General features: G+C 36.8%; 9 protein-coding genes and 1 pseudogene across 10 annotated transcripts in view; 3 read left to right on the top strand and 7 right to left on the bottom strand.

Moving 5' to 3' along the window:
- LOC18772041 overlaps window positions 1–1331 on the bottom strand; it is a 2217-nt gene extending 886 nt beyond the window's left edge. Inside the window, exons 1-4 of one of the 2 annotated variants that reach the window (XM_020567085.1) lie at window positions 1126–1331; window positions 767–1013; window positions 546–668; window positions 295–453 (exon numbers count right to left, since the gene is read on the bottom strand). In XM_020567085.1, coding sequence (XP_020422674.1) covers window positions 295–453; window positions 546–668; window positions 767–979 — 495 coding nt within the window. In that variant the 5' untranslated portion in view covers window positions 980–1013; window positions 1126–1331. Of the gene's footprint in view, window positions 1–294; window positions 454–545; window positions 669–766; window positions 1014–1125 lie in introns of those variants that run through there. The other variant, XM_020567086.1, reaches the window with a different exon arrangement.
- LOC18772695 lies at window positions 18689–22038 on the top strand. The gene is made up of 4 exons (XM_007205062.2): window positions 18689–19548; window positions 20360–20643; window positions 20789–21016; window positions 21214–22038. The coding sequence occupies exons 1-4, from the start codon at window positions 19125–19127 to the stop codon at window positions 21739–21741; spliced, it is 1464 nt and encodes a 487-aa protein (XP_007205124.2). The 5' UTR covers window positions 18689–19124; the 3' UTR covers window positions 21742–22038.
- LOC18772122 (histone H3.2) lies at window positions 22466–23203 on the top strand. The gene has a single exon (XM_007206069.2). It carries the CDS (start codon window positions 22628–22630, stop codon window positions 23036–23038), a length of 411 nt encoding a protein of 136 aa, XP_007206131.1. The 5' UTR covers window positions 22466–22627; the 3' UTR covers window positions 23039–23203.
- On the bottom strand, window positions 23385–26107 carry LOC109949552 (G-type lectin S-receptor-like serine/threonine-protein kinase LECRK3). The gene has a single exon (XM_020565449.1). It carries the CDS (start codon window positions 25966–25968, stop codon window positions 23581–23583), a length of 2388 nt encoding a protein of 795 aa, XP_020421038.1. The 5' UTR covers window positions 25969–26107; the 3' UTR covers window positions 23385–23580.
- On the bottom strand, window positions 27999–29403 carry LOC109950038 (annotated as a pseudogene).
- On the bottom strand, window positions 31930–36636 carry LOC109950035 (G-type lectin S-receptor-like serine/threonine-protein kinase LECRK3). Its single transcript, XM_020567541.1, is given in 5 exon segments — window positions 31930–34434; window positions 35022–35080; window positions 35256–36106; window positions 36109–36401; window positions 36620–36636. Coding segments are annotated over 5 exon segments (3639 nt in total). The 3' UTR covers window positions 31930–32015.
- LOC18773051 lies at window positions 36577–45223 on the top strand. The gene is made up of 18 exons (XM_020565247.1): window positions 36577–37397; window positions 37480–37570; window positions 37674–37727; window positions 37828–37880; window positions 37999–38032; window positions 38156–38246; window positions 38660–38751; window positions 39124–39198; window positions 40008–40096; window positions 40623–40752; window positions 41571–41660; window positions 41863–41928; window positions 42201–42292; window positions 42930–42995; window positions 43099–43165; window positions 43572–43660; window positions 44005–44131; window positions 44713–45223. Exons 1-18 carry the CDS (start codon window positions 37231–37233, stop codon window positions 44755–44757), a joined length of 1518 nt encoding a protein of 505 aa, XP_020420836.1. The 5' UTR covers window positions 36577–37230; the 3' UTR covers window positions 44758–45223.
- Window positions 45598–48421, bottom strand: LOC18775528 (G2/mitotic-specific cyclin S13-7). The gene is made up of 9 exons (XM_007206547.2): window positions 48318–48421; window positions 47714–47843; window positions 47569–47623; window positions 47231–47473; window positions 46999–47127; window positions 46668–46916; window positions 46412–46573; window positions 46118–46299; window positions 45598–45991 (listed from the first exon to the last, which is right to left on the bottom strand). The coding sequence occupies exons 1-9, from the start codon at window positions 48358–48360 to the stop codon at window positions 45847–45849; spliced, it is 1338 nt and encodes a 445-aa protein (XP_007206609.2). The 5' UTR covers window positions 48361–48421; the 3' UTR covers window positions 45598–45846.
- On the bottom strand, window positions 52692–55686 carry LOC18773524 (G2/mitotic-specific cyclin S13-7). The gene is made up of 9 exons (XM_007206739.2): window positions 55537–55686; window positions 54877–55006; window positions 54715–54775; window positions 54385–54612; window positions 54174–54302; window positions 53841–54089; window positions 53585–53746; window positions 53302–53483; window positions 52692–53185 (listed from the first exon to the last, which is right to left on the bottom strand). Exons 1-9 carry the CDS (start codon window positions 55577–55579, stop codon window positions 53038–53040), a joined length of 1332 nt encoding a protein of 443 aa, XP_007206801.2. The 5' UTR covers window positions 55580–55686; the 3' UTR covers window positions 52692–53037.
- On the bottom strand, window positions 59425–60153 carry LOC109949804 (histone H3.2). Its single transcript, XM_020566287.1, has one exon. It carries the CDS (start codon window positions 60044–60046, stop codon window positions 59636–59638), a length of 411 nt encoding a protein of 136 aa, XP_020421876.1. The 5' UTR covers window positions 60047–60153; the 3' UTR covers window positions 59425–59635.

Here is a 70041-nt window from a genome sequence, read left to right as displayed (position 1 = left end):
AAAACAAAAAGGAAGAATGGAATTCCACTTAGTTAACTAGTCACCTCACACACAGTAGAATGTATGACCAACAGAAGCCTTAACTGGCATAGCCAGCTTCTCAAATTTCCGGCACTAGATGATGACTAGTAAATAGATCTCAAATATGAACAGATGAACCTCTTTGTTTCTAAAGAAAAAGGCTACAAAATTAATTTTTACAATCTTAAGACAATCAGATAACTTGTGAATATATGCTAAACAATGTTCCGTTTTAACAAGTGGTTCAAGTTCAAGGAGGAAGGAGTGACTTACCTCCTCTGATGCAATCTTGGATTTCAAACTGGTGGTTCCACCATAGCTTTGCATTCCTTCAATTTCAACACCAGATTCTTTCATATCAACAAGTTCTTTCCTTAACCCCTCATCTGTGCACCCCAGCGCATATGCATTCACCCCAGCACTGATGAACTCCTGATCAACCAAAAACAAACACGGTAAACGGAAAAGAAATTATACAAAGCAAACCTCACAAATATGCAGTTCATGAAAAACACTGAATGTACTTTTAGGTTGGCACCTCCTCCACGGTCAACCACATTCCTGTACCGCCTAAACAAACTGATTGCTATGTTGCGTGAGGATCGATACTCATCATCATCTGATGAACTCGAATCATGCATCCTGCACTGTAATGGGTCATAGTAAAACACATCAAACACTCCTATAAATCCCAAACGAAAAAAAAAATCTTTGAGAAAAGAGAGAAACTAGCACAAACACTTACAAGCCATTTCTTGGGGCTGTTTAGCTGAACACGGTTTCTCCAAGAAAAGCAGGAGGCAGAGAGTATAGAATTACAAGGAGCTCCACTTGAGCTAAGACAAATTGAAATTTTGTTCAAGAAATTCACATGGGTAGTCTTGCAGGGCAATGCCTCATGCAGTTGTATATTAGAGTCTAAGCATGTAATAGCTCCTACAGCATACACCATCAGCATGGTTGCAGTACTTGGACCATGACAAAGCAATAACCTTTAAGAAAACCCAAAAACCAAAATCAAAATTAAGCAACACCCAATAGTTTTCCAATCACAAACAAGCACATATAAAATGAAAATTGATTGATTGAAGTGAAATATAAAACCTGGGAAAGAAAGCTTTCTGCTTTATCTGTTCTGCTCCTCAATTTTCCCGGCAACCAAACAGGGTCTTGACAGAAAGAAATGATATCCAAGTATGGATTTTTGGGGATGTTATTGAATATTTGAGGGACTCTGAGGCCACCAATTATTATATGGAGATGGAGAGATTCCATTTGATTCTAAATTTCGAGATTATTTCTGGCTGCTAATTGTTAACTGGCGTATGAGAATCCTCCTCTGCTTTGGCGGATTTTTCCCAGCTTGTTATTATTTGCAAGCCAACCATGACAACGACGTCGCTTCACTCGTCATTGATTTACTAGTTTTTGTCTTGTGACCGACAACAAAGCAGGCAACTTTCAAATATATTTCACAAGCGACGCCGTTTCGCTCAGCAAGTGAGAATTACATATCGTACCGATTCATCAGATCCATTCATCATACATCTAGTTTCAGGTATCTAAAATTATAAATTAATATAGATTCGGTTTACGTGATTTTTAAATGAGTGCTGTTAAATGAATCTTAAAATTAATTGAGTACACCATACTATCAAATTATTTATTGAATTATTAATTTTTCATAATATAAAATGATCAAAAAAAATTATAAAACAAATGTAATATTTTAATAATTATAAGCACACTTTACTCATCATATTTAACCGACAACCATTACGGTCTTTATTATTCCCAGTTTCTCCAAAGGAATTAATCACATCTCCAAAGATGATGGTCATTAGAGATAAAGAGGCCCCATTTCCAATAGCACTGATTGTCCCAACATACATTAACATGTAATCCAAGGATTCAAAAAAGGAGAAAAACTTGTAAATATGGTACTGTTTTGGTGCCATCCTCCTTGCTGTTGCTTATATCTTGTTGGTTATTTTGAGAGTCCTCCACGGCTGAGTGGCTGTTTAATGATGTCGTACCTTGCTCCTTGATTACATCTCCATCTATCTGCAGGATTTTCCTCAGCTATGTTTTTCACAACAATAGTAAAGCTGCTCGGTTTTGGTTCTTTGCTTTGCTAGATTCTTAAGGGATTTTCAAATAAAAGTAAGTTTAATGAACATTATTGGGATAGTAAATTGACAGGAAAGAAAAATAAATCATACAGAAGCTCCTATCATACCAACTCCCCAATCTAATGCAACCTCCTCCATGGAAGGTAAAAAATTTCAAAGTTTAACATTTTAATGGATGATATAGTGAACATGTCCGAACTTGTTCCAAAACCGTTTTCAAGCTTCGAACCCCAACCATAAGCCTACTCTAGGGCACTTAAGACTCGATTAGGCTTGGATACTCACGTAACTCGACCTAGGGTTAGTATGACGTAACCAAACCTAACCCTAGTTAGTTGAGTACTCCTTGAGGAATATTTTAACAAGTGGTTTGTTGTCGGAATCTCAAGAAAATATTGGCGAGAAAGATCTATCGCGACACATATTTGTTGGGATAGGTCTATCTCATCAAAGTTCGTCAGGATAGAAAAAGTTTGCGGGGTAGGTCTGTCCCCACAAAATTCGCCAAGATAAGTCTAGTTTAGGTCCGGTTACGTCGTACTAATCCAAGATTGAGATTGAAACCTTAATCGTAAAGACCTAGGTTGAGTTACGTGAATATCCAAGCCTAATCGAGTCCTACAGTGGGTTTACAATTAGGTTTCGAGGCTTGCGAACAGTTTTCGAACAAGTTCGGAAGCTATGGTTTTTGGTTCGAGACTTAGATTAAGGGTTTAGAGGCTAAAATTCATTTTTGGAATACTAAAATAATTTTCAAAGATTTTTAAACAATTGAAACTTTTAAAAAAAAAAAAATTTGAATTTAAAAAAAATTTAAAAATCCACAAAATTATTTAAGATTATTAATTAATTTGTGAAATTAATTCAAATATTTAAATACTAATTATTAACTAATTAATAGAATTAAATAAGGCTAAGATATACTTAATTGAAAATATTAAACTAAACTAAACTAATTTTGTATTAAAAATAATAATAACCAAAGACCACAAAATAATTTAAAATAATTAATTACAATTTATTAAGTAATTTATGAAATTAGTAAAATATTTAATTCCTAATTATGCCAACAAAATTTACTGGATTAGACCTTTCCCGACGAATATTCAAGAAGCCAAAGCAATACTAAACAAGCGAGAAAAGCCCTATATATTCTATTAGTAAAGCCTAAACGTCCTTATTGAAAGCGCTAACGAGCAAGAAAAGGCCCCTTACTACAGCCTGTATTATATTTATCGGGGGAAGTCTAATTTGGCAAATTTGCGCCGGCATAGATTTGTGCCGATGAAATTTAGTAGGGAGAAGTTTTTTTGTTTTAAATAAATATAAAACTAGTTTCTTTAGGTCAATAATTTTTTGATTATTTTCTTTTTGGTAATTAAATAATATCTTAGCCTTATTTAATTACTTTACTAGTAATTATGTTTTAATTATTATTTATTTAGTGAATAATTAGTATTTAATTTTTTTAATTTGTTGATAAGTAGTAATTAATTATGTTAAATTATTTTGTTAACTTGTTTAGTTTAATATTTGTAATTAAGTAATATCTAATCTTAAATAATTTTGTGGACTGTACATTATTTTAAAATTAGTTTCTATTATCTAAATATTCAAAAAAAATTATTTTTCAGTATCCCAAAAATTAATTTTAGATTCTAAACTCTAAATCCAAGTTTCGAACCAATTAATGAAATTCCGTACATGGCCTCTGATGTAGGCTCAATGGTTTGAATAGCATAGCAAAGCATGGTGTAAATTTTTTGTCCTTTAAAAAAGAAAAGAAAAGAAAAGTGTATTGTACATCGAAAAATATAGGCGTTGTGTATTTGATACATGAGAGCTTCTCCAATAAAGATTTATATCATGAACTGATTGAGGAATTTTAATCTTCACTGTCTATTAGATATACGACTCAATTACTGAAGTTAGATGTCATTAGCCAATCCTTAATGGAGACTTTAGCTTATATTCATGCAAGAGGCTTCAAAGTTTCAAACATCTCTGTCATATAGAAAAATCATAGAGTGTGTCTCATTTTCTTATTAAAGTTCAAACCGTGTGTGTGTCCATAGAATGGAAGAAAAGGCGTCCCTACTCTCTCGACAAATATTTAAGTTCAAAAACTACGTACAAGACCAACTCTTAGAGCACCTCCACTTTAAAGGGCAAGGGAGGCAAAATTTGTCGTCACTATTCATATGAATAGTGGCACTCTTGCCTTTTTTGGTTCACCCCAAAGGGCAAGAGTAAGGGCAAACACTATTCACTTTAATTAATTTTTTTTTTTTGTACTTAAACAATTAATTTTGATAGGCTTTTAGGTTAATATTTTCAGTTGCCACGTGTCACTATTTATTATAAAATTTCAGATAACATTTTTCGTCCGAGGCGAACCCGATCTTTCACAAAATTCTTCATGAATTTTTCTCTACATATGAGAGAACTTCATCTCATTGCTCGGACACTCACACAACACAATATCTTCCTGAGTTGTCCACGTGCCCTCTGATTCGATGGAAGAGGCCAATTGTTTTTTGCTACAAATGGAAAGTAGTAGAAAAATGTGAGTGGAAAGTACAAAATATTGTGAGGAGAAGAGTTTGTATGAAGATTTGGTGTGGAAAGTGAATAAAATTATTATGTATTTATAGGGAAAAAATCCAAAAAAAATTGGTATTTTTTCAGCCAAAAAAATCACAGCCATCATATTTCTAAAATGAATTCGATCGGAGCGTCCGAGAAGCGTCACGTGACTTCTTCTTGTTGGTGTCTATCAGCGCTGGCATCAGCGGAGCCCAGTCCAATTTTGCCAGTGGGCTTGTCCGGGCTAGTGGGTCCCATGCTTTGCCCGGGCTTGATTGCGTGAGCTGGAGTTGGATTCGGGCCTAGGGTTGTCTTTTGCCCGGGTAAGGCCCCAGCGCTGAAGCTGCCCTTAGAGCATTTCCATCCATTTGCCATGGCAAAGGGCAAGGACAAGGCAATGGATGTTACTATTCACATAAATAGTGGCAGCCCTCACAAAAAGCTTGTGGGATTTCATCTCATTGTCATGGCAACCCAATGACAATCACTATTCACATGAGATATGATGAAAGGAATTTGTATAGAGTTTTGGTGTGGGAAGTGAAGAATATGACTAAGTATTTATTTAAAAAAATTCTGAATTTTTTAATTTTTTTTAGATTAAATTTTTTTTTTCTTTGCTGATGTCAGCAAACCCAGGCTATTCTTACCTTTGGGCTGGCCTGGTTTGGTGGGACCCATGCACTACTAGGACTAAAAGCCCGCTGAAAGTACCCCTCAAATAAAATTATTTGAAGAATCCGTCAATAAAAAAGTTATATTTATACACATACAATTATGTTACATAAGACTCGAAATACATAACTCAGCAAAATAAAAGTATGCGTTCAACCATAACAATCCAAAACAAAGAAGAAAAACTATGGTGATTACAAAGCAATTACGCGTTCATAATAGCCGTAAAATGAGATCTGTATAGTATGAAATTGGAATAACAAGCCATCAACATACATCATTCGATATTAAGCGATCTATCAAGTGGTGGTCGACATTTATCATTGATTACCCAAAAGTTACTAAAAAAACATGAACAAACTTAAAGGCACCTTTTGACCCAATAAAAAAAAAAAAAAACTTAAAAGCGCCGTCATAATAAAGAAAAGAAGAAAAAAAAAAAACTAACAAAATAAAGTTTTTTTTATTTTTATTTTTAAGGTCCTTTCCTATTGAAAGGGGCGATAGCATATTAAACTCACACACACAACACGGATGCTAGGACTCGAACCCAGGACCTTGCCTGAGGGAGTAAATACTCCAAACCACTACACTAGTGGGTCCTTTGCAACAAAATAAAGTTTTATATGCTAAGTTTAAAATGGAAATAGAATACAAAAATTTATTGCTCTCCGACTATTAAAGCATGTAAATACTTCACTAACCTAATAGTATATAATTAACTTCCATTCCAATAAAAAAAGCATTTTGGAAAACAAAAAAAAGTGTAAAAGAAATGGAGAAGAATCAGTGGAGAATACTCTCTCTCTCTCTCCCTCTCGTTCTCCTTCATTTCTCTCTCATGAGAGTCTTTCACTCGTTGAACTAAAAGCCTTACTTCGTCACTTTGAAAGGACCCGACAGAAAGATTTAAAGACATGTGTAGTAAATCATTCTACACACAGTGATAAAAAAGCATTATTTATGAAGAAAAAAAAACTTCATATTCCGTATGAATAAAGTGGCTTGGGGGCTCTTTCTCGTTTAGCTTTACCTAAATAAGGTCCAACTTGATATTTTTGTGGTTTATACCAACTTGATATATTAAACTTAACTTGCACCTGTTGTAGGATGGTTTTCAGAAATTTAATTAGCAATTAAACAAGTTTTTTCTGGTTGGAATATAATTGGTTGATCGTTTCCGAATAGAAAACACCTCAAGCAATCGGATTCAATTCAAGCCTGGGGAGGGAACCCTACAAATTTAGACTTGTCAAACTTTGATAGCTGCTTGGTACCAACCATTTAATTGAGGACACTGACTTTGATTGCTTGCAGGAAAATTGCATGTGCATAATCCGCCGTAGAGTCTTTGTTCCTTCTTTCTGCAGTTCTTTGTCCCCTCACTGATGAGTGATGGTTCAGCGTGATGGTTGTGATGTTGTTGGAAAAAAATAAGTGGAAAGTTGAAAATAAATATTAATTAACCTTAAATAATTATGAAAAAAATTATAAATACATCTCGCCATTTTAGTGTCTCTAAATAAATAGCATTACTGCTTCACCAAAACTAACTATTCCGCATAGTCAGATTTCACAACATTTGTGATAGTTTGTCTTACTTACCATTTTGTTTAATAAAAAATGACCTAACATGAATAGACTTGTGGACCGCCAAAATTGACTTTATATGTACACCAAAGGCACCCTCATAAATATGAAATTCATACTTAGATGGAAAGGGTAAAAATAAAAGGATATTATTTAAAAAAATCAGTTTAGCATGATATATTATACAAAAATTCATATAGGGCCTATTTAGAGAGGAAAATTTAAAATTTTCACTTGTCATTTTCTAAATGGTTCTTAGTGTGTTAAAATTTTATAAGAACAAATTAGAAAATGACAAGTGGCAATTTTAGGGTTTTTTTTCTTCTTCCAAATATGCCATATATGGGCTTTTGTATAATATGTCATGCTAAAATGAGCCTATTTGTGAAAAAACCCAAAAATAATCTCAAACCAAGTTAAACAAAGATTGGACAGGCAAAGTAATCTTAGCAAAAGTATAGTAACTAGTAACAGATGTAAGAACACAAAGAAAACTACACATTCATTCATCAATCAATTGTCAAACCCATGCAAATCTAGAAGATGACTAAGTGACAACTTAAGCGCTCAAAAGGATACGTCAATTTAGGCATTCTATGTGCTAGCAACAACTAGAGTGATAAGTGTGTGAACTCATTTCAAAGATGATAAATACAATATGACTAGTCATAAAATCACAAACATCACACCAAACATGTTCACCCAGAAACCCACCACTAGGAAAAATTGGGGGTCATCACTCCGATCAGGTAATCCACTAAGCCAAGAAGATTCTTACAGAAAAAACAATCACAAGCTCAAACAATCCTGAGGTCTATTTAGGAAATGAGCACTACCTCCATGTGCAATCTTCTTCTCCAAATTTAGTTGAGCTAAAAGCTTGTCCTTCCCGAAAGTGACAACTAGTCCATTAGCTTCTTCACCTCATGGCACCGCAACTCAGCTCTGGATAGTAATAGATGAATGAACTATAGATTCAATAAGCAAAAGATCGATTTCTTTAATAAACTATTCTTGAAGAAATAAATCCTCAAATCTTTCATAGATATAAATGATGTAATGTATGTATATTCTAGATGCATATTTCAAAACACCAAAGCAGATTTCAAGAACCTTATAAAAATATGCAGACCTCACATAGTGAAAGAAAAGCAAAGATGATGAAGAAGAAGCTCTTAATTTCTCTCTATACAAAGTGACGGCTAATACCCTATTCAGACCCAATCAATCAACCCTGCTCTGATACCATGTTAAATTTCAGAGAGACAGGCATGCGGTCCACTACTAGCAACACCGACATTGCACTCAACTTAACCACCTACAAAAGCCCAGTATGTGTGGAATTTTATCACAAAAGGCCTCGATGATATTGGTAGTGGAACCATTCATTATATATTGTATTTTATTTAATCAAATTTTCGATGTGAGACTCATATTCTTCAACATGGCGCTGAAGTGAGGCTAGGCTTTGGATTGTTTTAGCCATCGTGAGTTTATTTATACTAGTCATCCCTTTGAAAGCTTCCACAGACATTATATTGTTTAAATTTGCAAGGTGGTATCTAATTTATAAGGTGGTGTCCCACTAGTCCTATATATACATTGTGTAATCTCTTGACCAATATTTTTGTGCTTCATCTCAATATACGTAAGTGACATATGTATCGTATTAATTAAATCTTAGTTTATGTAGTTCCCCTTCATAGGCTCTTAGATTATTTAAGCCAACTTGATATATTAACGTTGACTTGCATATGGACACAATGATATAGCACTTGTATGTTTAGGATGATTTTGAGAGAATTAATTAGTAATTAAAGAAGGTCGAATCTCCACTCCCTAGCACCTCAGTGGTCTTTTGTTTATTTATTTTAGTGATAGTATTTTATTGATAAGAGTAATATAAACAAGTACAAGGCTACTATAGTGCGATATATGGATAAATTCACAATAAGTTGAATTGATATAGAGAGAATCACATATAACCTATAAAGTGATTAAAATCCTTGATTCAGCAACCAAAAGCATGCCTACAAACCTACAATACAAATTCACCGCACAATGACAAAAACAACGGATCCGTATCAAAAGTTGAAAGTTAAAAAAAATATAAAATAATGTTTCTTAAAGACAAAATAAAACACATCAAACTCCTAAAGAGTTCCTGAAAATTATTAGACAAAAAAACTAAAAAGTAAGACCACCACTCCACATCCTTCCAGGCAACACGAAGAGACTCATAGCTCCATATAGCTAAACCCATAGAGTCGTACTGGCTAAAACCGAACCAGATGACATCTCTTCTCCGCATTGTAGCTCCGAACCCATGTTGAAGGCTGACAACTGGGGTTAAATCCTCATGTATGTGGGCTAAAAGATGGCTACTATTACGACGACGACGACGTTTCACGACGGCTGCTTTCATACCACATAACAAAATAATAAAAAAGATTAAAAAGAAAAAGGAGGAAAGGAGAAAAAAGAAGATAGGAGAAGAGAGGGGGAAGGAGGAAAGCCGCACTAGAGTTTATGTCCTTAAGGTTTCTTCAGAGAGGTTTTGTCGTTTTAATAATCTTGTGAATGTTGGGTGTTTTGAAGCATTTTGTTTTTTTAGCAGCATTCAAATACAATGTTATTTTAGTGTCTCTAAATAGCATTAATGCTTCATAAATAAAATAAAATAGAAACTGTTCAGCATTGATAGATTTCATATCAAAATGAAAATATATTCAATAACATAATTGAAAGTGTACCTATTTTAATGTGTATTTTATTGTTACCATGGAACTAATATATACTGGGCTATAGTTGAAAGAAAACAAATATACAGGTTTAATATTTTTCTACCCCCAAAAATCTCACTGGGCTACAGCCCATTGTAGCCCTTGTGATAGTTCCGCCTGTGCTTATTTTGATGAAATTTATCTAAGGCAGTGTACATTTAATACATGACTAATTTTGAGACGAACAATTTCAGGATAAAAAGAAAAGGACAATGCAAGGGTGCACATCCTAGGAGTGGATCCGCTATCTCCAAATTGGTGTCCCCTCCATTTTCCTACTCTAATTTGCTGACACGTGTCAACTAACATAACAGGGAGTTAACTATGTTAACTTTTTATTTCACAATTTAAAAAATTAAAAGAACAAAAAAGGGCCCAAATAACCCAGCAACCAGCGATCGTCTTCTTCCTTGCAAAACCCAACGAACGTCGTCTTCCTCGTTATACTATTTATTAAAGACAATTTTTTTTATGAAAAAAAAAAGTAAAATCTCCTGGCCATACTATTTTTAAAAGACAAAATTCGAGTACAACCGTACGGCTATACTATTTACTAAAGGGGCTATACTATTTACTAAAGGGGCTATACTATACTTTTTAAATACATTGTTTTTAAATGGGGCTATTCCCTTTAATACCAAAAAAAAAAAAAAAAAAAAGGACCCTCCTAGTTGCATTAGTTTGTCCCTTATAAATATTAAAAGGCCTGTATGATATTTTCATATAATTTTTATAACATATATTATTCTTATTCAATAATATGTGAGAATTGTTTGTATAATATGCGAATTTTGTGCGTCTTACTGAAAATTTTGAAAACAATATGTGTATAAAGCATCACAAATATGTACATACAAGTACAACACGACTATTGTATGTTTGCTTTCTAAAAAACGTGAGACGTGTATAGAACACGAATGTTTTTTTGAAAAATATGTACGTACGTACATACATATATATATATATATATATATCTGAGTGTGTGTGTATATGTAAAATACAATAGCCACTTGTCTATACTATTTATTATAGACAATTTTGTAAAAAATAAATACAGTAAAACCTCCCGGCTATACTATTTTAAAAAGAAATTAGACAAAAATTGAGTATAGCCGTTCGGCTATACTATTTACTACAGAATAACTAAAAACCGTTGAAAAGAATTTTTTTTTTTACATGCGTACAGCTGTGCGGCTATACTATTTTTAATATAAAAAAAAAAGGAAACTCCAGCTATTTGTCTCCACGTGTCAAAACAGTTTTACTTTTTAAATAAATTAAAAAAGCGCGGGGTATAGCCGTGCGGCTGTACTTTTTTTTTAAAAAAAAGGTTGACCTTCTTTCGCTATTGCGCCACGTGTCAAAAATAAGTATAGCCGGCCGGCTATACGGTTTTTAATAAAAAAATTCGCAGTCTAGCCGCCCGGCTGTACGTTTTAAATACATTGTTTTTAAAAGGGGCTATTCCCTTTAATACAAAAGAAAAAAAAAGGACCCTCCTAGTTCCATTAGTTTGTCCCTTATAAATATTAAAAGGCGTATATGATATTTTCATATAATTTTTATAACATATGTTATTCTTATTCAATAATATGTGAGAATTATTTGTATAATATGCGAATATTGTGCGTTTTACTGAAAATTTTGAAAACAAAACGTGTATAAAGCATCACAAATACGAACGTACAAGTACAATACGACTATTGTATATTTGCTTTTTAAAAAACGTGAGGCGTGTATAGAACATGAATGTTTTTTTAAAAAATACGTACGTACGTACATACATATATATATATCTCTCTCTCTGTGTGTGTGTATATATAAAATACCATAGCCACTCGTCTATACTATTTATTAAAGATAATTTTGTAAAAAATAAATACAGTAAAACCTCCCGGTTATACTATTTTTAAAAGAAATTAGAGAAAAATCTAGTATAGCCGCACGGCTATACTATTTATTAAACAATAACTAAAAACCGTTGAAAAGAATTTATTTCCAACTGAGTATAGCCGTGCGGCTATACTATTTTTAATATAAAAAGGGAACCCCCATTTATTTGTCGCCACGTGTCAAAACAGATTTACTTTTTAAATAAATTAAAAAAGCACGGAGTATAGCCGCCCGGCTATACGGTTTTTAATAAAAAAAATTCGCAGTATAGCCGCGCGGCTGTACTTTTTAAAAACATTGTTTTTAAAAGGGGCTATTCCCTTTAATACCAAAAAAAAAAAAAAAAAAGGACCCTCCTAGTTCCATTAGTTTGTCCCTTATAAATATTAAAAGGCGTATATGATATTTTCATATAATTGTTATAACATATGTTATTCTTATTCAATAATATGTGAGAATTATTTGTATAATATGCGAATTTTGTGCGTCTTACTGAAAATTTTGAAAACAAAACGTGTATAAAGCATCACAAATACGAACGTACAAGTACAACACGACTATTGTATGTTTGCTTTTTAAAAAACGTGAGGCGTGTATAGAACAGGAATGTTTTTTTTGAAAAATATGTACGTACATACATATATATATATATATATCTCTCTGTGTGTGTGTATATGTAAAATACCATAGCCACTCGTCTATACTATTTATTAAAGACAATTTTGTAAAAAACAAATACAGTAAAACCTCCCGACTATACTATTTTTAAAAGAAATTAGACAAAAATCGAGTATCGCCGCACGGCTATACTATTTATTAAAGAATAACTAAAAGCCGTTGCAAAGAATTTATTTTTAAATGAGTATAGCCGTACGGCTATACCATTTTTAATATAAAAAAAAGGAAACCCCATTTATTTGTCGCCACATGTCAAAACAGTTTTACTTTTTAAATAAATTAAAAAAGCACGGAGTATAGCCGTGCGGCGGTACTATTTTTAAAAAAAGGTTGACCTTCTTTCGCTATTGCGCCACGTGTCAAAAAAAGTATAGCCGCCCGGCTATACGGTTTTAATAAAAAAATTCGCAGTATAGCCGCCCGGCTATACGGTTTAAATAAATTGTTTTTAAAAGGGGCTATTCCCTTTAATACAAAAAAAAAAAAAAAAAAAAAGGACCCTCCTAGTTCCATTAGTTTGTCCCTTATAAATATTAAAAGGCCTATATTATATTTTCATATAATTTTTATAACATATGTTATTCTTATTCAATACTACTATGTGAGAATTATTTGTATAATATGCGAATTTTGTGCGTCTTACTGAAAATTTTGAAAACAAAACGTGTATAAAGCATCACAAATATGAATGTACAAGTACAACACGACTATTGTATATTTGCTTTTTAAAAAACATGAGACGTGTATAGAACATGTATGTTTTTTTGAAAAATATGTACATATATATGCCCATCTTTTGATTATTTAAATATAGCCATTAGCCCAACTAATTTGGTATTTAACCGAAGGTTATATCCACATGCCACTCAATTGGGCCACTTGCATAGTTGCCAATACAAATTATTCTATTTCCAAGAGTAAGTCTTATAAAAACCTCCAAGGAACTCTAGTGTTCCAATGTGGGAGCTCAAACATGTTTGCAAAACGTTGGAAAACCAAGAAAACTATTATGTTTCCACACACATTATTTGTCCTAAAGAATTGCATGCTAAGTTGGTGTGTTCTTGGTAATTGCTTCACTTTTGAAACAACACTTTACATGAAGAATACTATCACCTCTCTTACTACTATACTCATACTTTCCAGGTACTAGCAGTCTTTCCATTAACTGTAATCTAAGACCGTACTTGTTCTAAAGAGTCTTTTTTAATTTTGGGATCAGATAATGTGTCTGATCTCTAAATGTACATTTTGTGGATCTTATTAGTTAATGAAGAGGACAATCTATAGCTCTAGCTGTATAAATAGGCACTCTCTGATATGTCATTGTAATACTCTTAACTTAAGTGATGTGAGAGTGCCAATCATCTTAAAAGTCATACACAAGTTAACTTACTTTTCCTGTAATGTGCAGGAAGGATGCAAGGGCTTACTTTATATGGTGCTTCATGCGCGTGTTGTCCTAGACTTGTGTGAACAGCTTGAACAGGAGATAAGTTTTGAACAGGTTGAAGGGGACTTTGACTCATATAGAGGTAAATGGGTTTTTGAGCAGCTAGGAAGTCATCACACACTATTAAAGTACTCTGTGGAATCGAAAATGAGCAAGGATACTTTTCTTTCTGAAGTCATCATGGAAGAGGTTTGTGTTATTTGTGCAATCATTAACCATCTCTTTCTAAATTAGGAGGGAGGAGAATTGGGTTTTGTAAGCGTTTAAGAGTTGATGGTGGAGAAGATGCAGAGATTATGAGGGAGGAGAGTGGGTATGGCTGGGTTTTGCAAGGAAGACGACGCTCGCTAGTTGCAATTGGAGAAGAAGATAAGACTCTCGCGGAGAAGACGACGCTCACTGGGTTTAGCAAGGAAGACGACGTTCGCTGAGTTTTGCAAGGAAGACGACGCTCGTTGGCTTGGTACTACGAGCCCTCTGCCCCACGCATCTAACCAGCTCGCGTGGTTCACCGGTTCCACCGACTAGACTCTTAGAGTGATTCAGTCGATACACAGTTGAGTAGGCCGATCACGAACGCTACGGGTGTAGGAGCGATCGTGGTCAGGGAAGGCTAAGACGGTGCCTCGCATATGGGTAACAAGAGGGCGCTTATGCCCCGATGGTGGGGCCTTATGGGGAAGGGCCCAGCCCAATAGGGAGTTTAGTACACCCCGCCAAAACGGCTCTGAAACAAACAAAAAGGTGCGTGCCGCACTCACGAGGGACTACCAGTGATATACTGGAGGAAGGTGGGAATGACGTCAAGTCCGCATGACCCTTATGGGCTGGGCCACACATGTGCTACAATGGCAATTACAATGGGAAGCAAGGCTGTAAGGCGGAGCGAATCCGGAAAGATTGCCTCAGTTCGGATTGTTCTCTGCAACTCGGGAACATGAAGTTGGAATCGCTAGTAATCGTGGATCAGCATGCCGCGGTGAATATGTACCCGGGCCCTGTACACACCGCCTGTCACACCCTGGGAATTGGTTTCGCCCGAAGCATCGGACCAATGATCACCCATGACTTCTGTGTACCACTAGTGCCACAAAGGCTTTTGGTGGTCTTATTGGTGCATACCACGGTGGGGTCTTTGACTGGGGTGAAGTCGTAACAAGGTAGCCGTAGGGGAACCTATGGCTGGATTGAATCCTTCGCGATGGAAATGACCTCTTCCCCCAACCCAAACCCAACAAAGGGCAAGCACCTACTCCTAACAAAATGAAAAGCAGCGAGCTCCGCAACAAAAGCGAAGCAAGGGCTACTGGGGAAGGCGGCGGAAGGAACTGATTGACCTAAGTAAGTAGGCATGTATGGCACTTTCGGAAGGGGGAATCAGACTAGGCTGTCACTGTTCTAGAAGAGGAAGCGTAGCTGGCACGAATTGAATCGATAGCAGGGTAAGGAAAACCCTTAGGAAACCACCCGTTATTGCATTCATTAAGAGTGAAAGCTGAAAGTCTCTTTCTAGTATTAAGATGGAAAGCCTGCCCTAGGTAAGGAAAGGGAGGAAAGTTAGTAACTAGGGCTTACGCTGAAACTCAAATCTACGATGGATCAATTATTCATTTTATGAACGCTTCAGTTTAGTGTCACCATACTAAAAGCATCGAAAAGGCGGTTTTTCAGCATTCAAATAAGCCAATTAATCGACTTTGAATGTGACGTGGATACGGTTGAGATTCATTCATAGGCTTTAGGTGATTAAGCTGGTCAAGTTGAAGGGGAATAACTTCCCAAATTAGCATCAGCACTAGCCAAAGAAAAGCTAAAAGAGGACGTCCTATGGCCAAGGGAGAAGGAGAAGCGCAAGAAAGAAGACGTAATAGATAGACGGACGCCCCCCCTTTGGCCTGGATTGTGACCCCGGAGACATTTTTTCAAAGTAGACTTCCTGCTGACACACTTGCATCCATGGATGCGCCACTCTGCCGGATAGAGGATGAACCACGGTCTTGCATTGGGCAGTTTTTAATTTTTTTAATTTTTAAAATTGTCAAATAAAAAAGTTAACGGAGTTAACTCCCTGTTATGTTAGTTGACACGTGTTAGCAAATTAGAGAGGGAACACCAATTTGGGGATGACTCACTTTACAATATTTGTCCTTTGTATAAATTTCTATTGCCTTTTTCTCAAAATCACAATGTCAAGATCATTTATGTGAATAAATCAATCAAATTAGAGACCATGTAATAATTTATATATATATATCATCTAAATAGATGGTTCATCGTGAAGACCTTAATTGTTACCAAAATTGTCGAGTCAGTCAATACATATGGATCACTAAATTATCTCAATTTGATTGATTTTTTTTTTTTGTTAAATAAAATCTTTATATTGTGATCTAAGAAATGAACACTTCCAATTATAACTTGCTTAACATGGTGTGCACCCCTGGGAGATTATTAAGCATTGTTCAAAAGAAAAATATTATAACTAATAATTATAAAAGTGTACTTAGCCAAAATCTTAGAATGGGCGTGAGTGTTTAGGGCAGCATACTATTGTTGAGCCCATATGAACTTGTTAAATAATAATGCTCAAACCTATCGTAAGCTTAATTTTATTGCCGATGCTTTGTCTGCGCTAGGAGCATTGGTTTTGGTTTTGGGATTCATCTTTATGAGACGGTTCCTAATTTTCTAAAGGATATTTTGTATGCTGATCAGGGGCGTTTCTAGCCTATGGCAGGCTGGGCTCATGCCCGGCCAAATTTTAGATAAAAATTTCTTACCTACACTACGTATATCCCTCGCTTAAATTAAGCATATACAAATCTTTTTTCTTTCTTTTCCTTCCCTCTTCTCTCTCTCTCTCTCTCTTCATTTTTTTCCTTCTCTCTTCTCTCCCTCTTTTTTTTTTCTTTCTTTTCCTTCTCTCATTTCTCCTTTCTCTTTTTTTTTTTATCGTTCTTTTCCTTCTATCTTCTATCTTCTCTCCTCTCTCTCTTTTTCTTTTTTCTTCCTTTTCCTTCTCTCTTTTTGTTAAAAAAAATATTACCTACACTACTTATGGTTATTAATTTTTTTTGTCTCACACAAACCCCAAGCCCGCCTATAATTTTTTTGTGTCTCGCACAAAGACAAATGTCTCAGAAATTTCAGAAATTAGTTTTTGTATTTGTAGATATAGATGTATTTGAGGGTAAGGCTCATTACGTCCCCCTCACTATGTGTATTTTTTTTATGTTTATTAATGAAATTCACTCATACCGTCAAATTTAATATATTAGTTTTGTTTGGTCGGCTTTCGAATTATGGAACTGCCACTGATGTTGATGCCATGGGTGTGTCCAGGCATCATTTTGTCGCTACTTAGGTGTTGCTGTACTGGGCTTTTAGCCCACCTTGTTACAAAAAAGTAAAAAATAAAGCTCAAACCTAAGATTAAAAGGCTTCAAATTGAGTTTGTCCAATATTAAGACACTTTAAACTGTGAATCGTTATAATATTTTAATAGTGTGTGTGAGAAACTCTCTCTATCTTGTAGTTTAGACAATTGCTTACTTTCAAAAAATAATTATCGTCATTTATTCATCATTTGACAACGTCATGCATGTCCCTCAAGCTCTCAGAAGTGTCATACCATTTGTCGATATGGAGAATATGGTTGGATGGTTAGTCCTTTGGAAGCTTCCACAGGCATTATATTTGAAAATTTCAAGGTGGTGTGTAATGTGCAAGGGGTCCCACTAGCACTATATATAGCGTTATCTCTTGACCAATATTTTTGTGCTTTATCCCAATAATAATGATGGTGAGCCAGAGATTTAGATTATTTAAGCCAACTTGATATGTTAAACTTTAACTTGCATCTGGCTGGACAGAGTCTTATAGCACTTGTGTGTGCCAAAGTTTTGAGAGAATTAAATAGTAATTAAAGAAGTGTTTGTTGTTGGTATAAAATTATCACGGTGAAATTATAGAATACTATGATAAATTTTCTTATTAAAATCAAACCAAGAAAAAATTCATCAAAATAGTGAAAAGATTATGAGCAAATTGAACAAGTAAAAGTGTAGAACAAAGACGTAGGCTACCCGGACGCAACCATTAAATGGAGGGACCATAAGTAGAACTATATGAAACTTTTCTTAGGAAATCTACGAACTACAAATATTTATTAAAGCTTGAAGGGTCAAGGTCCCAGGACGATGGCTTTGCCCTCTGCCCTCTGCCCTCTTCTCTCTGCCCGCGGTCCCCTGCCCCCTTCTTCTTCTTCTCGTTATTTACGTTATTATATATTTTATGATGAGGAATATTGACTTATGAAGAGAAAACCAAGAATTTTTCATTTTCATTTTTACAACTAGTGCATGAAAAGTGCACGGGCCGATGCAAACCTAACCCCATCAAAAATTTGATTCCAAATTATATATTACAAACTTAAAAGTTCTCTTCGACCAAAAAACTTACAAGTTCTCTCGCTTATGATAGAATCAATTGTATTTTTTTTAAATATAAAAAAACCTTAGAATAAAGGATGAGTATATGACTTTTAGAATTATAATAAAGGAAGAGTTTTCTTTTGTCATAAAAAACGAAAGGGCTTGCGAGTGGAATATAGCACTTGATTAAACTCTTTCATCATCATTTGTGTGGGCAGAAGTTTGAAACTTTTAGATACTCCTTGAATATTCGTGTAAATCTCAATCCCCCAATCGCTTCCATTCCAAAGAAGAAGAAAAAAAATGAAAGGGCTTGGAGCTCTATAATGTAGTTTTTACTACCAGGTATCAAGGTAAATCCCAGTACCATGTTCTTATCCAAATTCCATATATAATAATACCCAGTTGTGAAAAAACTAGCAAATTAAAAAGAAAAATAATATTATGACACAGAGAGTGCAGCTGAAGAAGAAATATCATATCATAAACCTTAAAATTTCAACATAGCATCATTAGCTAGGAAAAATGATAAGTTAGGATCATTTTATTATATTCATAGTATATGATATGATAGTGATATTTATTTTATGTATACAAAATATTGGAGAAAATTCAGAGAAATTGAGTTTGAGTGAAAAACAAAACCACAAACCTCCAAAACACCCCCTCCCCCCTTCAAATTCATTGACTTTTACTCATTTGCCCATCACTTCCAATATTTCAAAATCATCTCCTCTAGCCTTTTTCCTTCATCTCTCTCTCTCTCTCTCTCTCTCTCTCTCTCTCTCTCTCTTTGTCTGTGTCTCTGAGGTATGCATATTTACAATAGGAATAACATTTACATATAAAAGCGTCAAACGCACCGTATCAAGCAGAGATCATGACCATGGACCGACCGCAACCGAGCTCAGACTCCCCCACCCGAGAGCCGAAATCCCCTCTGGTGCTGTCCATCGAATGCCTCAAAGGCAGCTCGAAAGCCGACGAGTGGACTGGAGACATGCTCCAGACCGCAGACATCGTCGAGGAGCTCCGCATCGGCAGCTCCGTCACCGTTAAGTCGCCGTTTAAGAACGGAAAGAGCGGCGTCCAGAAGATCCTCCACGCCTCCTTTAAAGCCAAGGACACTTCTATCCTCGTCAAAGTCCGACGCGGCCGAGACGAGTTCGCGGAGTTGCAGGCTTGCATCGTCCCGAACGACTCTGCCGGTCGGAGCAAGCAGTACATGCTCAGGTCCATTGCCGACCCCAATTATACCGTCGGCTTCTGCGATCGCACGGAGGCCGACTGCTTCGAGCTCCAAGGTACCATTACCCATCATCACATTGACTTTTGCGTTGACTAACTATTACTTTGCTTTTTCCTTTTTGTAATTCATGTGAAAAACAATTATACTAGGCAAAAGATAATTTTTGATCAAGGTAGTGTGTCGGTTTTACCACTCTAGTCCCGTAGTTTTAATTTTGTAAATTTAGATTTAAAATTCCTCATAATTCAATGATATGTTGTAAATTTTGTCAAATTCCTTTTAATTTTGTACAAAATTTCATTCCAAAACAACCTTCTACATCATGCATATTATATAAGAGAGTTGAATAGAAATTTGACATTTTGCCTTTGTATTTTGTTACTGCTGTGGTGGAAATTATCTATTTATTAATTGGGCCACTTGGTGATATTTTTTTGGGCATGCGTTTCGTTGTATGAAAGCAAAACCACCTTTAGAGGCAGCACACAACAACTTCTCCACGTGGAGACTCGTGACTTTTCTTTTCGTAGAAAATTAGAAACTGACATGACCTAATTTGGTGCTACACACACAGCTTTTAATTTATTCATTCACTTCGGCCAACTTCCATTCACATCATTACAATAGTTTGGATATTGGACTAATATTGTACATGTGCATTACATTCCCACTAGGAAGAGAAGAATGATGTGATGATGGTGATATGAGTAAAATTATGTCCCATCAATTAATTGTTCAATTCAACTTTTATTGTTTAATTAAATAATACTAGTACTGTTCCATGATCACTTCAAAAAAAAAAAAAGTATGAAATAGATGATGAGTTGAATGCATGCATGGTGCATGTGTGTTTGATACATGTGCAGCTTCAAGGAACTCGAGGATGGTGAGTGCACTGACAACAGGTAGGCTTCAAGATGGGTATGTTTCATATCCATGGGAAAGGAGAATGCAGGAGATGCTAGCAGTTCCCCATTCTAGTTGCTTTCTATCTGTCCTCTTCCTTCCAAAGGCTTCGGATCGATCTGCTTCTCGCTACAACGACTTGGAGGACACCCTTGCTAGGGCTAATGTCTGGCTCATTGCCTCCCAGGCCTCCGGCGTCCCCGTCGTCTTCATGAACATCCAGACTGAGTCCCTCCTTACAAAGGTATTTTAATGAAGATCTTTGATTATGTGGCACAAGTAGGGCTATTTTAACTTTTATAGGTGTTTCAAAGTTAAAGTTCCAGTTTGAGTTGAAGAGTGTAATAGATGTGTGTGTTTTTGGTTTTGTTGCATTGCATTTATGACAGATTTCTGGAGAGACAGCTTCTTCCACTGTAAATGCAGGGTCATTATCTGACTTAGCTGATCTTGCAAGCGCAAGCTTATATGGTTTTGAAGATTACCATGGGGTTGACATTGGTGTAGTCCGAGCCGTTCGACTTTGGTATGCTCCTCTTGGGGGTGAAATCCCTGTTGAGGTCAAATTACAAGAAGGTGATTTTAAGCTTGGCTTCGCCATTAGCCGCACAGAAGAGGTAAACATATATTTACATTAATTAACTTTCTTGCGGCTTGTTGATCATATTATGTGATAGTTGATGTATCTGTTTAGTTACAACAATTGCGTGTAACAAGTGAATCCTATCTGTCAGATAATATGATCTGACCAATGTGGTAAAAAATGTGATTCCTTTAGGATTACTTGATAAATCGTACCTATTGTCATTGGCAGGGGTTTATATACATTTCATCAGTCGTAGATGGTGATGAAAACACGCCTTCAAGCCGATCGGGGCTGAGCAATTTGTACAAGGAAGCAATGGAGGCATCAAGGCTGCTGGTGGTCTCAAGGGTCTCAAACCAGAAGGTGCTCCCTTGGATGGTTTCTTCAACCGGAGCAGTTCGATGCTTCGACACCATTTCTCTCAGCCAGAAGCTCTCCCTCCACCGGCACGCCAAGGTTCCTATTTCCATGCATGTCTTCATGTGGGATCGAGCCGTCGTTTCTCCAAGTGCAGGCCAAACCAGGTTCAGGAGCAGCGCCTCTCCCCCGCCAATCATCCCATTGCCGCCTGAGGTTCAATTGGCTAGACAACCAAATGAGAACCAAATACAACCTCTTCCACAAGAAGTGTTTGAAGATGAAAGTAGCAGTGAAGGTGTCTCCCAGAGATTATCAGAGGTCAGGCTTGAGAGAGATACAGCTGGAGAATCCTCTTTTAGGTTCCATGATTTTGCACTTTCTAGCAATTGGGTATGATTTTTTTTTTTTGCTCTTCATTTTGTGATGTGATGTGCTTTTTCCTTATTTTGTTCTCCTTCTCTTTGATTATTGTTAACTTGTTATGCAATAGAGGTCTTGCAAATAGGCACCCCTTAGTTCAATTCAGAGAATAGAAATATACATATTATAGAACAATATCACACAGCAGGATTTCTAAATCATGTATAGCTAGAGAAATGTAAGTCATAATTCTTATCTGGGTGTATGTACATTTATGAATTATGTGAAAGCAAGTGGAGATCTTTTTTCGATGTGATCGTAACATCATCAACATATATATTGTTAATACATTAAAGTAATAACGTATGTTTTAAATATTTTCTTTTGATTTACAGCCCATTGTGAACCCTAATAAAAATCAATTGGAACGAATCTCCATTGTCTTGGGTTTAATAATAATCGAGATTTTAGATGCATAATTTATTATGATTTTTTCTTTTTTCATTTTTCTGGGCCAATTTATTGGAAGAAATTTCAAGGGGCTGTTTTAAGAGTAGAATGGCCTGCTGTTGATATTGGAGGCACTAAGCCCAAAAACAAACAGCCCATGCTTTTACCATCTTTAAAAAAAAGGCTAAAGCACGCTCCCATTGGCTGGTTCTTAGTGCTACGGATCGAGGAACCACGGCCCTCGATTTGAAGATTTATCAACGGCTCAGATTCCCGCCTCTCCTCCTCCAAAAATTTTCACAGGAAACACAAAATTTCGAAGTTCCCGCGATTCCACTCCCCAAATCAGCAATTAAATACCCCGCAAAGCTTCCACCATTTCCATCGCATCTAAATCAAGTTTCTCCAATTTTCTCGAGAAACAAACACAGTCAATCAAAATCCTTCAGACCTTCGATTTCGTTTTTTCTCAATGGCTCGTACCAAGCAGACTGCTCGTAAGTCCACCGGAGGGAAGGCCCCTCGCAAGCAGCTGGCAACAAAGGCTGCTCGGAAGTCGGCTCCCGCTACCGGAGGAGTGAAGAAGCCTCATCGTTTCAGGCCAGGGACTGTGGCGCTGAGAGAGATCAGGAAGTACCAGAAGAGCACTGAGCTCTTGATCCGCAAGCTTCCGTTCCAGAGGCTTGTGAGAGAGATTGCTCAGGACTTCAAGACCGATCTCCGGTTCCAGAGCAGCGCCGTGGCGGCGCTGCAAGAGGCGGCGGAGGCCTATTTGGTAGGTCTCTTTGAGGACACCAATCTCTGCGCCATTCATGCCAAGAGGGTCACCATTATGCCCAAGGACATCCAGCTTGCTCGTAGAATTAGGGGGGAGAGGGCTTAGAAACCCGAAATCTAGGGTTTTGGAATTAACAGTATGTAGTAGATTCTTCATGCTTTTTGATGGGATTTGGAAGTGGATATGTAAAGTTTGAATCTTGAAGGTTGAATGGTAAATCTTTGCTTGCTAATTGAATTCCATGCTTAAATTGACTAGTTTATATTTGAAGACTGAATTGGTTTTGTTGAAATATTTTAATATTCAACCTTCTTCTAGACATGAATTATTTTAATATTTCAAAATAAATGTCCAACACGTGCTTAGACTTTTGACACTGCAAGATGAAATCTTTTGCTTGATCTTAGCTTCAGACGTGTTTAAATAACTTGCCTTCATTGACCCATTTTGTTATTCAATCCATTCAAGTTTTTTATGTTGATTTGAATAAGGTGAAAATGCAGAAATTTACTGCAATTTCAGTAAATGTATGTATTTACCTGAAAATTAATGACAACGAATGAACACAAAGGAATGTACCCGAAAACACTGAGACTGCCTGCCTCACCAAGTTGATGGATGCTCTAACATGCATACAATACAAGCACTTACTGTATTGAACTTGTAAATGAGGATGGGTCTGGGGGAATTGATACTTCCACGGTTCCTTCGAGCATCATCGTCAGTTTCTTTGCCGTGGGTCGCAGTGACGGATCCTCCTGAATGCACCACATTGCGATCATCACATACTTCTCCAACTTTTGGATGTCTTCCGTTGCCTCATCATCATTCTGTAATAGCAGATGCACTTTCTTTTGCTCATAGCAATCGTATGCCCAATCAGCTAGAACCATTTGATCTTCATCCTCTGCCTCTTTTTGAAAATTCCTCCTGCAGCAAATAATCTCCAGCAACATAATGCCATAGCTGTAAACATCTACCTTCCCTGTGATTGGCATGTTTTTAAACCATTCAGGGGCCAGATAGCCTCTAGTTCCCCTCATTCCGGTGGTAGTGTGAGTCTGGTCCATTTTCAAAAGCTTGGCCAATCCAAAGTCTGAAATTCTTGCAGTGAAAGAGTCGTCTAGAAGAATGTTTTGAGGCTTAATGTCACAATGTATGATTTGGCTGTTGCACTCCTCATGCAAATACAAGAGCCCTCTTGCAATTCCTAAGGCGATTTCCCTTCTTTGATACCAGTTTGGCCTTGACTCTCCAAAGAGGAAGCCTGCTAGAGAGCCGTTGCTCATAAACTCATATACAAGCAGTCGGTGCTCCCCTTCGTTGCAGTATCCTAGTAGCTGGACTAAATTTCTATGGTTCGTTCTGCTAATTGCGCTCATTTCAGCTTTGAATTCCCACTCACTTTCTTTAACCATACTATCTAATCTTTTGACAGCAACAAATTTCCCCATATCAGCCCCTAAAACTCCTTTGAAAACTGTTGCAAAACCACCATGGCCTAGTTCTTCCTTGAATCCATTGGTAGCTTCTTCTAGCTCTTCATAAGTGAAATATTTCAAATTCATGACGAGATAAGGTTGTCTCACCTTTGCTTTTCTGTAATAGATGCGTGAAACAACCAAATAGATTGTTAGCAGTAAAAGGAAGTTTAGAAACCCTGAGCTACTTAGGAGCACCGATCCAACTACGATCAGAGTTGAATTGTCTTTCTTTTTTGAATATCCACCACCAGGTCCCATGGTTGAATTTTCCTTCCTTATTTTGACTAGACCTGTTACACCATTAATGGGGTCGACTCTCCCGTTCAAAAGGGGGCTTCCCTTCAGCCAACACTGGCCATTTCTGAAATTAGCAACAGCACAGAAACAATCAGCTAGGCAAGCCTGCCTGCACCAATCCTCAGTTACAACTTCAAACTTCTCATATTCAGACTTAGGCCAATCTGTGTTTTGCATCTCTTGGAAATAAAAATGATCTGTCTCTGGTGAGGCAGCATCACAACTTTGTGAAATGAAGTTCTTTTTGCATCCTTTCAACATATCATCTGGATTAATGAAGCTATAACCAGGTGGGCACCGGCAAATTGTTCCCTGGTCATGTCTACATATACTGTTGTAACCACATGCACCGCCGCCTTTCTCTTGCAAAATTGTCATGCAGATATTTGGAGGTATGAAGGACAAACTGGTCCAAGCCTTGAGCCACCCAGCAGCACTTGAGCCAGTGCTTTTAGGATAGACATAGTGCCTCAAAACTCCATCATAGTCAAGAGTTGCTCTCTGGTAAAAATCTTGGGTTGAAACTGTGCTGTTTGATATCATATGAAGTATGCTTCTGTTTCTGGCAGTAAGGTAAATAGAGCCAGACTGGTTGAAGATGACCTGATAACCACTACCCGCAGTGTCGGTTGACCAATAGATAGTGTTAGCAGAATCCAATGGGAAGTGTGTTGTGTAAAGCAAGAGGTCTCCATCCGGTTGTAGTGCAAAACGGAATCTTCCTTTTGAGTAATTTGTTGCTGTGTAGCGGGCAAAGAGTGTGCTTGTTTGATTTAGAGTCTGCAAAGGTAGGATTGTATCAGTTGGTTGATCAAAACTCTCCCACAAATTGATTGAACTTCGGTTAGCCAGCACAAAATTTCCAGTGTCAAGCATGGCTGCATAGGAAACTCCGGTACCAGCAGAATCAGCAACCCATATTTGCTTGCCTGTTGCAGCATCATTGAGCCTAAACTGTCCATCTGCAGTGAGCTCAACTTTGGATCCTTTTGCCACTAGGTTATTACCATTGGCTGACCACACAATAGTTCTTTCTGGTATTTTGTTAAACCAGATGGCAAGTAAGAAGCCGTTTCTACCAATTTCTTGGAAACCGAAAGCAAACTCCCCAGATGGTGAGGCCCAAAAAGAGCTATTGTCTGCAGTGAGGGATGAACCCAAAGGTATGTTCTTGTTAGTTTGAGCAGTGGTTGGAAATGGCAGGTGTAGGAGGAGAAGCAGAAAGCAGAAAGCATATGCTAGTTCAAAAGCCATTATAGTCAGACGGATATTTCTCTAGGGACAATTCATTTGCACTATATATGAGTCACAATCCATTGGAAGCTTTTATTTACAACTGCAGCTTCTTATTTCTGCTATTATTCAATTCAAGCAGATGTTGACCAAGAATTTTCCATGTCTTATTTCTGCTAAAATGAAAGGAAGTCAATGCTTTCCTGCATTAAATATAAAACATTCTCTAGCTTGGCATCTGGACATTATGTTCAGGAGCAAACCTTCAGATATTTCTATCTCATTCAAATCAGTTTTCTCTTGGCTTTCCCAAGAAACAAACACAGCAGATACCCTTCAAACCCGCAACATGTGTCTTTTTTGGTGCTTAATGTATACACACATCTTTATTGGATGCACCAAAAAATTGGTTTGTTCGATGTGTTGACAATCTCGTTTATAGAAACATGATTGCAAACACTCTGTAAACATGGAGGTCAAGGAATTAAATATGGAAGTAGATGGTGTTTTAGTTGAACTGTCTTAGAAAATAAACAGTTGGTGTAGACGTGGTCATTTGACATTTTTGGATCATTTCACAAGTCTTTTTCAGTGGTTTAAAAACATAATCCTTATCTCCATACAATGTAATTTGCCACTATTTTCTTGTCTGAGGCCTATAATCATGTTCTCAGTTGTATTTTAAAATATTTTTAAGATGTCCAACAAAAAATCCTGTCTTTAGTTTAAGAAGCCACTAAATAGTGACAGGTATATACAGTGAGAAAAATGCTCGACTCCAAGAAGCAAATCCTATGCAAGTAATTGTTTTTTATTACTAAATATATACCCCTACAGAAACAGAAGAAACCGCCTCTGGCTTAGAGAATTCTTCTGGACATCCACCATGAAGATGGACCTTAACATTAAGTCTCAAAAATAGAAGTCTTCCAAGTTGTAATTTGTTTGGGTTATTATTATTATTATTATTTCAAGAAATTTGTTTTCTTGGGCATCATCATGGTGGTTATTTTAAATGTGTGGAAGTGTGAATTATTATGCTTGGATGGTGTAAATGCTTTTCAATATAGCAAATAATTTTACAATTGAAAAAGTTTTGATGTCATGTACATAAATATATTACAATGTCAATTAGTAACAGAATTCCATAGCTGTAGGCATCCACCTTCACTGTGGGACAGTTTTTGAACTATTCAGGGGCCACAAAGCCTTTAGCTCCCCTGGTTCTAGTAGTCGTTTGCAAACTATTCAAAAGGCAGTTTGCCTCTTAGGTACTAGTTTGGTCTTGACTCTTCAAAGGGAAAGCGTGCTAAAGCGGCATCGCTCTTAACTCATACAGAATGATGCCCCTCATTGCAGAAATTTAATAATTGAAATCTAGGACATTCTTTTCAATAAAATTTGATTTAGCAGTAGTTGGATTTGCAGTTTTTAGTTTAACTACGTTAGTTGAGCTTAGATTCTGTTGGGAAACAAAAATCTAGTGACTGCAGTATACTTGTTCTATGTTATCAGAAGGCTAGCATATTAACACAACTAAAAAAACACAATTCTGTGCTCATTTAGGGTAGGATTTCCAAGTGGTTTGCATGAGAAGCCCTTGCTCTGAACCCATAGTCTTCTCTTTGTTTCTTCAGTCCAGGCAAGTTTTTCCATAGTGGTTCAGTTTACAAGACAGTACTTCTGCAACATAAAATTAACCATTGAAGGCACATATCAGATAGAGATTTACATAATAAGTATGGAGCTGGTGTAATTCATGCACATAGATTGAAGTTATAATGAGCAAGGAGCAGTTCCTTCAAGCAACTCTTTGACATTCTTCATGGTGGAACTTAGCCATACAAAAAATTTCTTAGCAAAGGGTGTTTATATGGAGGATATGAACTCGTCCAGTAAATAGTACTGTCACAAACCAATCAGAAATAGTAAACTCAATACATAACATTATCTTAAACATCTTAAGACAAGGCTTGTCAAGTTCGGTTCACTTTGATGCATACGAAATACATGTACTGAAACAATCCAAATTCTCTAGATAATTGGTATTGCTAATTCCAAAAGTTCATAAACATCATGCTATTCAGGAGCACTCCAATGAGGATCAAAGTTGAGGTATCTTTCTTTTTAAAGTAGAATTGTCTTTCCTCATTTTGATCAGAGCTTTTGTACCAAGACTGAGGTCAATCAACCCGTTCTAAAGCGGAACTCTCTTCTTCCAACACTCATTGGTTTTGAAAATGGCAACGGCGCAAAAGAAATCACCAAGGCATATATTCCTGCCTGCACCAATCCTCAGATACCTCCTGAAAATGGTCATAGTCAGAATTAGGCCAATCCGTGTTTCGCATAGCTTCGAAATGAAAATGATCCGTTTCTTGTGACGTTTTATCACAACTTTGTGAAACAAAATCCTGTTTGCATCCTTTCAGAACATCATTTGGATCAATAAAGCTGTAACCATTGGGGCAATGACAACTTGGTCCTTGATCATCATGTCTACATAAGCTGTTGAACCCACATACACCACCTCCTGTCTCTTCTGAAATTGAGGCGCAGATATTTGAAGGCATGTATGAAGAAGTAGACCAGGCCCTGGGCGACCTCATATTTGAGCTACTTCTTTTAGGGTAGACATAGTAGCACCTAAGAACTCCATTATACTCAAGAGTTGCTCTCTGGTAGAAGTCTTGCATTGAAAATGTATTGGATAATATTGTCCTAAGTATTACCCCATCCTCGGATTCAAGGTAAACAGAGCCATCATGGTTGAAGATGACCTGATAGCCAGCAAAAAAGGTATGGGTTGACCAATAAGCAGAATTAGAAGAATCCAATGGGAAGTTGGTTTTGTAAAGCACTATATTTCCATCATCTTGTAGTGGGAGCTGGAATCTCCCTCTGGAGTAATTTGTTTCTGTATATGGAGTAATTTGTTTCTGTATATCGAGCAAAGAGTATGTTTCCTTGATTTAAAGTCTGTGTAGGTAAGATTCTATCAGTTGGTTGATCAAAACTCTCCCACAAACTGATTGAGTTTCGGTTAGCCATCACAAAATTTCCGGTGTCAAGCAGGGCTGCATAGACAACACCAGTACCAGAAAAATCAGCATACCATATTTGCTTGCCTGTTCTAAACTCAATGAGCCTAAACTGGCCATCTTCAGTGAGCTCAACTCTGGATCCTTTTGGCACTAGATTATTGCCATTGGCTGACCAGACGATAGTTCTTTCAGGTATTTTGTTAAACCAGATGGCAAGTAAGAAGCTATGTTTACCAATTTCCTGGAAACCGAAAGCAAATTCCTCAGTTGGTTAGGTCCAGAAAGAGTCTTTGTTCAGTGCAGTAAGTGATGAACCGAGGGAGATATTTTTGTGTGCTTTAGCAGTGGTGGAAAATGGCAACTGTAAAAGAAGAAGCAGAAAGAATAAAGGGTAGGATAATTCAAAAGCCATGGTAGGAAGAAGCATATTTCTCAAAGAGACTAGAGGAGGAGTTAATGGTGAAAACACAACAGCAAGCAACCATTATTTTGCCCTATATATCTCTTTGTTAATAGGAGGAGGAGTATTTTGGCAATCCATCTTATTAATTCTACTGTGTTATCCAATTACAACAGACATTGACCCAGTTCTTTCCTGCATTGTCTCTTAGCTGAAGGGTAAAAGCCTGTTTATTAAATATAAAGCTTGCTCTAGCTTGGCTTCAAGAGAATATATATATTTATATAAAACAAATTTTCTCTTATACGGACGTCCGGACGTTATTACCCTTCAAAACCCTAAACAGATTATATTTTTCAAAAACACAGGAGCCCTCTTACAATTCCAAAGGCAATTAGCGGTGCTTAAATACCAAACCAATTAATGCCCTCCTCAGGCTAGTATATATACACATATCCTATATATTATATATGAATGCATGTATGTGTGTATGGAGCAACCAATGTTTACTGAATAATGTTTGCATACAATATGTAAACAATGATGTGTCGAGCAATTACATATGAAAATGGGATGGTGTTTTAGTTTATCTGGGCTTTTTGGCTCACTCCACAAGTAAATAAATCTAAATTACAATAGGACTAAATAAATAGGTAAGTAACCAAAATCCTAACATAGTAAGGAAGGACTCGCCAACACTTCCCCTCAAGTTGGAGCAAAGATGTTTGCATGCCCAACTTGAAATGGTATATAGGACTTATTTTATTTAATTAAGTTTCCAATGTGAGACCTATATAATGCAAATATTATGTGAAGTAGTAAATAAGTCCTACATACCTTGTCAAGTTTTCAATGTGGGACTTATATTCTTCAACTTATATAATACAAATGTTTTAAAAAGTTGTTAGGGGTAGGAGCCATTGATTTAAGCCTATTACACCCTCAACAGTGAGCGAATGAGTTTGGGGGAAATCTGGTATGGGCTTTTTTATACTCAATTCTGCTCAGTTCAAGACCTAAGGTTGATGGGTTTGAGTTGTTATGATCAAATACACATAATTTTTACCATTCTTTATGGTGGAATATCTTAGCCATACAGAACTTGTGATTTGGAAGCTTCTGTTCCGAAGGCTGGTAATGGAGTTTTATGCTTTGTCATGGCCCATGGGGATGCAGAAGTATAGGAGTGGATCAAGATAAATATTTATCATTTAATTAGTTATTTCATGATATATTGTTATTTCTTATTTAGGTAGTTTTATGATATCTTTTATAATTTATGTGTAATTTTATAATTAATTAGTTTACTTTTGGACCAAGTAGCCTTGGTGCCCAAGTCTTGTAAAGCCTATAAATAAAGCTAATGTAATAGTTGTAGGGGAGTTGATGTTGATGATTCATGAAATAGTTTATTTGTGGCATGGATTTGCTACGATAGATGTGAGTTTGCACTAGCCCTAGATTTCGGTACTCGTGTATGTGGTTGGTGACTTGTGTCCTGACCTCGATCCTCATCACATGGGTTTTGGAATTGGAAAAATGTAAAGCAGAAATCTTGAAGGTTCTATGGCTAACTTAGTTGGTTTGATATTTGCAATCTATGTTAGATTTTATGTTATATTTGTTCATGATCTTTCACACAACCTGAAATACATAAAACACATACCTGTCATCATCTTCCTTGAGACACAATCTCAGAACTCATCCAATCGTAGCAGTAGCAGCACGAGCAAGAGACACGAACGACTTAAGACTTCTGCTGTCTCTCAGGGTCTTAAGCTTATATAGGGCTATGTCAAGTCGTCTCTACTCATCACCGAGGGCCGACTTGACTAAGGCTATAAGCCCATCAAGCAACGGTTCACGCAAAAGGAAATAAATAGGACCCCTTTAATTGGCTTCAAAACTTTCCTTATTTCACAAAATCTTGGACCCCAAGGTATAACCTAATTTAAACTCCTATTAACCCTGATATAACTTAGTATCTAGTACACCGATCTAAATAGGAATATAACATTGTATGCTTATTTTAGTCAATTGCATCAGATGTTTCATCCTTGAAGATAGCCTTTGCTTGTGAATTATTACACAATTTTGTTAATACCTGAGAGGTTAAGTAGATAGTGTCTTGGCTTGATTGACTAATTGATATTGAATATGTTTTTGTAATTTTGAACCTTATAGTTCTAGATAGGAGCCAATTAATATTCCCAAATGTTCAAAACATGTTTAGACTTTTGCTTTTATGTTGCTGCACGTCAATTGAGCATTTCAACTTGGCTCATAATCAAAGATGCAGCTTGCTTGAAGCCTTGATCAACGTTATGAACATTATTTAGTCAGATTTTCGATGTGGGACTTATATTCTTCAACACTTGTGACCCTTTTTGTTATTCAATCCATGCAAGTTGTTGATGGTGGTTCAATTGAAAATGCATAATTTACTGCAGTGTTAATAAATGTATTTATTTTGACAGAAAATTGATACCATTGAATACATATTCAGTGTCCATTGAATACATATGATTTAAGATGTCACAATGAGTAGAAGAAGATGCAAGACTACCTGAGATTCACTAAGTTTATGGCTTGGGGCCTTGGTGATCCAAAATACAGACAACTACTTACATTATTGAACTTGTAAATGAGGACGGATTTGGTGGAATTGAGACTTCAACAGTTCCTTCAAGCATTAGTGTGAGTTTCTTCGTTGTCGGTCTCAGTGATGGATCCTCCTGAATGCACCATATTGCAATCATCACATACTTCTCCATCGTCTTCATGTCTTCCATTGCCTCGTCATCATTCTTGAATAGTAGATGCAGTTTCTTTTGCTCATAGCAATCATATGCCCAATCAGCTAGTATCATTTGATCTTCATCCTCTGCCTGTTGTTCAAAGTTCCTCCTGCAGCAAACAATCTCCAGTAGCAAAATGCCATAGCTGTAAACATCCACCTTCAGCGTGATGGGCAAGTTTTTAAACCATTCAGGGGCCACATAGCCTTTAGTTCCCCTGATTCTAGTAGTGGTGTGAGTCTGGTCCATTTTCAAAAGCTTGGCCAATCCAAAGTCGGATATTCTTGCACCGATAGAGTCATCTAGTAGAATGTTTTGAGGCTTAATGTCACAATGTATGATTTGGCTGCTGCAGTCTTCATGTAAATACAAGAGCCCTCTTGCAATTCCCAAGGCAATTTGCCTTCTTTTGTACCAATTTGGCATTGACTCTCCAAAGAGGAAGCCCGCTAAGGATCCGTTGCTCATAAACTCATATACAAGAATTCGGTGCTGCCCCTCATTGCAAAATCCTAGTAGTTGGACCAAATTTTTGTGATTTGTTTTGCCAATTGAGCTAATTTCAGCTTTGAATTCCAACTCATTGTCTTTAACCATATTGTCCAATCTTTTGACAGCAACATATTTCCCATTATCAGACGACCTTAAAACTCCTTTAAAAACTGTTGCAAAAGCACCACGTCCTAGTTCTTCCTTGAATCCATTGGTAGCTTCTTCTAGCTCTTCATAAGTGAAATATTTCAAGTTCATGACCAGGTAAGGTTGAATAACCTTTGCTCTTCCACAATACATGCGAGAAACAATCAGATAGGTTATTAGCAGTAAGAGGATGTTAAGAAACTCCGAGCTACTCAAGAGAAGTGATCCAACTAGGATCAATGTTGAATTGTCTTTCTTTCTCGAATCTCTGTCACCAGATATCAAGGTTGAACTTTCATTCCTTACCTTGATCAGAGCTTTTATTCCGCTACCGGGTTCAATCCTCCCATTGAAAAGTGGGCTTCCTTTCAGCCAACACTGCCCGTCTCTGTAATTGGCAACGGCACAGAAACAGTCAGCTAGGCAAGCCTGCCTGCACCAATCCTCAGTTGCCGGCTGAAAATAGTTGTATTCAGTCACAGGCCAATTCGCATTTTGCATCTCTGCAAAATAAAAAAGATGTGCTTCTGGTGATGAGGCCTCACCACAGCTTTGTGGAACAAAGTTCGGTTTGCATCCTTTCCACACATCAGCTGGATCCATATCGGTATAACCATATGGACATTGGCAAATTGGTCCTTGGTCCTGTGTACATATGCTGTTGAACCCGCATGCGCCAACGCCTTTATCTTGAAAAATACTCATGCATATATCTTTAGGTTTGTAGGACAAGGTGGACCAAGCCATGTTCCATGACCCGACACTTGAGCCAGTGCTTTTAGGGTACACATAGTGCCTGAAAACTCCGTCATAGTCAAGAGTTGCTCTCTGGTAGAAATCTTGCATTGAAACTATTTCGTCTGATACCATTGTAAGTATGCTTCCGTTACTGGCTGTAAGGTAAATGGAGCCAGACTGGTTGAACATCAGCTCAACACCACTGTCCTTAATGTTGGTTGACCAGTAAGGAGAGTTAATTGAATCCAATGGGAATAGTGTTGTGTAAAGCCTGAGATTTCCATCAGATTCTAAGGTAAGCTGGAATCTTCCTCTTGAGTAATTTGATGCCGTGTAGCGAGCGAAGAGTCTGCTGTTTTGACTAAGAGTCTGTGTGGGTAGGATTGTATCAGTTGGCTGATCAAAACTCGCCCACAAATGGATTGAGTTTCGGTTGGCCAGCACGAAGTTTCCTGTGTCAAGCATGGCTGCATAGACAACTCCAGTACCATAAGAAGAAGCCACCCAGATTTGTTTGCCTGTTGTAATATCATTGAGCCTAAACTGCCCAGCACTTGTGAGTTCAACTGTGGATCCTTTTTGCACTAGATTATCGCCATTGGCAGACCAGACAATAGTTCTTTCAGGTACTTTGTTAAACCAGATGGCAAGTAAGAAGCCATATTTACCAATTTCTTGGAAACCAAAAGCAAATTCCCCAGATGGTGAGGCCCAGAAAGACTTATTGTCCAGTGCAGTAAGGGATGAGCCCAATGATATATTCTTGCCATCAGTTTGAGCAATGGTTGAAAATGGCAGCTGCATAAGCAGAAAGCAGAAAGCATATGCTAGTTCAAAAGCCATGATACCAAGAAGCATATCTACATTTCTATATATATTGCCATTGTTATTCGGTGAAGGAGTATCGTCAGTCCGTTGAAGTTAGAGGCCTATTTTGTTCAGTAGTACTAGTACTGCAGTTCTTATGAATTTCTTTTGTTATTCAATTAGTTTTCAGTACCGTTGACATTGACTAAGCAGTACAAGTCTCTGTTTTCTTGCATTGTCTCTTAATTGAAGGCCGGCCAAAAAAATATTTAATCATCTGCAGTAGGATTGCAATTTGCAATTGGCTTCTAGAGAACATTATCTATTGCCCTCCTTTTTCATACAATCAGCCTTGTTTCTATTGCTTTGTCTGAGGTGTCTAAGCTTGTTTTATATATGTTTTTTTTTTAGTACTTTCAATTAGTTTGGCTACGAAAAAACCAAGACACAATCTTTGAATTGAACTGATCTTATGGGTAAGTAGAAGCATATGGAAACGTAAACTTTACTGTCAGTAAACAGAGACAGGAATATATAATGAGAACAAATACTTGACCCACAGAAGGAAATGGTCTAGTTTAGTTTGAAGCTTTTCAAACTTTGGATTATTTTTTGCAAACATTCTGTGAGCAATTTTTGTTTTATTACATATGTACCCATTCTTGCTTAGAAATTAAATTCATCTTGACATCCTCCATGAAGCTGTCCTAAAACAATAAGACATAGTAAGAATACTCCACAACATTACATATCTTAAACACCTTTATTAGCTAAGGCTCATTCAGTTCTGTTTCCTTCAATATATACTAATTACATGTATTGAAATGTACTAAATTCTCTAGATAATTTTATACATTACTAATTATGACAGTTCGTCAACACCAAGCTACTCAAGAGCGCTCCAATGAGCATCAAAGTTGAAGTATTTTTCTTTTCTGAATCTGTGCCCCCAGGTGTTAAAGTAGAATTGTCTTTCCTCATTTTGATCAGAGCTTTTCCACCAACACTGGGGTCAATCACCCCGTTTGAAAGTGGAAACATCTTCTTCCAGCACTCATTTTTCCTGAAAATGGCAACGGCGCAGAAACAATCACTCAGGCAACTCTGCCTGCACCAATCCTCATCATACGCAGAATAAGGCCAATCTGTGTTCTGCATCTCTTGAAAATAAAAAGAATCTGTTTCTAGTGAGGCTTCGTCACAACTTTGTGAGACAAAGTCCTGTTTGCATCCTTTCAACACATCATTTGGATCAGTATAGCTGTAACCATATGGACACTGGCAACTTTTTCCTTCATCATCATGTCTACATAAGCTGTTGAATCCACATGCACCGCCGCCCGTATATTCCACGAGTGAGGTGCAGATATTTGAAGGCACATAGGACAAAGTCGACCAAGCCATGGACCACCTTCCCACAGTTGAGCGAGTACTTTTAGGGTACACATAGTATCTAAAAACTCCATCATACTCAAGAGTTGCTTTCTTGTAGAAGTCCTGCATTGAAATTGTATTGGACATTACCATCATAATTATTGTCCCATTCCCGGCTCTAAGGTAAATAGAGCCAGATTGGTCGAAGATGACCTGAGAGCCACCATCAAATGTTTGAGTTGACCAATAAGCAGAATTAGGAGCATCGAATGGGAAATTTGTCGTGTAAAGCACGAAATTCCCATCATGTTGCAAGGTAAGCTGGAATCTCCCTCTTGAGTAATTTGTTTCCTTATATCGAAGAGTATGGCTTCTTGATTTAGAGTCTGTGCAGGCAAGATTGTGTCAGTTGGCTGATCAAAACTCTCCCACAAATTGATTGACTTAAGGTTAGCCAGCACAAAATTTCCTGTGTCAAGCATGGCTGCATGGGCAACTCCAGTACCTGCAGAATCAGCAACTCATATTTGTTTGTCTGTTGCAGCCTCATTGAGCCTAAACTGTCCATCCGCAGTGAGCTTAACTTTGAATCCTTTTTGCTCTGGATTATTACCATTGGCTGACCACACAAAAGTTTTTGGTGGAAAATGGCAGCTGTAGAAGGATAATCAGAAAGCATAAAGCATATGATAGTTCAAAAGTCATGGTACAAACAAAGGAGGAGCAAATGGTAGTTAGCAAATTCCTTTATTAAACAGTCATTTCATACAAATGTTTATTGGTTTTAGCTCACCTGTTTTTAGAATATGTACTGTTGGTGTAAGGGGTTGGGCATGGAGATTTGGCCTTTTGGATTATGCCAAGTTCTTTACCAGAGTTTTAGAAGCATTTTCCTATTAACAGTCTTTATTTTTTAAATGATAATTACATAAAATAGGTAAACTTTTCAGGCCAAGGAAATGGGCAATTACATACTCAGTACATTAAATGGATGGTGTTTGTTTCAATTATCACATAAAATAAACCGTTAGTGGAATGGTTAGACATTATTGACATTTAGCAATATATAATATCAAAAGAAAATCTGAACGTGCTAAGTTACCAAATAGCGTTTAGTCTGATAGTACTTTTTGTTACAAAGTCGAAAGATGTCTCAAGTTCGAATCTTCCTCATTCATTAGAATAAAAGAAAAAAAAAAAGAGGATCTCAATATATCAACCCTGAGTTCGCATGATATCAAGAAAAATAAAATGCCAACAAAACTAAAAGAAAAAAAAAACTTTTACCCTTAATCATCATGAATTGTTTTTGTTTTTTTGGAATCTTTATCATCGGGAATTCTTAATAACAATAAACTTGATACCAATTGTCTTTGATATTAAAAAAATGCCCACCCGGGTATGAATTTGGTTGATCCGATCCCGAAACCCGACCTATTAGAGAGCGCGCGCAATTAGCATACACTGTGACACACAAGACGAAATGGCGGGAACAGCAAACCCATACCCAAAAAAAAAAAAAAAAAAAAAAAAAAAAGGACCTTTAAGCCCCAAAACTCAAACCTTAATTCTCACTCTGAACACTCTGATGGACAAGTACCTAGTTCCTCAGAAGCCCTCGTCTCAAAACCCCAGCAGACCCCCTCCAAGGTAAATGCAAATCGATAACCCTTCTCAATTTCTATGCTTTATTGTCAATTTGAAATTGAGGGCTTTGTTGTTTCGGGCCCAGATGGAGTCGAAGCCTGATCGAATTGAACGGAAGGCTCCATCCCAATTACCGACATTCCGTCTCTGGGTTGCTCATGGAATCCTATTCTGAGGTGCCCCATTAATTCGTTTTGCCATTACTGAGTTTACCAATTAGTTAGCTACACATTACAAGTACCTTGCTTGATTGATTTATATATTTTCTGATTGATATAGCTGAGGGCATTTCCGCATTTGTACCACATCAATGGTGGACCGTGTCAAACCCATGTATGCAATATTACAAACCCTGTTTGTTATCATCTTTACTTCTTCTTTATATTTTTTTCCCAGAAATTTTGATTTTATTTGTGGGATTTTAATTTTGTAGTTGAATTGGATCGACAATGGCGCATTTTTGTATGACCAACCGTCAATTGGAAAGTCAGTAATTATCCTCATACATATATATACGTGTGTGTATGTGTGTCTGTGTTTTTGTGTTTTTGTTTGTGTTTCATATGTAGTAGAAAAGATTGCTCAATCAGATTTTTTTTTTCAGGCAAGGGATATCTGCACTTGATTTTGACAGAAAGGTAAATACAGTTGCATTTGCTAGTTTGGTTTTATTTTGTATGTTGTGTGCGTGTGTGTGTGTTGCTCTTACTTTTCACTTCCTTTTCTTGTATTTACATTTCCTCTTTTCCCCTATATATTAGGGAATATACCTGGTATCTGTGACAAAATCGGGGTGTTTAACAGTGCATGATTTTGAATCTCTTTATTGCCAGAGTAATGAACCTTTGCTACGTAAGTTCCTTCACTACAGCTTGTTATTGTTTTGGCATATATTTTATCAGTTCATAATTTCCAAGTTTATTACAAGAGTGATGCATATATCGACTGCTAAACTTGTATAACAGTGCACAAAACTAATGGATACAATTTTAATGTGCAAACCTTTACATTCATGCATGTTTGAGGTTTTCCTGGGCATAACTTTGGCTACTGATGTTACAGCTGTTCACCTCTTCTATTTACACAGGCCAAACCTTGAGCTTATACTGAATGTGTTTAATGAAGGAAGAAAAACAAGACCATTTTAATTTGTAAAGTTATAGTGCTTATGGAATTTATATAAGCATGCTTGTAAAGTAAGGCTTGGTTCTTGTGCTCATTAAAACAATTTTTATTTGGCTTTTTTACCCCTCTTTTCCTGCTAGGCTTGCAGGAAGATGAAGCAAAACATGTGGTGCACCTTTCTTTACCTCAACAACTAGACTTTGTCCAGTGGAATCTTGCTAACCAAGATGAGGTCTGAGTTCAATACAATTTATACGATTGTTGTAGATATTGTAAAGGCAATATGGCTGCTTCATTTTTCTCGGTTGTGACTCCAGAGAACTATATAGATGTAGAACCTGGCTGATTATTCTTTTTTCCTTCCGATATGCTTAAGCATGCATAATTTCAGGTGATTACTTCTATTTTATATGAATGATCAATGGGGTTGGTAGTACCACTGTGTACATGCTCGTATTCTGCATAATTGAAAACAAATGTATTTTATATTTTGTAGTATGTTGTTCTGTTAGTTTAGAAACCCTTAATCAAGATTGATTGACTTAATTATCTCTCCTGGATTGATTTGTTCTTACATTAAGATTTGCCTAATTTGTTCATATAGGTTGTTTGCACATCTATGAAAAGGAATGAAGTACTTATATTTGATATTGGTTATATCTCTTCTAAACCATCCAAGGTAAGTTTCTCTTTCTCTTTCATCATACGCATGCTTTTAGTGCTGCACTCTCTTTGGAAATTTATGTGCTAATTTGCTCCAATGGGAACTCATTATATACCATCATGTCAACTTTCCATCGTGTTATTATATATATTTTTTGTTTTGTTTTTGGGTATTCATTTTACTTTAGTGTGAAAATCACCTAACCCTGATTTTTTTGGTTAATAGATACTTTAGAGTGTTAGAAGCGCACAAACACCTGCTTAAAACGTACTTAACACATGCATGATTTAAATGAGGACAAGGTAGTTAGGGGACCCAATTTCCAGATTTCCAGTTCTAGTCAGGTTATAACCTTCATATCTGATGAGCTCCTCTAAAGCATACGTTTCTGTTGAGACTTGTCATCTTGTTTGAGTATAGAGAAATTCCTGGCCCACATCCTAACAGCTCAATTTTTTGAGAATCGTAGTTAACCGACAACTTCATCATGGTGTCAGTCACAGCGACCTGAGTTCGAATCCCTTCACAATGGCAAAACCCCTCAATTAAGTTAAATTCTGTACGCTGGGCACTAATGGTGGAGAGAACCCACATGTCAGGAGGAGTGTTAATAGTGAAAAACAATTGTTGGCCCACATCCGAACAGGTTAAGGATTGTAGCAAACCAACAACTTAATCACATTTTTATCTTAGGTTTTTCTGTCAAATCTGTCTAGTGTGTTGGGTATGTATTAGTACGACATTCTATGTATAATATGCTGGTTATATATTAGTACGGCTTTCTCTTTGTTATTATGATAATTATTCCTCACCTTTTGGTCCAGGTGTTAAGAACAAGACCTAGTGTTTCTGTTCTTGGGTCTAATATTCATAAAGGCCTTACTGATATTGTTACTTCACTTGACGATTCCAGGTTGGTGAAATAAAGATATACCCTTTATTCATTTATATGTATTTATTTATAAAATCACAGGTAGAGATGATTATGAATAACTCATTGTTAGATTTATGTGATTTATTCCTTAATCTAAAATTGAGATTGAATATTTGAACAGACTGCTTAAGAAAACCACCATACTGAATAAGTTCATTTGTGCATGTACAAATTTTGAAGTGTCATACCTTCCTCCACTTCTCATGCACTATAGGAATGCCTGTCTTTTCCATTCTAATAATGTGTACTACTTTTCAAAAGGTGTTGTTTTAGTTCACTAGGTGTAGTAGTGAGTTGTGTTGAGGTCTCTTCTTTAATCTACACAGTGCAAAATTTGTATGCTTTCACTATTCAGAGCTGGTTTAAAGTAACACACCCCAACCCCACACCCCCGACCCCCTTCTTTTGTTTGACCATTTTGTGACTTTTGGAATATATTTCTTGCTTCTATCAGTTATATATTCTTTCTAAGGCAGGCTTCCTTTTTATTTTATGGTCATTTTAGGATACTGGCTTCTGATACATATGGTGTAATCAATGTATGGGACAGAAGAATGAGTGAATTTCCATGTCTTGAACTTACAACGGATTCCCGTGGCACCCTTAATAGTATACAATTAAATGCGGAGGATCAGGTCTGCAATAATTCACATTTTTTTTGTTCAATCTGCTATCTTTACGTATTTATCAGAAGTTGAGATATGCGCACATCATTAGGAAAGACATGTATCCACACTTTGTTTCTTTGTGTCAAGAACCAAGTATTTAATAGCAATGTAAGTATGGGTCAATAAGTAGAACTGATCATGATTATGAATGAGGATTGATCGTTCAAATTTATATCCTAGTTATTAAGTTATCTATGGGTTAAAGATCTTTTAGGAAAAACATGGTGTTAAAGGGCAAGATGTTTGCTTAAACCCAAGAAGTCAGTCATCAATTTTGGGGTATGGTAATTTCTTTATTGTGCTGATCCAGAATGGTAGATCATCAGAGTAGTTGCATATAGTGGAACTTGGAAGGTTCTAAATGATCAGAACTAGTGTTGATGTACTCTTTAATGCCTTATATGAGGCCGTTTTCTCATAGTTTTTCTGCAAATATAACATGAAACAGATTCATGGAAAGACCAAAGCTAACTAGTTGTACATAAGAAAATAATATTGGGAAATCTCATTTAAAGCGCTTGAATTTGGAAAGATGTGCTCTGAAATATCTAGTTACTTGTTCTGCACATCTTGTTTAATTTACTCATTAGTAACTAACATAAACTTTGTATGGTGTGTCTCATGTCCTAATTTCTAAAAACATGGAAGATGTCCTCCCAGAATTTCAGTTAGTATAAACATTTTGGTGTATTTTCATGCTTTTGTTCCCATAATCTACTAGGTGTATTCCTTGCCATGAGTAAATTTTTTTATCTTCTAAAGAAATTTTAACGACTTTTTTTCAGATCATTTTTGGAGCTGGAAAGCGTGGATTTGTTTATGTATGGGATCTTCGTGGTGGAAGAACGTCTTCTGCTCTTCAGAGTAATAAAGAAGTAAGGGGTTCGTATTTTGTTTACATATATATATTTTCTAACTTCATAGAAATAACAAGAACTAAACATCAGCACCCTAAACAGTTTTCCTAGCAGTCATGGCTAATATGCCCAGACAATCTTGACAAAATATTGAACTTGATTTGTATATTTATGTTCTTGAAAAATGATAGTAATAACTATTTTGTTTTTGTTTATATAGATACGTCATCCGCCTTTAACTTCATTGAAGTTATCGTCAATGTTAGAGAAAATTGGGCCTCTGAAGGTATCAAATATGTTTACTATTTACACAACGTTTTTGGAAAAAAATGTATTAATTCATACGAAGTATTGTCTTTATGCATGTTACCTTGTTGTAAGTTGTGAACACTATATTTGTGCCTATTCTCATATTGATTCACTGGAGACAAAAGCCATTAACACATTAATATTAGTAATGTAGACAGTACGGTCTATTGTACTATATATCTATGTTACATAAATATCATGGTTTGCATATTTCAATTTACACTACTAAATATTCTCATTATTTTTCAGGCACAATCAGACATTGTTTCTAAGGAAATACACTCCATTAATATTGATCCATCTTGCCCGCACCAATTGGCATTCCATCTTGATGATGGTTGGTACGTATTGTTATCACTGTGCAGTAGGTCATGATTCCTTTGTTTTATATTTTTGGTAAACAATGGTTCATTAATCTTATTCCTTGTTTTTTTTTTTTTTGGGTCATTTCTTAAGTTTCTATGTTACGTTAACAATAAAAAACTCGATATGGGGTAGGTTAATAACCATATGGGTCAAGCTGATTGGGTTGGGGATACTGTTCAGAATATACCGCTGCATTTGTCTGACACTTGCTAACTTTTCTTTCAAAATGTATATTATTTAGAAGAGATATTGGTCTACAATCGAAAGGAGATGTACCCTACAAAACAATAGGAATACATGCTTGATGTATACCAATTCTTTTGAGGGTAAAGTAACTTGTGAACAGCAGTAACTGATCTGGAATATGAAAATGGATTTTGATTAAACTGGAACAGAGAATTAGGAGTCACTTTATAGCATGCTGCCAAATCACCAAGGCATCATATGTTTATTGTATCTTTTTATTGGAATCAAAAGAAGTCTCACTAATAATTGTGAAGATCATGCCTAATTGTCTATGGAATATGCTAATCTAATAAACTGAATACATTATCATTGAGTTTTATTGCGACAACACTGATGATGAATTAATTAATACCTTGTTTAATGTAGGTCAGGTGTTTTGGATGTTTACAATTTTGAAGTTACGCATATTCATTGTCCTCCACCTGCTTGGTTGTAAGTAATGTTTTGTGCATTCAATTTGCTGCGTTAACATTGGAAACATTAGCACCTTGTGTTTAATTTATCTATTTCTATCCTGTTCATTTTGAGGGAGTAGAAATGATCCTGGCGTGTCAGCTGATCTGTTATATTTGAGAAAACCTTCATGGCTGCCAATAAATTCGGTAAGGGAGAATGTTTTGTTTTATATTTCAAACTGCATTGCATTAGGTTTCCTGTTTAGTCATTTTGCATTAGTTTACAGTCATTGACCACATTTGTGGACAAATTCATATTCCAGTGTCAGTTGGATGAAAATGTACGTCTAATGAGGAGTTTTTCTATCCCTGGGTCCTGCTCAGTGGTCAATGCATGGGGTAGTATTGCGAAGTCACATTTCATTTTCACATATTGATTGAAAAGTTTGCATTATTGCTGCTTGTATGCTTTGAGTCATTTCTCATTTGGTTGATTAAACTTGTTGGTATGGTACCTGTAACAATCCTATGATATTTTCATTTTCTTGGTCTTCAATTTAATTCTGCTTCTAGCCACTTGTATGAGATTGTACTCCAATGTTTTCTAATGCAGATCTACGTGGTTGGATCATCAACCGACAATGGAATTCATATTTTGGATTTCTATCCAGATTCAAGCTCTCCTAGCCATGTGGACTACAAGTAAGAAACTCCTTAGAACTTTTGCAGTATGTTGATTAGCCATGAAGTCTAATACATAATCTGAATCAACGGATCATAACTTAGTATTTTAAAAGCTCTCCTGCAAGTCTGGATCCCCTCCCCCCTTTAGTAGATTATTTATTATGTTGATGCCCAACTTATAATTTACTATTTCCCTCTGGATGCTGTGGTATTTACTTTGATGGCCTTTTCCCCTTCAGCTATAATTCTTTGATTTCAGTTTGGCCCGTTATCTGTGCACACCTGTGTGTGAACATGCAGTTGTTTACTTTCCTATGCATTTATGTTTACATACATGTTCCTTTTGTTGCTTAATGTTGTAGAGAGGATATACAGAGTCTTTCTGGGGTAAAGAAACAAGATAAGAAAAACAGGTTTGTTCCATTGTCTGAAGGAGTTACTGCATGTGCAGTTCATCCCCTCAACAGTACCATCATAGCTGGAACAAGGGTTTGTATTCTCGAAAACCTACTTTTCTATCCATTTTTTTCAACCTTAAGGTTCTATTAAAATCCTATGACATGGCCAATTATACAAATGCACATGCATATTGGACTTACTAGATCTGTGCATTTGGTTTCATGAGATACATAAGTGCAAGCAAAATCCCAACCAGTGCCTGTTTGAAAAAGGTTTAAATGTGAATAGAGTAGTACTTTGAAAAGGTTTGTGGTGTGGCAAATTCCAGTGGCCTTGTTGACTCTCCATTTGGGTTGGTCTTAAAGATTAAGAAGCGTTCACTATTTTGACCGAATAGTGGAGCTTGACACTTACCAGGAATGTACAAATAAAAGTACCGTTATGGTGAAACTGTTGGGATATAAAAATGAACTTAAGTGAAGCTGTGTTTATGCAAAGTAAGGGTCTTTTGTGTTTAGGTAGCTGGTTGTGAAGGAAAATGGTTCACTTGGATGTTGGAAGCTGTCTAAACTACCGACCCTTCATTCTTTACTTTGCAGTGGTTCAATGAGTTTCAATTCACACATCCTCATACAATAAAAAGGCCTAACACTTTGGATTATTGCTTTCAGCATTCATCTTTGCTCATGATTTCTCAAAGTCACAAGTCATGTTAAGGTGACCAACTGAAGCCCAGGACCAGTGTGAGCAGAAATGTTGAGTGGTCAAGAAACAACTGCAATGCGCTTAACCTTGGGGCTCCTACAGTTTTCGCAGTTCAGAATATATATGTAAATGTGAGCAAAGCAACTTTCTCTTCCACTCATGAGCTTTGAAGTAATGTATTTATTGACAATTTGTCAGCTCATGGGTTATATGTATCCAGAGGAAGACTAGAGGTGCTTTCGGTGGTCTAACCGGACATTGTATATATGGTTTACAGTTCTGTGTTGTACTCCAGTAATTTAGGGTATTTTGAGATTGCAGGATTGTTGTAGACAGTAGTAACTAGATGTTGTGTATGGGTTAGGGTTGTGTACTTCAGTTATTTTACGGTATCCTGAGATTAAGGGAACCTTACAGACAATAGTGACAGTATCTTTTTTCACATAATGACATAAAAAGCATTCATTTATGATACGAAAACAATCTCACTTTCTGGTACATTTGAAGTAGAGATATGGATCACTGATTTGTATGTGTGCGTAGGAGAGAGAGAATGAGCAAAAACCTTTGGTGGTATTATATTATGCAATTTTAAACAGTAAACTCTCTTTATGATAATTAGAAACTATTCAAAAGTTTTGAAGCAACCAATATAACTTCACGGTAATGATTGGCATTGTACTTTGAACTGGCCTAGTGCTTCTCCCAGCCATCACACCTTATTTATTTATGACTACATCGAAATTGAATGATCTTAATTGAAACTGCATGATCTAAATTGAAATTGCAGCAAGAAAAAGATTGCACCCAGTTTGGTGTTCACAGCAGGCTAAACTTTGAACTGACATCATAGTAACACTAAAATTGGCTTATATTGTTGGATGTTGAAAAAATGACAAAGACATTATCCGAGAGCTAAGGATATACATGACCCAAGAATCAAGATAGACATACTGCATTTTAAAACAACACGGTCAATCTTCTCATACCCAATCTAAACTGCTTGAAGATTACATATGGATGATTACCCAAGAATCTAAACCAGGCATAATGATGCTTTGTCTACAAAAAGTAAACAAGAACACAAAACTCTCATCAGTTCAAGAAGATGAGGACAGAAAACTTTTGGCAGGAGGGATCCGAGCAACAGCAACATGTTCAGGCTTTGAGAACTTCCGATAAACTGCTTGAAGATTACTCTCTGCGGCATTCAAATGAAAGCCAACCAAGAGCTTGGCGCAATCCCTGTTGTATGACAAAGAACACAATCGAACTAGTAAATATAAACCACATCTGTTTCCCCACTCACAGCTACACATACCCGAATATAATTGATAACTGAGGAAGGTTATATACAGAAGAAGACATCACCTTAACTGTTCTTCAGAGTAGCCAGTGTGGTGCTTCAGGGTTTCAGTCCACAAAGGAGCTTTGTTGAGGGTGCAACGTGCAGCATAGACAGCTGCAGCAGCTATCAGAGATGGGGAGTACCGAACAGTAGTTGGATAATGCATAATTCCGAGCTCGGCTAGAAAGAAAACCATATTCTTCACCTGCATTACAAAAAGGTAAGAGAACCACATTAGTATTTGTTACTTACTACAAATAAAGCTTAAAGTATGGTTCAATATCGATATTTATCACAAATCATGGTGAATTAAATACCTCTTCACCAGGTGAAACAGAGGCTTTGATGTATCTAGACAGGAAGACATATGGGGTGGGAACTGTCAGGTACCATTCCAACTTCCCCAGAATTGCTTTCTCCATCAGAAGTATCTGATCACCAGTGTATGCATAGTCTGATAAGCAAACAAAGTCATTGACCTGCATATCAAGAACCCATTTTCAGATTAAAAAAGATACTAGTTAGAAATCAAGTATGAATAATTCATAAAACAACTGAATAAGAGAACATTACCTGTGGGGCCCAGATTTCCTCATATTTGGATGCTATAACCATAGAACTAATACCAACTAACTGAAGTTCCCTCCTAGAAACGATCTTCATTGACAAGTATCGATCAATTATGTTCACAGTCAGGTAGAAGGTTTCAGGCATCAGTTCAAATTTCCTGTGAACTTCGACCAACCAGTCTATGAGGATTGATCTCATCTTTGGGTTTATTTCTGGCTGTGACTCCATGTAATCATGAACTCTGCTGTCATCCTGCACAAGGAAGTTTTCTTTAGTAAGACGAGATAAGAAAAGGGGAAATTTGAAGTGAGGGGAGGAGAGAATAAGAACATACTTCAGTGAGCTTGTAGAATTGGTACAAGTCATCAATGTATTCCACTACTGCCAATTCATCACTAACATCAGCTGAATCAAAATCAACAATCTTTTCCTTTGGCTTGATGTCAACTCCACAAGCCATAGCCTGCAGAAAACATAAATTTAATACCCCAACAAATAAAAGGTAGCATTTCTCTCACAATGTGTTAAAAAGTCATCACAAATACGAAAAGAACGTCTAAACTCACCTTGCTTCGAGCTGTGAGGATTGAAGTTAGAGTCTTGACTTCCTTCCTTGAAGGCCCTTCTATGGGCTTGCATCGGTTCACTTGTTTATCTTTTTCTTCTTCTTCATCAGAACTTATAACCACCAGAGTCTCAGATATTGGCTTTTCAATTGCCTTCTTGGGAGCAACTGCGGCCTTCTTGGCAGGACCACGTTTTCTATTAAGAGCAGCTGCCCTGTCTTCAAGAACCGGCAGTACTGGGTTCTACAAATTCAAAGAGCCAAAAACATGAATAGGTATAAAAACTCCTAGTTTCAAAACTAGAATTTCATGACAAAAAGTGGTAAAAAGGTTATTACCCCGTTCTTTTCTGCTTTAGCTTGTGCCTTGGCTAACAATTGTGCATGAAAGCTTCTGCAAGTCAAGAAATTGTTAGGAATTGCACGTGTAAATTAGAGAGAGAGAGAGAGAGAGAGAGAGAGAGAGAGAGAGAGAGAGAGAAACCTAGTCATAGGGCGAGAAATCTGAACAGGGGGCTTCCCTTCAACAAGATGAGCAGCCTCAAGATTATTACCAATGTCTCCAAGAACACGCCGGTTCCTTCTTTGTGCTTCATTCTTTACTTTGTCATTCCCTTAGAGAAAAACAAACGTGAACATGTAAATTAACAAAACTTGATTTTCTGAATGAAAGAAATACATGAAAAGGACGAAATTAAAAAATTAAAATACAAAGAACCGCCCAAAAAAAATCTGAAATCGCTACAACCACAAGAGAAAACTGTAATCGATCAAATAAGAGAAACCCAGTTGGCACTGACTGAACCCAAACCATAAAGAATCATAGCAGGAAAAATGAAAAGAACAAACAGTAAACCCAACAACCAGAAACTCAATAAATTCTACGTTCCAAATTTAAGAAAAAGAAAACAAATAATTGAAATGATGGAATAATAACCCCAACCCACCAATGATCAGGCCAAGAGAAACCCAAATAACATTATCCCAGAAACATAAACCCAGTATGCTAGAAAAGTACTAAAAACCAAAATGAAATTTAAAAGAATCGTTGTTCTATTCAAAAATCAGAAGCTGGGATCGGTAAATACCTCTGGGTTGTTGTGGAAGAACCACTGCTCTAACGTCCTCCATGGTTGGCAGAGATCTCCTTCTTTTCTCCCTCCCTCTTTCTCTGTTTGCTCTGCGCTTGTGTTTCTTGTTTCGGGAGTCTAAAAGTAAAGCAAAGGGCAATATTTGTAGCTCGAGAACCCACGTTGGCTCCAACGGTCAAATTGTTTATTTGAAATTTCGATCGTTGATTTCGCATACGGCTACGATTGAATTTCAAGATGGGGGTAATTGGCAAGTTACTCCTATTTGGCATTTGCCATACTAGGCCATAAAGAATGTGTTCACGCGCTGGTCTTTTTCATTTTCGTAGGTATATTTAATATAATTTGATATAAAAAATGGTATATATAATATAATTCTATAAACAGAAATAGGAAAAAATGAATATAAAGAAATTTTGGGGTGGTGGAAACTAACGTGGGGATATGTTTTTACATAAATAAAACATTTTTTCAAATTTTAAGGCAAAGTGGGTATTTTCTTTTTCCTTTTATTTTATTTTAAATTTTAAACTTTTTCAATTTTTATTATATATTATTCGTGTTTACTAAATTTTTTCTTTCTTAAGATTTTTTATTTTGATTTTTGATTTTCCAAGTTCTTAAGATTTTGATTTTTGCCAAAACTAGGAAGGGGAAAGGGGAAATTCACACACCCAAGTACCATGAGGGCTTGAACCCATGGCTACTTTGTAACACCCCGACCCCAAATTTAACTATTATTTAATTATTTAATTATTTAAGGGCATTTTGGTCATATTTTTAACCGAAGAGAGTTTGGGGCAGTGACTAGTATTTTTGGATAGGTCGTACTGAGACGAGTTCATAGACACGTAGTGGACTCGAATCGGAGTTGTAACGAGAGAGATATGGTCAAAAGAAGCCCAGTGGCATAATCTTAAATATTTCGAAATAAAATCTAGTTTTTCTCTCTCTCTCTCTCTCTCTCTCTCTCTCTCTCTCTCTCTCCCGCGACCTCTCCCTCTCTCCCGTCAGCTCTCCCTCTCTCTCTTCTCGCAACTCCGGCCACCGGCCACGGCTGTGGACGGGGCCGGTACCAAAATGACCGGGGCGTCGTCCTCTTCCAGCCCCAGCCGTCTCCCGCCTCCAGCCGCCGCGGTTTCGCCGGAAAATGGAGGAGAAGCGGCCGGCGTCGTCCGATCTTCGCCGCCGTCGATCTCCCTCCTCCGGCCACCAAATCCGACGAGCAAGGTATGGTTTCTCACATATTTTTCATGCTCTAGCTGCCTGTTGGGTAGGATTAGATAGATTCTTAGCGTAGACAACCCGATTTTCGAATTGAAAATCGGCCGAACTTCGGCCGCCGTGATCGGCCATTTCCGGCCACTTTTTGGGGTAGGTCCAAGAACAAAAGTGGCTCCAAATAGGGTGTTATACCTAGGGTAGGAGTTTGGAGCCGTGGTTTTGAGATTTTCCGGCGAAGCGTTATCGCTTTGGGCACCCACTCGCTGCCGGCGCGTGGGCACTGTAGAAAAAGTAGCGATGTGTTCCAATGAGATCCTTAGGTTGTCACGAGTGCGTAGGATTTTGCGGATCTCAATTCGGACGTCGTTTGACTATCGAACGGATAATGGCATAGTGTGCGTTATCCGGGTTCGATAGGTTGGGACAGTTGGATGGTCCCAAATTTAATATATGTTAATCTAGGTAATTCTAGGATCGTGTAGGAATTCACGGATCGTGAATCGGAGCCCCGGATGTTCCGAATAATAATTTAAACTTTATATTTTATATTAAACGTCGGATCGTGCGATCGTGAGCAATCCGACCGTCCGGTCTGAACCAAACTGGCAGGACAAGTGTCCTGTACCTGGTAGAACCCATAGGGACCTTCGGATCGGATATTGGAGGTCGTGGGTTCCGCAGGTCCGTTTGACCAGGGTTAGAGTAGTTTAACCCTGGGTTGACCGTGAGTCTCCCGGAGTAATCTTACCTTCCCAGGGGAGATTTTCGGGTGCTAGACTATTGTGAGGGGTTACACAATATTAGAATTAATATTTATTATTATAATTATAATAAGTTGTACAAGGGTACAACAGAGTCTAGAATGTCAGTTTGGAGTGCTATACGCACTACCCTAGATACCTCCTCGGACTTTGGATTCATTACAAGCACCACCAAGTGAAAGTTAGGTCTCACGTGGCGTAGGTTATCCGGCGTTGAGACAGGCCCCATACGTGGCGTTGGTTGTACCTGCGTATGGGGAGCTATGTGACATTGTGTTGAGGTCGCACGTGGCGTAGGTTATCCGGCGTGTCGACAGACCCCATACGTGGCGTTGGTTGTACCGGCGTATGGGGAGATTTGTGATATGATGTTGAGGTCCCGCGTGGCGTAGGTTATCCGGCGTTGGGACAGGCCCCATACGTGGCGTTGGTTGTACCGGCGTATGGGGAGATATTATGATAGTATGACATGGTCACACGTGGCGTAGGTTATCCGGCGTGTTGACAGGCTCCATACGTGGCGTTGGTTGTACCGGCGTATGTGGAGATTATGTGGGATACAAAGAAATGAAATAAGGTATCGCCCCAAGTGTGGAATTGGGGTATAGGGAAGAACTACGTGTGGCTTGATCCCTCAAGGAGGGTACGTAGGCAGCCTAAGGTTATTAGGCGCAGCCGCAGACTAAATATTAGTCATAAATTGTAATTGAACTGTTTGGTAGTCGTTTGAGAAAGTATTGAAAGGCCGAAGGCCATTTGTGTGAATTGCATGAAATTAGATTGTGCATGCTGCCAGTTGGGAATATTAAATGAGTTTTTATGCAGGTATAAATTTTAGGAAATGTCCAATTTATAGGGGAGACTCTGCCGAAATTTCGGCAGGAAGTCTCGGTTTTTAGTAAGTGGGTCTGGCATCGGGGTGATGTCAGGAATTCCAAAGGGTTCGTCTCGGGTTTTGAGAAAATTCGAGGCGAGTCCTTTCACACTTGAGAGCACACTAAGGGGCCATTTACTTACCAAGAATTGGAGAATTTAGGAATCAGAGAAGTAATAAATCAGTATGGGAAAAATCATTCTGATTAAGTTGTTTACTAACCATATGGAATCAACACAGGAATAGAGTTGATTCCCATTGTTATTAGGGAATTTAGGAATCATGGAGGTAATGAATCAGTATGGGAAGAATCATTCTGATTAAGTTGTTTACCAACCATATGGAATCAACACAGGAATAGAGTTGATTCCCATTGTTATTGTTTACTAAGTCTCATGAATCAGAACCTAAACTAATTTGATTACTAAGATGCCCTGCACGTATAAATATATATTTTTCACTTGAATAACTTGTAAAAAAGCAAATTGAATAATATAAGATACTATATGAGTGATGAAAAAAATTAGTATATAAAAATATAAGGAGTATAATGAAGAAAAAAAAAATAATATGACAGTGATAAGAAGCATAACAAGACAAGTAGAGACTAGCAACCAAGGTGAAAAGAAAAAAATTTTGCTTTTTCCAATGGTGATTAATAAACAACCATTGATTTTTATTTATTTATTTTTAAAACAAAACAAAGTGGCTTCAAAGTTTGGTTTCTTCATTTTATGGGATGGAAGAACATAACAAGTGTCAATAGTTTTGTTTTATGTCCATGTCCCTCCATATTGTGGTGCTAAACTAACCAATTTCAAATACTATTTTAATAAAATTAAATAATAATAACCTAAGCATAATCTTGATAATATTAAAGTGACGTGAGTTTTTATTTTGTCTAGGATTTGAGGTGTTTTGTAATTATCTTAAAGTGGTAAGGGTATTTTTAGAAGGTAGGGAAAAATGGAATGGGAATCAGATCAACTACCCCTCCTTATTTGATCCAATTCCTCGTCTTGAGGGGATGTGATTACAGATTTTGAGGTGGGACCCACACATTTTTTCATTCCTAAGACAATTTTGTGATTTTGATTAGGGTTAAGTGGTCTTTATCATTTTTAGGTATATTGTATTATTTTACAATCAATGGTTTTGACATGTGTTAAATTATTTTAATATTTCTTTATACATTTTTGTTGAAACTTTGTCAATATTTTAAGGAGAAGCTGGTCCTCAATTTTAAGAAGTCAAGTCTTGCTCTATTTTAAATTTATTATGTAAACAGAAATAAGAGAAGAAAAAGAATGAAAAGTAAGAAAAGAGGGAAAAGTGCGTATTTTGTTTTTATTTTAAACATTTTCAATTTTTACTAGGATGTAATGCGAAGTTGCATTATTGCTGCTTGCATACACACTTCAAGTAATTTCTCATTTGGTTCATTTCAGACAAAAGTCTCTCTCACATGCAACATGGAAATTAATACTGTAGAAGGAACATTACTTTTCAGTATTTCGTCTACTCCAATCAATTGTTTTCTAATGCATTAATATTTTTGATTTCTATCCAAATCCAAGTAAGAAACTCCTTACAAAGAATACAAAGAATAGAGCTTGCAGCAATTGGACCATTAGCCTCTGCAGCTGATCTTATCTATCTAATACACAATCTGAATCAGCAGAAACGTAACTATGTTTTGTATTTTAGAACAATACGGTTGTGAGAATCTTCTCATACTCATTACTCAATCTAAAAACACCACTAGCACATATGGAAATATGGGCACATATGGGGATATGGGTGCTTTTGTCTACAAAAAGTAAACAAGACTCAACATAAACACAACACTTGAATCAGCTCAAGAAGAAGATGAGGACTGAAAACTCTTGGCCGGAGTGAAAAGAGCAACGGCACCATGTTCAGGCTTCGAGAATTTCCGATAAACTGCTTGAAGGTTGCTTTCTGCAGCTTTCAAGTGAAAGCCCACCAGGAGTTTGGCGCAATCCCTGTTGTATGACAAAAGAACACAACACTTCACAATTAGTAAATATTGACTGCAAATATGCTAATTATAATTTATAACTGAAGAGGGTTATAACTTATGTATAGAAGAAGACATTACCTTAACTGTTCTTCAGAGAAGCCAGTGTGGTGCTTCAGAGTTTCAGTCCAGAAAGGAGCTTTGTTGAGGGTGCAACGTGCAGCATAGACAGCTGCAGCAGCTATCAGGGATGGAGAGTACCGAGTAGTAGTTGGATAATGCATAATTCCGAGCTCAGCTAGAAAGAAAACCATATTCTTCACCTGCATTACACAAACGTAAGAGAATCAAATTAGTATATGTTACTTCACTAAAAATAGAGCTTAAAATATGCATGGTTATATTGTCATGGTGAAATAAGTACCTCTTCACCAGGTGAAACAGAGGCTTTGATGTATCTAGACAGGAAGACATATGGGGTAGGAACTGTCAGGTACCATTCCAACTTCCCCAGAATTGCTTTCTCCATCAGAAGTATCTGATCACCAGTGTATGCATAGTCTGATAAGCAAACAAAGTCATTGACCTGCATATCAAGAACCCATTTTCAGATTAAAAAATATAGAAGTTTGAAATCAACTATGAATAATTCATAAAACAACTGAATAAGAGAACATTACCTGTGGGGCCCAGATTTCCTCATATTTGGATGCTATAACCATAGAACTAATACCAACTAGCTGAAGTTCCCTCCTAGAAACGATCTTCTTTGACAAGTATCGATCAATTATGTTCACAGTCAGGTAGAAGGTTTCAGGCATCAGTTCAAATTTCCTGTGAACTTCTACCAACCAGTCTATGAGGATTGATCTCATCTTTGGGTTTATGTCTGGCTGTGACTCCATGTAATCATTAACTCTGCTGTCATCCTGCACAAGGAAGTTTTCTTTGGTAAGAGAAGTGATAGGAAAAGGGGAAATTTGAAGTGAGGGGGGAAGAGAACAAGAACATACTTCAGTGAGCTTGTAGAACTGGTACAAGTCATCAATGTATTCCACCACAGCCAATTCATCATTAACATCAGCTGAATCAAAATCAACAATCTTTTCCTTTGGCTTGATGTTAACTCCACCAGCCATAGCCTGCAGCAAACAAAAATTAAATACCCCAACAAATAAAAGGAAGCAATTCTCTCTCAATATGCTAGAAAATCAACAAACTTACCTTGCTTCGAGCTGTGAGGATCGAAGTCAGAGTCTTGACTTCCTTCCTTGAAGGCCCGTCTACTGGCTTGCATTGGTTCACTGGTTTATCCTTTACTCTTTCATCAGAACTTATAACAACCACAGTCTCAGATTTTGGCTTTTCAATTGCCTTCTTGGGCGCTACTACCACTGCCGCCTTCTTGGCAGGACCTCGTTTTTTATCTTCAACAACCGGCAGCACAGGGTTCTACAAATTTAAAAAGCCGAATACCATGAACAATTAACTTCAAGATTCAAAACTGATATTCATTATATAAAGAGATAAAAAGCAGTGGTTCAAGATTATTACCACATGATTCTTTTCTGCTTGTGCTTGTTGTGCCTTTGCTAACAGTTGTGCATGAAAACTTCTGCAAGTCAAGAACAACTTGTTAGTAATTTCGCCTCTGTGTGTGTGTGTGTGTGTGTGTGAGAGAGAGAGAGAGAGAGAGAGAGAGAGAGAGAAATAAACCTAGTTATGGGGCGAGAAATCTGAACAGGGGGCTTCCCTTCAACAATACGACCAGCCTCAAGATTATTACCAATGTCTCCAAGAACACGCCGGTTCCTTCTCTGTGCTTCATTCTTGACTTTGTCATTTCCTATAAGAAAAACAAACATGAACATATAAATAAATAAAAAACCTTGATTTTCTGAATGAAAGAAATACATGAAAATGGCCGAAATCAAGAAATTAAAATACAAAAAACCCCCAAAAGAAATCTGAAATCGCTACAACCCAATCAATCAAAGAAGAGAAACCCAGTAAACCCAAAAACCAGAAACCCAATCAATTCTGCGTTCCAAATTTACAAATAGGGAAAGAAACAGAAAAGGGCAGATCCAAATAATAATAAAAACTGAAATGATGAAATAAAATTTGGGAAAAAATAAATCTTGCACTGATGTAGATGAATAACCCCAACCCACCAATGATCAGGGCAAGAGAAACCCAGATAAAACAACATCGAAAGCTCTCAGAAATAAAAATGATGAATGCTATAAAAACCCATGGCATTATCGCAGAAACATAAACCCAATATGCTAAACGAAGAAAAGTACCAAAACCCAAAATGAAATTTGAAAGAATCGTTGTTCTAATAAAAAATCAGAAGGTGGGTTCGGCGAATACCTCTGGGTTGTTGTGGAAGAACTGCTGCTCTAGCGTGCTCCATGGTTTGCTGAGATCTGTAGCCTTGTAGGGTTTCTGGATCCAATAAATTCACCCCAAGGAAAGTCTCCTTCTTTTCTCTCTCTATTTCTCTGTTTGCTCTGCGCTTTGCGTTTCTTGTTTCATGAGTCTAATAGCAAAGCAAAGGGCACTATTTGAAGCTCCCGAACCGACGTTAGCCCCAACGGTCGAAATTTCAACCCCAACGGTCATATTTTCTTATTTGAAATCCGGACCGTTGGATTTTGCAAACGGCTAAGATTCATTTTCAAGCAGGGTTTAAAATCGTGGTGTAATTGGTAAGTTTCCTATTTGGCATTTGCCAAATGACACACCAACAACCTTGGCTGTTTTTCCATATAACCCACATCAAAATTGACATGTCTCGTCTGGCAGATTACAAACGTATCTCTTTTTTCTTTTTTTTCCTTTTTCTAGTTTTGATTGTTTTATTTTTAATTCTGTGTTTCACTTGACATGACAATTCTACTACGGGGATTCACGAATTTATTTATTTTTGGTTTCTAAAAATTAATTAAACGATGTAATCAACTTCCCATATGATTTGAATGACAATAAAAAAAAATAGAAAATTAGTTAAATAAACATTCCTAGACATAAAACTATAAATAAATCCTAAACTATTTAATGTATATAAACACACCCAAAATAAACCAAAAAATCAACAATTGTATATTTTTTTTAATTTAATTAATACAATGAAATACCTTTATTACCCTTTTTAGCATTAAATTAATTTTGGATCTTATTTAAAATCTATAGAATGCAGAGAACATAAAAATTCGACAAAACCACTCCCTGAGGTTTGAAGCCTGAAGCCCCTCTCCTCGAGTTTTTATCAAAAATAGCCAAAATTTAATCTTCAAATTCATAAATGTCAGTTTTTCAAAAAACTTTCAAATATAGCCAAAAACTCACTTAAATTGACCCAAATGCCCTCTAAATTAAAACCTAACAAAAAAGCATGCTCTTCCAAGCCGTACCTAGAGCACAAGCCTCACCCTCCACCCAGCCTACCCTCAAACACAAGGACACTGCCTCTCGCCAATCACCCTTAATGGAAAGCAAAGTTAATATAGACAAGTTTGTGTTGTGGGAAGATAGTCTATGAACAGCGAGGGCCTTGCAATTTTTCTTGACCTTTTGTGCTGAGGGAAGGCAGCAACACATATGATGGTTTGCAAGAAAGTTTAACCCCTGTTATCATATGCAGACTAGCAGTATTTATGATACGAATTTTGCAAGAAAATTCAACTTTTTTTTCTTAATTAAAAATTATTATGTCAAGAAACTGACTTTAACTTTTTTTATTGTAAAAAACTCCCAAACCCACCGAATCAAGCCATAGCCGCAGAGATGATTTTTATTGCTTGGATTTATGAAAACATCAGCTGTTCCTATTCTTCTTCTTTTTGGTAATTACATTGTCATTTTTATGATAGGATTCATAGGCATGATTAAGTTGACGAAGCCAATCTTGTTTTTGTGCTCCTGCTATTTTCGGTTTTAGCTTTTAGGTGTAATTGAGTTATAATTTAGAAGGCGTTTGGGTCAATTTAAGTGAGTTTTTTGCTATATTTGAAACGATTTTAAAAAACTGACATTTATGAATTCATGGGTTAAATTTTGGCTATTTTTGACAAAAACTCCCTCTCCTCCTTCAAACCCTCATCTCTCCTATGTTCCTATCCCTTCTTCCCTCTGCCTTCAAAGTAAACCAAACAGTCTCAAAGCCATGGACCAACACAAGGCCAACGAAACTTTAACAGATCAGCTGGTGAGGCAGCTCCTCCTTTGGAATTTAGTACCCATCTATGCTCTTGTTCTACAACAGATCTGTCCCGAAGGCTTCTAATGTCAGACCTCAATCTCTCTAGTGCTTCGCATATATTAATCCCACACGCCTTCTTCTTCTCAATGACGTTTTTTTTATCTCCTATTTAACCCGGTTAGTTAAGATTCTTCCTCTTTGTTAGCACAAAAGTTTCATTTATTAACCTATACAACTGGGAATGCTAAGCTTTTCTGCGAGAGATCTGTACTAGAATCTATTTGTGAGGTATTAAGTTGAAATCAGTCTTCACCTTTTGTTGTCCACCTCGTGCAGGAGTATGGGGATCACTGAAGCATTGTGGGTGCATATGGGGCTCCAAAACGGCTTCAAGAACAACTTGAGGTATGCAATTGGAAGACACAGATTGGCTTCTCTATCTTCTGTTTAGAATGTGTAACAACTGTTTGCTTGTTGGGAGCTGGGTAGGGTGTAAAGAATCAATGTAATTTACATCTTGAGAGTTCAGCTTTGTTTCTTGTTTAAATGAGTTTTATTGAATAACAATTTAAATATTCTGCTGATGATTCCATGCCTCTCTCTCTCTCTCTCACACACACACATATGGTTTGTTTGTTTAAATCTTGGCAGCTTTGAATGTCAGGACTTGCAACTATTATTGAGATGGAGTCATTCTCTGTATTTTTATCATTGTTGAGTATTGATTTTGAGTGGTATGGAGTTGTACATTTTTATCGTACCTATTATGCAAATGAAATGATGTAGTTGTTAATTTCCAGTAAGTGGTATGAACAGTTATTATATTGTTCATACTCTGCAATTGAATTGATTTTTAAAATATATGATTAACAGTATACTTTTATGACATAGTATTAACAGATTTTCAGTAACAAAGCATGCTCTATATTTTGCTCTATATATAGCTGTGCACTTGAAGTTTATGATATGCATAATGTATTTTTATTAGGAAGATAGTTTTATGACAGAGTATTAACAGTGTAATTTTTTTTTTCTTGTAGAGGTATTTCCTTTTGCCTTTGCGATTGTTTCTGGTGAAACTATGGACAATTGGAGGTGATTTCTGCAAAGGATATCGAATGTCTTGCGGGGCTTTTTCGGATTTTTTGTATGAAATGGTGTTAACAATGTACTTCTATGACATGATATTAACAATGTACTTCTATGACATGATATTAATAATGTACTTCTATGACATGATATTAATAATGTACTTCGGGCTTACTAGGCTTATTTTGGGTTTTGTTTTAGTTTTTTGTGTTGGGCTTATTTTAAGTTTATCAATGGCAGTCATGTAATTTATAGGAATTTCAACACTTATTTTTTATGTAATAAATAAATTTTGAGTGTGTTTCTAAAGTGCATTTCATATTCGGTTTTTTTTATATATAATTTCAGCTCCTATTTTGAGTATATTAGTGAAGCTCCCAAAAAAAAAAGCAAAAAATTTCACAAATATGTGGGCCTTTAGTTTTGTTTGTTTTGGGCCCTTACCAAATGCTTTTAAGTCCAATATTTTTTCTCTTTTGTTGCATAGTGGAATTGAACCCCTCATTGAAACCCCCTCACCCACAGGAGCTCTATAGAGAAGAGGATTTGGTTATGGATTCAATAAAGGGTTCAATCCAACTATTCAATCATTAAAAAAATTCAAGTTCAATATTTTCTCTCTTGTTAAATAGTTAGATTGAACCCCTCATTAAATCCCCTCACCTACAACCCCCTCATTATAACATTTCCCCCACACCCACAACCCCTTATTATCACATTTCCATTACTTGTACGCTTAGAAAAGTCAAATCTTTTGGGATAATTTCTGGGTTCAGGCCCATCTACATTTCATGTCATCCAACGAACACCCAATAATAATCCCAATTTGAGTGAAAATGAACCCTTTTGTTTGGCCACATTTTGACATGTTTAAGCCCAAAACGTAATCATATATGCAAATATCAATTGGCAATACAAGGAGAGATTTAAATAGGAAATGCAAAGACAAATAACAATTGAAACAAGAATTCAGCAATATCAACACAAATCCAACTAGCCATTAGATTTCAAATCCATATTACGCCCCTGCATTACACAAACCCAACTGAATGGTTCAACGACTTGTCGTCACAGCACAACCAAAACAAAGACCAAGGCATAAAGCAAACATCTACAACTAACTACATGCCGTTTAAACATCATAGACTAGATAATTCCTAAATTGCTCTCTGAATCTCCTCAAGCCCTCTCGCCTCTGATCCGACGAGCGAGCTGGATGTCCTTGGGCATAATGGTGACTCTCTTGGCATGAATGGCGCAGAGATTGGTGTCCTCGAACAGACCCACCAAGTAGGCTTCCGCCGCCTCCTGCAGCGCCGCCACGGCGCTGCTTTGGAACCGGAGATCGGTCTTGAAATCCTGAGCGATCTCCCTCACAAGCCTTTGAAATGGAAGCTTGCGGATCAGGAGCTCAGTGCTCTTCTGGTACTTTCTGATCTCTCTCAGAGCCACAGTTCCTGGCCTGAAACGGTGAGGTTTCTTCACCCCTCCGGTCGCCGGGGCTGACTTACGGGCAGCCTTCGTGGCCAGCTGCTTACGTGGCGCTTTGCCTCCGGTCGACTTACGGGCAGTCTGCTTAGTACGAGCCATTTGGAGTTGGTCTTGATGTGAAAGATGGAAGGATTTGGGTGTTTGGTTAGCGAGAAAATGAGAGAAAAAGGAGGCCAATATGAATTTGTGAATTGGGGAGGTTTTGATGAGTTTTATTTATAGAGTGAGAGTGTGGAGAAGCGGCGGGGTTTGAAATTTTGGTCAAATTTTGAAAGTTTTGGATCGGTGGATATGGAGCGTTGATTCGTATTGTTATCAACGGTGGATATTATTTTTTGTAGGTTGTTAGGGATAGCGATCCGTGTGCACTGTAAGTGGACCAATAAAATTGGTTTATTCTAGCGGCAACGGAATATTTTCACTCCTTTTCAATTTTCGAGTTGGCGGGTCAAGTATTCGAGTGTGGATTGAACAGTAAGGATCAATGAAAGTTGGGCTTCCTTTCAAAAAAAACATACGAAATTTGGGCTTCATTCCCTAAAAAATGAACAATCAAAGTAGCCCGATGTGTTTCACTTTGGGGTTTCAAACTTTTATTTTTACACAACAGTATTCTAACTACTTTAATCTACGAGAAGGGAAATTGAATATAGTGCATAGGAGAGTGGACACACTGCCTTTCACCAACTGATCTAACTCACATCTGCAAATGACTTTTGAATTTCAGACGAACATGGTCTCTTCTTTGTCTTTAAATTACATTCATGAGTCATGGCATAGATAGTTTCTTTTGTTTTTCTTGGTCAAGCACCCAACTAATCATGCCAATTGCCAAGTAATTTTGATATGCTTATGCTTAGGAAGTTAGACAGTAAATTTCAAGCCATGGAGTGGAACCCACAAAGTTAAGCAGCATAATATTGTTCTGCATGATGCACCTCATTCATTACCCCATCTCAAAAATATGCTTCAAAGTGCAACTTCATGGTGGCTATCTAGACTAATTTTATAAGCAATACTTTTTTTTTTCCTTTATAATCCTCTTCTTATTATTATGGCACCACCAATTTTTTTTTAATGTGGATCAAACCCTAGTTCTCAATTTAGCTGAGACTTTTTAATGGCACAAGTTTGACTTTTATGCTTTCAATTACTCACAAAAACCATTTTTGAATGCGTCTTGTAGAACGCAAACAAGCCAATAGTGACAAAGATCACTGCTTGCACCAAAGCATTTAAGATTATTTAATGAAAGAGTTTCTCAAGATGCCGACCAAAGCATCAGTTGCCTCATACGCACAAACAAGAGATTGCCATTAACATGTCCAACAAGAATACATCAAACGTTGTTATTTTGGTTAAACAAATTGTCTTGGACACTGGAAGTCAAGCTGTCCTACTAAAAAATTTCATTGGTCAGAAAAGAAGAACAATAGAAGACATGAAAAATTATAGAAATGATTTGAGTCGATTGTCGATGACTTTAATGGATATGGTATTCGATGATTTTAAGCGGAAGATTAAACAATGGCATAATAAAGAGTACAATGTAAAATTTGATGTTCATATAGATTGTTTCACTGTTAGCTCATGTAACTTGGTGCCACGGCTTTTGAACTACCATATGCCTTGTGCTTTCTGCTAAAATATGAGAACTACGAGAGAATATTTGTTTGTAAGAATTTTCTATGTATTCATCTCTTTGTAGAAGATCATATTTATAATATAAAAGAGCCTTAGTGGCCAAGTAAATAATAAATTCCTATTTCTATTTACTGTAGGAAATTTGGAATTAAAGTAAATTAATTACAATTAAAATAGGAATCCATGATGTGTAAGGAAAATAAGTCAATGATCCACAATTCAAGCCAACACTCCCCCTCACGTTGGTGCATAGATGTCGCCAATGCCCAACTAATCCAGTGAATTGTGGAACGCTCTACTGGAAATCGCCTTTGTTAAAATATCTGTCAATTAATCCTCAAATTACACGAAAGGAAACTGAATTACTTTAACCTCGGGATTCTATTTCATGAAGTGTCGATCCACCTCAACATGTTTAGTGCGATGATGTTGAACTGGATTCTGTGCAATAGTTATAGCAGCCTTGTTGTCACAAAAGAGATTCATTGTGGATGTAGGTTTATATCCAAGTTCAGTAAACAACTTTCTTAACCAAAGGAGCTCACAAATCCCTTTAATCATGCCTCTGAACTTGGCTTCTGCAGTGGATAAAGCTACTACCTTCTGTTTCTTGCTCCTCCATGTCACCAAATTACCTCCCACGAATGTGAAGTAACCCGATGTGGCTTTTATATCTATTATACACTACCTGCCCAATCTGCATTTGAATAACCATCAATATTCATATGACCATGTTTTGAGAACATAAGTCCCTTTTTCTAGGTGCAAACTTCAAATATCTAAGTATCCAAAGAACTGCATTTATGTGGTCTTCACTTGCAAAATGCATAAATTGACTTACAACGCTCACTGCATAAGCAATGTCTGGTCCCTTGGTATCTTTATTTGTTAGTTGGAACTTGATCTGGGTATTCTCCAAAATGATGATTTTGAACAATACGAGTGTTCACAGGTTTGCAATCTAGCATCCCTCTGTTTGTCAACGAGTCCAAGACATATTTCCTTTGAGAGATAAATATGTCTTGCTGTGATTGGGCCACCTCAATCTCCAAGAAATACTTGAGTCCACCTAGATCATTCATCTTAAACTCAGTAGCCAAATAGTCTTGTAGCTTAGATATTTCATGTTTATCATTCCCAGTAATAATCATATCATAAACATAGATTATCAAAGTTGTTACCTTTCCTTTATGATGTTTCAAGAATAAAGTATTATCTGAGTTACTCTGTTTGAAACCATTGTTCTTCATTGCCATGGTGAACCATCCAAACCATGCTCGTGGTCACTGTTTCAATCTGTACAATGCCGTTTGTAATCTATATACTTTTCCAGTTTGACTAGTATTATATCCACGAGGAATGTCCATATACACCTCCTCCGTGAGTTCACTATGCAAGAAATCATTCTTTACATCAAATTGGGGTAGTGGCCAATCTAAATTAGCTACAAGGGAAAATAAGACTCTGACGGTCTTCAATTTTGCAACTGGTGCAAAGGTGTCCTCATGGTCTATACCATAGGTCTGTGTGTACCCTTTTGCTACAAGTCTTGCCTTATATCGTTCGATAGATCCATTAGCATTGTGTTTTATAGTAAACACTCATCTACATCCGACAATTTTTCCTTGTGGTATAGTCTCCAGTGTCCAAGTCTAATTTTTCTCAAGAGTTTTCATCTCATTTTTATAGCTTGGACCCACTTAGGATCTTTCAATGCTTCAGAAACCTTAGTTGGAATATGGATAGCAAACAACTAATGCACAAAATCCTTGAGTGAGTCAGACAGCTTCTCAGTGGATACATGATTTGCAATTGGATACTTGGATGTCTTGCTAATATCAGTTAAATAACAGTTTGGTGGCTTCCTGCCATTTTTCCTGGAAGGTAATTGATATCCAATAGATTTATCAGTGCAAAACAATTGAATAACGGTCTGGGGTTCTATAGAGACAAGAGCAGCATGACCGGAACTACTAGCAATTTCTCTGAGCTTGCGAATGCGGAGTTCCGCCCACCATTTAGGATAACCATTCAACTTAAAGCAGGTGTCGCGTGTACTTTCATCAGTTGGAGCCTTGGACGGGAGGGTGTGATGGTTTTAGGAGGTGGTGCATCAGCAGCAGTAGCATATGACTGGAATTGAAAGTGGGCCTTAATAAAGGAATTATGGGACTGTCATGTGCGATCGGTTGGCCCTAATCAAGGAGCACTCTTAGCAGCTAAGCCAGGGCTAGTGGGTGTAGATGAACCCATCATCATAGCTTGTCAAACATCAAGGCTATCCAAAAATATGTAAACTTGATCTTCCTGCTGAATATCATTATAGCGTCGAATATCACATTCATACACCATCATATTTGGTCGATGGAAATCAATCTCTCTCTATAAACTTTGGAGAGTATTGTAATAAGTTTCAATGGAGCCACTAGCTTGTCGCATATGAGAGACTTGTCGTTTTAGATCATACACCTGAGAGGTTTCAGTGCCATCATAGTAAGTCGTGGCAATTGCATCCCACAATACTTTTGCTGTCAGAAAGCGAATGAAATTGCCAATCAAGCTCTGCTCCAGATACTTGATGAGCCATCCCTTCACGATGGAGTTCTCGGTGTGCCAGCGGGGAAACGTTGGAGCGGTCGCAGGAGCTTGTAGAAGATTGCCATTAATATAACCAAATTTGTCTTTGCTAGAGATATACATCTCGACAACTTGGGACCATATGGCATAGTTGGTGCCATCCAACTTGATGTCGATATGTTCAATGGAAGGTTCATAGGTAATCGTTGTTAGGATCGTCGTCTGAGTTGGGTTCGGGGTCTAAGTTGGGTTCGGGGTCATCTTGGTAGGATCCTGATTTAAGATCAGGTTCAAGGTTTGAGTCTACATGTTCAGAAGTTGAGCCATTTGGGCACTCAACTCGGCTATAGTTGGTTGAGAATGAGAGGAGGAAGTAGTGGAGTTACTGTCATAAGGATTAGGAGAGTCATCCTCCCTCATGGTAGCAGCTAGGGTTTAGAATCTAAAGTCAGCAATCCCAAGATCACCTATATGATACTATGCTAAAATATGAGAATAATAAGAGAATATTTGTTTGTAGGAATTTTCTGTGTATTCCTCTCCTTTTAAGAGGTCATATTTATAATACAATAGAGCCTTAGTGGCCAAGTAAATAATAAATTCATATTTATATTTATAGTAGGAAATAAGGTATTAAAGTAAATCAATTACAATTATAATAGGAATCCTTGGTGTGTAAGGAATCCTACGTGTATTAAACATGAGAAATACGTGCATACGTGTATAATACATTATTAAACTTGAAAATGCTAAAATCTTTATACAGGTAATAGCTTTGGAAAAGTAAAAAAATCAAAAAGGGATAATAGATACTCGAGTAATGGCCTAATAATAACGGATAGGGCTCTTGCACCATGGAGAAATTTGATTAAGACACCCAAATAATAATTAAAATATAAGTACTAATTAAAGTAATTCAAAAAAGCTAAGATATTGCTCAATTACATATATTCAATTAAAGAAGTAGGCCAAAAAAGAAAGGTAAAGAAACTAATTTTTTTTACATGTTAAAACAAATTTTCTTCTTAAAACGTATAGCCGCACGGCTATACTATATATTTAAAAAACGACGCCCCCAGCGCATAGGTGCCACGTGTCAAACCTATTTTTAAAAAATTCGAGTATAGCCGCACGGCTATACTATTTCTTAAAGAAAATTCAGAGAGAATCCAGTATAGCCGCGCGGCTATACTCGTCATATGGGCTACGCGCCACGTGTCAAACAGGTACAGCCGGTCGGCTGTACTATTTTTAATTTAAAATTCAAAAAACGAGTATAGCCGCGCGGCTATACTATTTTTTAAAAACAATTAGGGAAAAACTGAGATTTTTTTGTTAAATATATATTATTTTTATTCAATAATATGTTAGAGTTATGTGTATAATATGTGAATTTTGTGTCTTACTGAAATTTTTGTGAGAAATAAGTGTATTAAACATGAGAAATACGTACGTATACGTACGTGTATAATACATTATTAAACATGAAAGTGCAAACGATGATTGCTATAAGCAAAATAAGCTGTATTGAAGGAACTATATTGAAGTCTCAATCCCACCAAATCCATGCTCAATATATATTCAACGTAAGTGATGGCTTTTTTTCGTGACACCTGGTAATACCAGTGAAGTTGTACTGCTATTAGGAACATAATAATAATCGTTTAAACATGTTTTGGACATTGGAGAATGCTTAAATATCTGTACATCATGTCAGCCATGGCACTGACTAACCAACTTCGAGTGACTAGAAATTTGTGATCTAATTTACAACGACAAACGTTAGCATTTATGAAAAAATGTGAATATATATCTGCTGCACATTTGTAACAAATGCCAGAATTTTTTGGTTGATTATTATGGATGAATGGCTTTTTTTATTATTATTCTTTTACAGTACGAATATTTTTTTTCTTCACAATTTTCTTATACACACCATGAAAGTCTTCAAAGGCTAATGCCTAACCTTACGGGACATGACTATTCTTAAGACTTTCGCCATACAAAAGACTGTAAAAGACTTCATAGGAAACTCATCTAACTTACAAGAATATATCTCTAGGCTCATCCCTCACTGCTGTGAATGCTAACTCTTTCTTACCCTCACTATCTGGGGAGTTTTGTTTCCACTTATCCTTAAATCATTTGATATTTTAAAGAACCAATAGCGACAAAGTTCATTGCACATGAAAGAGGCTAACAAGGGCAGAGACAGAAAGCTTTGAAAACAATGAAAAATATGTGTGGAATGATCCAAAAAGACAATTCTCCATATCTGTCCATACACCCTGCAGTTGAACGAAATCATTATTTAGTTAAACAGATTCTTAGTACGCGGAACAAAGATTCAATTTGTACATACAAACAGCAAGAGAAATCATAACATAGAACATTTGAATTTTTTTTGTATATCAAGGGAGGACTGCATTTGTTTGTCATTTTAGCAAACTTATATGGGCAGCAAACCAGAGCATAACACATTCAGTTAAAACATATTGCGTGGATTGTCGATGATCTTAAGGTACTGTAGGTGACTTCACAGATGATGGCATTATATAAAGATATAGCAAATGATGCTCAGTAGCAGTTTCACCATTAACTCCTTAATTATGTACCATGGCTTTTGAACTACCATATCCTTTTTTCTTTCTACTCCTTCTACAGATACTGCAATTTTCAATCATTGCTCAAACTTACAACAACATATCTTTGGGCTCATCCCTCACTGCAAAGGACAACAATAGCTCTGTCTGGTGCTCACCATCTGGGGAATTCGCTTTCGGTTTCCAAAAGATTGGTATGGATGGTGGCTTCATACTAGCCATCTGGTTTAACAAAATACCCGAAAAGACTATTGTCTGGTCAGCCAATGGCAACAATCTAGTGCAACAAGGATTCACAATTGAACACTGCACATGGCCAGTTGATGCTCAATGAAATTGCAACAGGCAAACAAAAAAGGATTGCGGACTTTGGTGGTACTGGAGTTGCCTATGCAGTGCCATGCTTGAGACAGGAAATTTCGTTCTGGCCAATGGAAATTCAAACAATTTGAGGGAGAGTTTTGATCAACCAACTGATACAATCCTACCAACACAGACTTTAAAACTAAACAACACACTCCACGCTAGCTACACGGAGTCAAACTACTCACGAGGGAGGTTCCAGTTTGCGCTACAATCTGATGGAGCACTCTCGCTTTATACAACAAATTTCCCATTGGATATTCCTAATTATGTCTATTGGTTAACACACACTGAGGGTAGTGGTTGTCAGGTCATCTTCAACCAGTCTGGCTCTATTTACCTTACAGCCACAAAAGGAAACATACTTTATATTCATGTGGTACAGTGTCTGTGTCAGAATCATTCATCACCTTCCATTTCCTACCAACTGGTTTTTTAATATCATACACAAGCATATGCTGCTAGTGTTCGAAAAATCGGCCTAGGCGCGGCCTGGGGGGGTTTGGTCGCCTGGGCGGATTCTTCATCTCCGAGAGCTTTAGGCGGCACCGTGTGGTAAACTAAGCGAAGAAGATTTGGCTGGATTTGCTCCACGAGCTTGCGGCAACAGCACCAGGCGAAGAAGATGACCTAATGGAATACGCTATAAATAGAATTGTAATAGTATAGCCGCACGGCTATACTCTTAAAATAGAATATTTTCAAAGTATAGCCGCACGGTTATCCCCTTTAAATAGCACAATCTTGATTTCACTTTTTTGATTACTTTAGAGTAGTTATGTTTTAATTATTATTTACTCAGTGAATAACTAGTATTTAAATATATTATTAAATTAAAAAAGTAAAAAATAATTACCGTTTATTAAGTAATATAATTTATGAAGTTAATTAAAATATTTATTTATTCACTAAAGAAAAAATAATTAAAACGTATAATTACAGATGAAAGCAACTAACAATTTAGCACTTTCACGTTTAATAATATATTATACATAACGTACGTATTTTTTAATAATACATCCGTGTTCTGCACACGTCTTAAAGAGTCAGTAAAGTTCACATTTTTTAAAAAGCAATGTACTATACTCATATTATACAGGTACGTACGTATTTTTTATGTTTAGTACATATATTTTTTACAAAAATTTCAATAAGATACGCAAAATTCATTTATTATACACATATTATTGAATAAAAATTATATATATTACAAAGTTAGTATAGCCGCTATACTTGGAAGTAGTCATTACTCTGTGAGGCCAGCCTTAGGCTGTTCCCTCCACTCTAGAAACCGCGTGACCCAGAGCCTATGCTCAGGCCACAGGGTTCAACTCCACTTCAGCTGATCACCCACCGATCACCCAACCCTATTTAAAATCTAATATAAGATGAGCATCTTCAAAGGGGTGACTGTATCTGATAAACTACACAACAAACCATAGAATGTATATAACAGTAAGGCAATAACTCTTCTATCCAGCATTGCAGCTCTACTTGCCTGCCTCCATAGATCTAGAGACGTGTTCTAAAATAACTCTGCCCCGGAAATATATAAATTCAATGGAAATGATCACCTTGTTAACTATGGAGAGGATTTGATGAAGTGACGAAGAAAGAGAGAAAAGTAAAGCTCCGTATATTCTCAGAAATTGTAAATTTACTTAATGGGGGAATAATAGAAGAGAGATTAGTCTCTTTTATATCTACGCTAAACAATACACGTTAATACAGTTAATGAACACGTACATAGTCTAACAACTAAGCCACCTTAGCACTGACACGTGGCAATAGTAACATCAGTTAACATTCCCCCTCAATCTCAGCTGGGTTCAGACCTAGCCTGAGATTGGAACGATGTCGAATGAACACTGGACTATGAAGGCCGTTGGTAAGAATATCTGCAACCTGACCATTATCTGTGGGAATATATTGCACAACCAGATCTCGACATTGAACTCGTTCTCTATTAAAATGATAATCGATCTCCAAATGTTTAATACGAGAGTGAAAAACTGGATTGACATTATTAAGAGCCAAGGCAGACATATTATCACTATGAATAATAGGTGCCTCTGGCAGTGTCATATGCAAATCACCCACCGATCACCCAACCCTGTTTTAAATCTAATATAAGATGTTTGAGTAAAATATGGTTCAAGTTATTCACCCTCAAGTTTTTCAATCACTGTATTGTTTATTCTGTTTGATGGGTTATTTATGCATGGGAAATTGAATTAACTTTTTGTTTAATCTGTCATCAGGATTGCACAATTAAAAAAGATGGACAAAGCAAGACATAGAACAGATATGTTTTGTGTTGTTTTGGATCTTATGAGAAAATACACATACATCTCTTTCATATATATACAAGTATGTTTGTTCAATGTCTACAAAATTGGATGATTTTCATGCCTAATGGTTGAAAATGTTGAGAAGAGAGACTCTGGCTTTGATCAAGCGCCTGTCCAAGTCGGTGGACTTGGCTTCTTCTCACCACTACTTTATAATATAATATTACCTTATTACAAGATTTTTATTAGGACTTTTCTAGAGTCTTAAAACTTGGCTTTGTCAAAGTTAGTGAACTTTCTTGAGTTTTCTAATTTCTTCTAGATTTTTCTATATTCTTCAAGTATCTATTAAATTTAACACCTCCAAATCCTGGAGCCAAATTTGCACATTCTCAACTTGCATTGCGTAATCAGATTTCTTAATTCAATGCAGCATCCACCTTCTCAAGTTCATTCGTATCTGCAGTTTCCTCACCCTCACAGGATACTCTTTTGGGCTGCACTAGCTTGGAAACTAATGACCAACTGCTTGACTTTGATTTCGAACCAGCTATGAAGGACAACAAGGATTCAAACACAGCAACTCTTTCAACATGTTGATCACAGATGGAGTTTC

The sequence above is a fragment of the Prunus persica genome, chromosome G6, assembly GCF_000346465.2.
Source record: "Prunus persica cultivar Lovell chromosome G6, Prunus_persica_NCBIv2, whole genome shotgun sequence".
In the NCBI taxonomy this organism is placed as follows: Eukaryota; Viridiplantae; Streptophyta; class Magnoliopsida; order Rosales; family Rosaceae; genus Prunus; species Prunus persica.
The sequence above is the reverse complement of the archived record's forward strand: the minus strand, read 5'-3'. Positions and strand labels throughout refer to the sequence as shown.

What these genes read in the sequence shown, in the direction of transcription:
- LOC18772695 (XM_007205062.2), top strand. Translation starts at nt 19,125, where the DNA reads ATGACCATGGACCGACCGCAACCGAGCTCAGACTCCCCCACCCGAGAG. An exon ending in CGACTGCTTCGAGCTCCAAG is followed by an intron (nt 19,549 to 20,359) that starts GTACCATTACCC and finishes ATACATGTGCAG; the next exon opens with CTTCAAGGAACTCGAGGATG. An exon ending in CCATTAGCCGCACAGAAGAG is followed by an intron (nt 21,017 to 21,213) that starts GTAAACATATAT and finishes TGTCATTGGCAG; the next exon opens with GGGTTTATATACATTTCATC.
- LOC18772122 (XM_007206069.2), top strand. Translation starts at nt 22,628, where the DNA reads ATGGCTCGTACCAAGCAGACTGCTCGTAAGTCCACCGGAGGGAAGGCC.
- LOC109949552 (XM_020565449.1), bottom strand. Translation starts at nt 25,968, where the DNA reads ATGGCTTTTGAACTAGCATATGCTTTCTGCTTTCTGCTTCTCCTCCTA.
- LOC18773051 (XM_020565247.1), top strand. Translation starts at nt 37,231, where the DNA reads ATGGCGGGAACAGCAAACCCATACCCAAAAAAAAAAAAAAAAAAAAAA. An exon ending in GAGTAATGAACCTTTGCTAC is followed by an intron (nt 38,247 to 38,659) that starts GTAAGTTCCTTC and finishes TTTTCCTGCTAG; the next exon opens with GCTTGCAGGAAGATGAAGCA. An exon ending in ATCTTGCTAACCAAGATGAG is followed by an intron (nt 38,752 to 39,123) that starts GTCTGAGTTCAA and finishes TTGTTCATATAG; the next exon opens with GTTGTTTGCACATCTATGAA.
- LOC18775528 (XM_007206547.2), bottom strand. Translation starts at nt 48,360, where the DNA reads ATGGAGGACGTTAGAGCAGTGGTTCTTCCACAACAACCCAGAG. An exon ending in TCCTCACAGCTCGAAGCAAG is followed by an intron (nt 47,128 to 47,230) that starts GTGAGTTTAGAC and finishes TGTTTTCTGCAG; the next exon opens with GCTATGGCTTGTGGAGTTGA. An exon ending in AATTCTACAAGCTCACTGAA is followed by an intron (nt 46,917 to 46,998) that starts GTATGTTCTTAT and finishes TTCCTTGTGCAG; the next exon opens with GATGACAGCAGAGTTCATGA.
- LOC18773524 (XM_007206739.2), bottom strand. Translation starts at nt 55,579, where the DNA reads ATGGAGCACGCTAGAGCAGCAGTTCTTCCACAACAACCCAGAG. An exon ending in ATTTCTCGCCCCATAACTAG is followed by an intron (nt 54,776 to 54,876) that starts GTTTATTTCTCT and finishes CTTGACTTGCAG; the next exon opens with AAGTTTTCATGCACAACTGT. An exon ending in AGGAAATCTGGGCCCCACAG is followed by an intron (nt 53,747 to 53,840) that starts GTAATGTTCTCT and finishes CTTGATATGCAG; the next exon opens with GTCAATGACTTTGTTTGCTT.
- LOC109949804 (XM_020566287.1), bottom strand. Translation starts at nt 60,046, where the DNA reads ATGGCTCGTACTAAGCAGACTGCCCGTAAGTCGACCGGAGGCAAAGCG.